This window comes from Lathamus discolor, chromosome 4 (genome assembly GCF_037157495.1).
Source record: "Lathamus discolor isolate bLatDis1 chromosome 4, bLatDis1.hap1, whole genome shotgun sequence".
Classification (NCBI taxonomy): Eukaryota; Metazoa; Chordata; class Aves; order Psittaciformes; family Psittacidae; genus Lathamus; species Lathamus discolor.
Genome location: NC_088887.1, coordinates 22,182,845 through 22,254,933, shown reverse-complemented (window position 1 = coordinate 22,254,933; position 72,089 = coordinate 22,182,845). Strand labels below are relative to the sequence as shown.

At 42.7% G+C, this 72,089-nt stretch overlaps 1 protein-coding gene and 1 long non-coding RNA gene across 2 annotated transcripts; one reads left to right on the top strand and one right to left on the bottom strand.

Annotated features, from left to right (window-relative positions):
• Positions 1–25,295: 25,295 nt before the first annotated feature.
• DPT (dermatopontin) lies at positions 25,296–52,851 on the top strand. Its single transcript, XM_065676637.1, has 4 exons — positions 25,296–25,668; positions 35,282–35,407; positions 45,655–45,762; positions 51,447–52,851. Exons 1-4 carry the CDS (start codon positions 25,370–25,372, stop codon positions 51,511–51,513), a joined length of 600 nt encoding a protein of 199 aa, XP_065532709.1. The 5' UTR covers positions 25,296–25,369; the 3' UTR covers positions 51,514–52,851.
• Positions 46,514–51,540, bottom strand: LOC136013171 (uncharacterized). The gene is made up of 3 exons (XR_010612169.1): positions 51,385–51,540; positions 50,630–50,780; positions 46,514–47,340 (listed from the first exon to the last, which is right to left on the bottom strand). It is a non-coding gene; the product is annotated as an uncharacterized LOC136013171 (long non-coding RNA).
• Positions 52,852–72,089: the final 19,238 nt, after the last annotated feature.

Sequence of the window (72,089 nt, the reverse complement as noted above, 5' to 3'; positions counted from 1 at the left end):
GAGACGAACAACCAAACTGAAGGCAGACGCTCATGTTTGTCTCACAAAGCAACTAATTGGACTTTCTGTCTACACAATGAGTTGAATTTTGCAATGCGAACCCAAGAAGTTAAAAATGAAGCTGTGACTTTACTGTTCCCCCCACTAGAGCAAGTTATCTGCAAATCACATCTGAAAAACATATTGCAAACTCCAAATGAATGAAAAGGTTTTTAAGAGTAAACAAGGAGGTTTGGCTTTTACTCCAAATTTTACTAGTTCCTCACTACACGGACACACTCCTGATTTCGGTGCTGTGAGTAAGAGGCATTATGTAACTGCAAAATGCCAGGGATGTGGGGGCAAGAATCCTGTCGGGGCTCAGGTATTAGACTGTGACTCTGAAAATACTGCTGTGATTTCCATCGCAAATTCACTGAGTCATGAAGATGTTAGGGATTATTCACACTGTGGGAGAAGCCAAAGGAACACAGATCTGAAAAGAGACCTTTCGCACCAGTCAGCTTCTGCTTAAGGGAAGCTTGGACTACTTTCTGGTCTATCAACAAATAGCCTAAATGTCCTTTCAAGTATTGCACATCACAAACAAATGGTTTTATACAAACACCCCCCTCTATGCCAGGTACCTGTGCACAAAGATTCCTTAGGTATGACCCCAAAATATTTAACCAGTTTGGTTCTCTTAGAGCATTTTATACTACACTGATGCTAAGAATTGGCAGCAGATTTATCCTTACATTAGCCAACCAGACTGGAACTTCTTGACAGCAGGCCCAGAGCTGAGGACACAGAGAGATGAGAGACGAGGACTTCCAAATGTGAGGGGATCTCCACACAGGCTTGAACAAGCAGCCCTTTGCTTTGATCTCAAAGTGATAGTAATTTTCTCTTCACAGTGACAGATTAGGGCTCAGCTGCTGCAACACTGGTTTTGGAATCATATTACTAGAAAGGTCAAAATCATTAACATGTGCTTTAGGAAGAGGGAAAATACCAGGCAAAACCTTTAAGCTTTCACTGCTGAAAGATGCCCCCTGGACTAGCAGATGCTATTATTTGCTTCATTTCATTGTAGGCAGAAGGGTGTCCTCTCACCAAGGGAGCAGAGGAGGTCATTCTGCTTGGAAGTCTTTAAAAACTGTGCGTAGCAGGAGGAGCCTCTTGTGACTTTGTAGAATTTAAAATGCACAAAACAGAGTTAGAAGAAGTGAATGAACAGATTATGACCCTCTTACCTGGCATGGCCCTAACCTGTACAGTCTCCATGAGGCCCCTTTAGCACTGTTGGGGATGGTTGCCCCAGTGTTAAAAACACACAGACTTATTCTTGCTCGTCTATCCAGCAGGAAAGACTGAATATGGAGTTGGTGCTACGCCCAAAGGACAAGACCTTAGAAGAGAATTTTGGCCATGCCTCAATTACATGGGTGGGGGCATAAGCATAATAATGATTCCACTACAGTCCTTCTTCAACAAGAAGTGTTAATGAGTAAGAGGGGAAAAAAGCAGATAAAGGCTTCCACACTGTCTGAGCTACAGCTTTGTCTTTCTTGTTTACCAGACACCTCTGTGAGGCAACCTAAAAACACCAAGTGCCTCAGCAGTGCATTAATCATCAAGGTAGCTGGCACATCAGGGCAACGTATTTCCCTTTTGAGAGCACTGAAATGAAAAGTTAAAACATCTATCAAGCAATAGTGTAGAGTTCCTACAAGGACCACTACTTTGAGTGCTTCATGAGCCATTTGCCTTTTTGACCGGAGCCTCACTAAGTAAAAACCAACCCTACAATCTCTGCCCTAAATTTTTAAAGTTTAACAAGACAAACAGGCTTCTCACCCATTGATGCATTTAACCACCTCCTTCCATGTAAGTAAGCTGCTTCTGCATTTCATAGCCGAGTGATGTTCTCGTATTTGTCATGTGTACTCCTGGCTGGATAATGGGATTCACCTTGATAAAATAGTGCCAATGTCTCTAAAGTAATCTGGCCCATGAAAAATCATCTTTCTTATCCTTGAGTATGACATGTGCACTAGCTGCAGCCTTTATGGCGCGAATCCTCTAACCTCTACAGGATTCAATTTCACACAAGCCCTAGCAAGAAAGACTATCCTAGGCTAAGAATTCATACCCACTACAGCCTGTACTCTTCAGAGAGGCAAGAAACCACTGCTTTTGCCACAGGATCCACCTTTAAACCTTTATATGAGTTTTTCTGCTCAGATTCAATCTGGGAATTTGAAGGTCAAATGCTTTGGACTTGTATCTTGTCTTGCCTTGTATCTCCCTTTTGTATCTGTACACCTTTTTGTGCAGCACTGTATGTTCACACTCAGTGTTCACCTTCACCTACAGCACTAAATTAAGCTTTTCCACAGCATTTTTTCTTATCCATTTCCCCTTGACCCACTAAAACCTATTGCCTGAGTTTAATGAGCCATTCATCTTGGCTCAGGATCAGGTTGTTAGCTGTTGTGTCCAAAACTGCTAGTGTTCCAGTGCTTTTCCATAACTTTCCTTGGGCTGCATTTTCTTGGTCAGCTACACACTCACTACTATATCAGAAATGACCCCTCACTAAGACAGCATATAGTAGGTTTACATCCACCTGCAATACAGTCTGATGGGCAGGCAACGCTTCTAGTAACCCTTTGGAGGCAACCGGACCAGCTTCCTGCTACCCGGAAGAAAATGTTTCCCCGGCATACTGCAGGGCTGAGGACCTGGGAAGTGATTGCAGCAGTTCTACAGCCTCACCTGAGTGAGCATACCTCTTCAAAAGACATGCCCCAGTACAGCTTGGCACACTTGTATTTGCTTGCATGAGCTTAATATGACCCAAGGTCATGCAACAGCAAAAACATACCGTTCAAGTGGTACACTCTTGTGAGCACTCACCTTTGCTGTATGCTTTGCACACTCCTTGCAGTTGCCACATGATTATTCTCACATTCATCATGGACTACTGTGGTATAGGCTAACTTTTTTTTGGCTTTTATTACTGCTTTGCTTTTCATCAAGTTGGCTACAATACTGTCACTGCAATCCAGTATTTTGATTCACAGCAGAACAAATGTTTGAGGGTACGAATAATTATTAACCCTGCACACAAAACTTCAAGGCTCTTGCAAGCACTCCCACTGTAGAAAAGGTATGTCAGAAACAGATCTTACTAGGGAAGATGCTGCTCTGTGCTCAGGAAAGGCAATTCAGGAAAGTTGTCTAGAGGTCACATTTGCTTTGCCTTTAATGCTTTGGAAGGGGAGAGTGGTTTAAATTTTCAGAAGTGGGGAGCTGCCTCAGGACAGTGTCTCCTTGACTCCGCACTCTGCAGTGCAGACTCCTCACTCTTGACCCGGGCAGTTGTTTGGGCCAGAGTGAAATAGCTGCAGTCATGACCTTGCTCTCACCTTTCCCCATTACCACAGATTTCTTTGACAGCTAGTACTTTTGGGGCTGTGAGGGCAATGGAAAGATTGTGTTGACCTGATGATGAGGTTAGGACTTGTCTCTGTGCAGGAATATAACTGTTGTAATGAAAACATGAGTCCTCGGCTCCTCTTTTCTCAGTGGCAACTCTGGCATCCAGCACCTCCACTCAGAATTTCCTCAAGGGATCAAAAGGGCTCAAAAATGAAAGAACTGGCTTCAGGCCAGCACTTTGCCCTTAGCTTGTTTAGGCAAACTCCTGAAATGCCCTGTATGTGAAATGAATTGCAGACCTGTGCCTCCGGGGGAATTAGAGTTAACAGCTTAATGTTCTCACAGGGAAAAAAAAAGCCATGCAGTCATTTTGAGCAGCCTTGCTGCTGGGCTGTGTATCTCCTTAATGCAGTTTCAGGAGAGATGGTTGTTAGGGAGAGGGAGTCAGATCCCATTTTGTATGCAGATTTCAGTGCTGAATTGAAGGTCTTACAGTCTCATGATGCCGGGACAACAGCAGCAGTATTCAGCCGTTCCTTTTGCAGTGATCATCAGATGACCTTGAGATTTACCCAACTGGGGAAGTACAGTTTCTATATATATCCCATTTTCCAGGATCATGTTTTCAGATATATCAGAGACAATCCTACTGAAGAAAGAATTCAGTTGAGCATACCCTCCCTTTCCTCTCTCCCTTCCTATCCCCCTGGCCCTCCCTTACTCTGGGTTGTAAAAAAAGCCTCCGAGATTTCTCTTTTAGCACTGACCTTCTGAGCTATCTCATGATGAAGATAGGAAGAGGCTGCAACCAGACAGTGAAAAAAGAAAAGCCTTTTCCTAGCAGGGAAATGTGTGAGTAATATACACACTGTTGGAGAGTGTCCAAATCACTCTAGTAACGGCTGTTAGTTCCCCTTACCAAGAAAATGATCAAATGAGAAAGAGAAGCTGCAGTCGGGTATCAGAAATGCTGAGTCGCAATGGGAGAGTGCCGCATCCGATGGAAATTTACCCAGGAGCCAGTGACTTTCACATGCTGGGGATGAGAACCAAGAGCTTGCAGGGATATCCCGCCCTCACTTACTTGCTATTGTACTACCCCCATGTCACCACACAGGCAGAGCAGACCCCAAAAAAAGGAGGCCAGAAGATAAGCTCAGGAGCAATGGAAGCTTCAAGACAGAGTGGGCTGCCAGGACAGCCTCCACGGCATGAAATGGGGTACTGCTCACATGGGGTGCAAGGACAGCTGGCTCCACAGCACTGCCTAGTCTATGGTGATTACTTGCCTCAGTTGACTACCTCTGGCTCTTCCCCTGCTGTTTTGGACACATGGTCTTGAATGAGACAGCTTGGCAGCTTGGTCCAGCTGACCCATGCCTGGGGGCTAATCCCACGTGGAGACTGCAGGTAGCAAAGGTGACTTGACAGCTCCCTGCTTTTAGGACTGATGGACTGTGCCTCATGTCAAGCTAGAGATCCCCCAGGGGCTGCTTCAGTGTGTGCCCTGGAGCCATTTTCACAATGTGTCAGGCACTTACTGTAAGCAGAGTGCAGGAATACTCTGGCTTCACCCTCCAGGGAGGGTCTAAGGCTTGGGATATCACCCAGAACATCTCCCATCCCCCTCACTCCCAAGTGCTGGAGCTGTGTTGATGGCTTTGCCTGCAAGTTTGCAGCATCTCCTTGAAAAACACTGGGAACTGGGGGAGGATGGGCAATAGTGCCAGAGGACAAAGGATACAAGGCAGTAAATAAGAGTTGTAGCTGAAAATAGAGGATAACTACTTGCATCATGCTGGAAGATGTTAAAAAAAGGAAGAGACAGCTAGTAATGCAGTGATGGGGATGCTGGCTAGATGGTGCTAGCACATACTCCTGTGCTTTTGTCGGGGACTAGTACATTATTACTACTTTTCCTTTAGGCAGAGGTTTCATTTCCGTTGCAAGGGCTAGAGAAACTACTGTCCATTGACGGTACTACTAATAGAGAACTGGTGGTACTCATTGAGCTTCTGGTCCCTTTCAAAGATGAAGGGCTTCCTTAATATGAGAAAGGTAATGCTTTCATTGCAGCGTGGGGGAATGATAAGCAGCTGTCTGTCTCAATCCAGTATTCCTGTGTTGGCTAAACATGACACAAAATACAGTATCTGCCTCACATCATCCCTGAAATCACCCCTTCTAGTGCTGTGCTGCAGGGATTCTTTCTTAATCCTTCAGACTATACTGGATTAGGCTATCCTGGTTGTTCTAATAGAGCTGGCTCCAATCACCAAGGCAACAGCAGGCTCCTCAACTCCTGAAAGGACTGTATCCACATGGTGAGGTGAAGATCGTGGCTCAAGCACACCCAGTCTCACAACCCACACGCTTTCCTTTTGTACGTTGTGCATTTAGTCTGGCTATACTCTGCATGTGGCAAGGCGTCCACACTGCCCTTCAGAAGATCCAAGTCCAGGTATAAGAGATCCTCTGCCTACTGGTGAGAAACCAGTGGCCTTCTGGGACACCTGCTGGTTGACTGGTGCTTGGCACACCAGCTCATCCAAAATCCAGGCCTGCAGAAGGGCTATTCCTAAACTTCAAAGCCCTCTAGCCCTCTCTGTGAGTATCTGTGGTGAACAATGCAGACTGAGGATAAATTAAATCTTGAAAGCAGGATCAGACCTAAAACAAACTCTCTACTTAGCTATGGCTTTCAGAGAGCCAGCCCAGCCACCACTAGAGGGAACAGAAGGCCACAATGAATGACAGAATTATAAGACTACTCTCTAAAATGAACGCAGTCAACCAGAAAATACTAGCAGACATTCTTCATTAAAACCTAAAATATATAACTGAAATATAGACATCTACTAATCTGGTAACAGGAGGAAGTGGAGACTGGAAATGGAGACTGAAAATGGAGACCAAGTAGGAATTTCTTTTCTTTGTTCATCCTCAAGCCCCATCACCAACTCTTCTTACAGGCAGAAGAATAAAAAGGGACACTTTACATCCAAGTCTCCTTGAAGCTGTTGGTAGAAGGCCAGAGTCAGTGGAGACCTAGGTCAATGAGGGCATATCAGTGTTGTGGAGGGACAAAATACCACAGTGCCAATGGGTTCCCACTACTCTCCGGGTTTCCCAGGAAATTAGGCAAAGCTAAACCCAGGATTGTGTACACTTGCAGGAGGAGAAGATACCATCTTTGTCATCTACCTCATGAAGATCCTACAAGTATCCCAAACCCTCTTCTTGAAGCAGGCATAACATGTTGTACATGTAAGCAAAATCAGCTGTGTTTGCTGCTCTGGGCTTGCTCCTGGGTGCTCTGTGGACATGTAGCTCTACTCTGGTCTGCACTGTTGAGCCAGTCTTGCCATGTGCAAGAGTGGGAAAAGAAAGTACCGATGAGACCAGCTAGAAAGTGGAAGTAAAATGTTGCCCAAGAGCTTAGAAATAACTTCAGCTCCAGCAGCTGGTTATACAGCACTGAGAGAAACAGGAACAAAAGATGAGACTAAACAGTGCAAATCCTTGTGAGTCCTTGCCCATCCTCAGCGTTACCAAGGAAAGGACTTCACCAGTCCCTGCTGCTGACTGCCCCTACAGAGCTATTCACACTGCCACAGGTACCCTTTGTCCCGTGATGGAAGAAAAAGAGGGTGCCTTATTAGATACCCTGATCCTAGGCACTTCACACCAGCCCCCCTGCTGGCTGATGGTGCAGAGCAGCCAGCAGTCAAAGCAGATATGGGGGCAGAGCAATCCTCACATAGTAATTCTCCCTAAAGGTCAAGGTTGGACGAATAGTGCTGCGGGAAGAAAATGCACTCTTACTGCCTCTAGTGCCAGTCATTTCAGTGTACCTTTGAAATCTTCAGGGCTGTTCCTTTCCTGGTGGATGGATTTATGAGTCTTCATCCTCCATTTCACAGTGTCAGGACAACTGCACTGTTTCAATAGATTCACTCCTGCTTCATACTGCTATAATCAAGAGGCAGGCCTCCATGTTGTTGTTCCCAGGAATTAATGCTGAAGATCTCTTTATCTGTGCAACAGCTACAGTGAAATCTGTAGCAGAAACTGTCCCATTACTGTCCTTTGTTGATATGACTCATCTTGATCCTGTTAAGCACTACTAATGCAGTTCCTAAGAAATAAACTTATTTGGATTTAGGCTGCCAGTTTTTGTTCCATCTCCTGTTATGCACAAATTTTCCTCTAATTCTGTTGGTGCTGCTCTGGCTGCCACAGAGTGAATCATTTCCCCTCACTCACACAAGCAAATCCTGTGCAAGCCCTGTGCAGTGGGTATTGAACTGGTCATAATGCAGTGAGAAACTCATTTGAGATGCCCCTGATGGAAAAAGAGCTATAGTACAACTCTGAATCTAGCTAATGTATGTGGTTCTTTTCTGTCCCCTCTCTGTTCCTGAAAGATGAGGAAAACCTTGTGTTAAATATGGCTGGAGTCACTGTGGCTGCATGGCACAGAAGTCAATGGAATGGCATCGTTCAATCCAGCCCAGTCCATGTGATGGCACTTTTCAGGTCTGAAGTTGCCTTTACCCTTTCCTCCCACCCTCAGGGCCACTCCACTATTCCTGTTGCCTGCCAATCACAGAAGCAGTTCTGCTTTCAGCTTCATACCCACAGATTCACTCACATGTGTACACACACAAGTGTTATTGACACTCACACTCATGGCCTGTCTTTCCTTCTCTTAATCTTCAAATATCAGTCTCATAGAGGTCAGGAGGCTGACTCACTCCAAGTTTACATGCTTTGGCCTCCCCATGACCTGCATGTCTGAGCAATCCTCCCAGACTAACTTTATCTTGGAGATTGGCTGTGGGCAGGAATCGTGTCAGGGAAGAAAGCAACTCCTTTGTCATTGACAGGGAGGTGTCTGGGTCTCTTTTGACCTAATGCTGCTGGTGGGACAGGTTGATACCACAAAACACAGTAGTTGGGACAACTCAGAGGTCAGGGAATTGCCAGCCTGCAATTTCAGCTCTTCTATGAGGAGAGAATGACCATTTTCCTCTATTTGGATCCCAGTTCAGGCTTGATACATGAACTGTGGAAAAATAGCAGGGTAGCTGAATCCAAGGTCTGAAATTGGGTTTTTCCCTGGTCTTTTTCAGGTGGATGCTTCAGGATTTTTCCATGAGACCCCACGCTGCCTGAAGAAGAGCCTTATGGCCTCATCCCATAAAGCTGTAGACTCTCTTATCAAGTGTGTGGTTTTGATCCCTGCTTGACCTAGTCACCATGGAAAGACCATTTCTAAAGGAAAATGTATTTTCTCAGCAAGCTAAGCTAAGGAAAACAGATCTTTCTGTATAGTAGCCTATTAGCAGCTTAAAAAAATCTGGCCCATCTAGACTTAGCCATTTCTAGAAGGTCAAGTTTCGTAATACTTTGGCCTTACAGATGTCACTGGGAGATTTGGTCCTGATTTCTGTGGGGCCAGGATTTATTTTAAGGCCATTTCATGTCATAAGAAACCAAAAGCACTTCATACACTGCATGCACACTCTGGCTTTACCTAACCAGTGAACTTTCATTCAGGCAAATGCTATCTCTATGGGATGACCATGGGCTGACAGAACATCCACATGCATATAAAATTACCATGTCAAGGCCCTAATTTTTTTGAATATTTTTTGCCTCCAAGAGCTATGCTCATTAACTGGTTCACCTTCCCTTCCCTCTGGTGGAAAATAGGCTGAATCAAGACAGAAATTATAAACAGGACTTGACAAAGTATGCAGTTCATCAGATCAAGTAGGGACACAGGATGGGATAGGAGCTGCGCACTTCACCACTCTCCCCGGTGTTCACATCTTGCCATCTGCTTGAGAAGTTTGCCACTGCCCCACAGACAAAAAGTGATTGAAGTATGCAAAGGCCAAGTGAAAAAATGACCTGTCTCAAGCCGTAGCTGTTATGCCAATGCTCTTTCCCTGGAACCAGTCTGATACCAAGATGGTATCCCATACCTCTAGCAGCAAGTCACACCCAAACAAAGAAGAGGAGAAGTGAAGAAGTGAAGTCACACATTACCCTAGCATAACCACACTTTTGCAGGTAAAGTCGTAGGGTTGTCAGGAGCCCATGCCTTGTAGTATGGAGTGAAACTTGCCATATGCCCAAGGGCCTCACGTTAAAATGGTCCACTTTAGTATCTGCACTACAGATAATCACTGACAGTGCCTAATTTTGAAGGGATACATATATATATATATATATATATATAGGGAGGTGGATATATAAATAGGGAGGGTTATGTAAATATATATGGTATTTTACTAAATAACTAACTTTCTGCACACCTATTACCTCATGAGCATATCTTTACCTAGAATGGGATACGAGTTGTGGCTGGCTCTTCAAAAGCTCCAGTAAGAAGTGCTTCCATTAGACAGCTTTCTTCTCACTCTGATGGTACAAAAACAAAGCTGCAGTGGGTTGCATGGTGACAGTCAGTGGACCTCAACAAGCCATGAGATAGCTCAAGCATTGCTGACTGGTGATCAAGCATTAACAGACATCAGTCAAAAGTACAGAAAAAGAGGACATCTGAAAGCAGAGAAACAAGATCCTGCTGCAAAGCCCCAGAAACGTACATGTACATGTCAAGTCTCTCTCCCTTTCTACTCTAAGCAAATCCTGCCACCTCTGCAAGAGTCCTCTTCACAAACAAACAGGGGTGAAGTTTAGACAAGGGGAAAACAAATGAAATACAGAATGCAAAAGACAGCATCAGCCTGAGGAGTACAGCAATTAACATAAGCTTACATGAGCCACATTTTCCATGTTTCTAAAACACAGACAAAGTACCTAACATCTCTTATGTGACAGGATCCAGAGAAAGAAGAAAGCCAAAGCAAGACTGGGCAGTCCTTCAGAAGAGTGGTTTCAAAAGCTGAAGTGTACTTAAAACTTTTAGGGGGAGCAAGAGGCCAGCTTTGGATGCTGTCCCACCAATCACACATGGATTTCCAACCTGATGAGAAGTTCCTCTCTCCAGATTAATACTCCACCATTAGACTATAGTTTAATACATATGAATGATGACATTTAAGCAACTGGGGCAAACTTCACCATTCCATCAATTAGTATAGCTGACACTGGCCATTTCCAGCATAATCTCTGCTCTGCATACAGGACAAATTTTCCACCAACACAATAACAATAACAACAACATCTACTTATTTATCAGCAGTGCAGGACAGAAAGTAGGGAGGATTTCTTTTGCAAATGAAGAACGTTTGAGAAATTCTGAGTAAGAGAGAATGCAATTAGCATCTAAGAAGAAGTAACACAGGCATTGTATGGATGAGTAACCACATGTTTAGAATAAGGCTGCAACAGCCTCTACTCTTACGGAAAACAGCATAGCAGGGAGCTCATTTTTTGTCCCGCCTGAAAACTACCATTGCCACCACTACCAGAGCATCTAACATTCAAACAAAAGACATGGTTCCAGAGATCTTTTAGGAAAGAGAAGAGGGTTGAAGGCATTTTTTGAAAGATATGTACAGCCAAGTAATGTCCACCCTAGTAATCTGCAGCGTGCACGGTGCATTAAGCAGGCTGAAGGGGAAAAGGGGCTATAAGCCTGCTAATGTCAATCTACCTCATAGAGAAGAGTGACCCACAACACAAAGCCACTGTCATGACACAACTCTGCTCTGCTGACAGCACTAAGGCTGACTGCCTTAGTAAAGAAACCAAGAACTGATTCAGTTTGGAGTCTGAACTCCTACCTCTACCCAGGGGTGAATGTGAAGCAGTAGAAGCACTGGAAAAGAGTAGAGGAGTGGAAAAGGAAAAAAATGTTCTTCTCTTACTGCAATTGGCAGACAGCTTTCCTGGTGTCCTTACATTGGCAAAGAGCCTCCCCTCCTCCTTAGCAGCTGCCCCTCATTTCAGTGTATTAAAAACAAGATAACAAATCTATCCAGAAAAGGCATTTACACAGCGCCTAAAATACAAAGAGTACTCACGTCAATTGGAATCAGAATTTTGAATTGGCTATTCTTACTTTACAGACTACATTGCCCAGAGCTTTTTGAAATAACCACTTGCAGAAGTTATGTTATTGTTTTGGGAAGGGTGAAAAAACCCAAAAACCCCAGCACCAAAGAACCAACCCCAAAAACCCACTCAAACCTGAAACAGTTCCCTTTATCCACCTGCATCATTGTCTTTTTGAGGGTGCACTGCTGGGCAAACACTGAAGATTTCATCCAGGAACTTTGACCATTGTGGGGGTTTGGGTTTGGGGTATTTTTCAGTCTGGGAATAACAGAAATAAAATTTGTATTAGGAATCTCTGTTGAAATTACTGACTGGAAAATGATGGCCCTCATCCCCACATACTACTGCAGAGGGTTGTACAACAGATACCAAGTCCAGAAGGGCCCAGGGGACACTGTTCTCCAAGTCTACACACACTGCAGGCTCCAAAATATTCCAGAATTATCTATGTATAAAGCAAAATAGTAATGGCCTTTAACCCAAAGTTAAATGCCAGCACTATAATGGGCCACAGGAAAAAAAGCAGGAGAGATGAGAATTACTGCCAGTGTCCAAGATCCCTGCCGCAGCTGGAAGTTTGTTACAGGATATAAGGAGGAAATTCTTTCCTGTTAGGGTGGTGAGACACTGGAATCGGTTGCCCAGGGAGGTTGTGAGTGCTCCATCCCTGGCGGTGTTCAAGGCCAGGTTGGATGAAGCCTTGTGTGGGATGGTTTAATGTGAGGTGCCCCTGCCCATGGCAGGGGGGTTGGAACTAGATGATCTTGAGGTCCTTTCCAGCCCTAACTATTCTATTATTCTATGTAAAAGAGAAGCAGGGCTGGCAGTGTGTGAGTACTGTATGGCATGAGCTTACCTGAAAGGAGCAGCTGGGGATCAGATCCAGATTTACAAACCTGGAAAACAAACCCCACTTTTAGAGATAAGACCTGCTGAAAGAGAGGATGAGACAGTGGGAAAATGGTAGAAGGGAAAGACGGGAGGGAGATTAGGCACAAAGTAAGCAAATGGCTAAAAACAGAGGAAGAAATGGTGGTGACCTGTTTTTTTTAATTGCCAGTTTTGCTATAAACTCAGTGCATGACCCTGATGACAAGTAAACCTTATCATGCTTTTCCTCAGTTTCCCACATCTGTAAAATGGATATCGCATTTCTGTACCTCATAGCTATAAAAGCCTCAAGATCCTTAAATGGAAAGTGCTAGAAAGCTAGAATATATTACAGTGTAAAAAAGCAACATATAGGCACGAAAGAGAAAGGCCAACTCAGAAAATAATCACTGGTATCTGTGGAAAAATGTCATTTTGGGTACTATAAAGAGCTAAGCCATTTATATTCTTAAAAGGAGGCACGGCTGAAAAAGCAGTGCTTTATCCTTGTTGCCACTATGGTTCCCAGTAGAGCTTCCTACAGAACAGTCAGTGTAAACAAATAAATGCTGATGTGACGGTGATGGTGATAGTGATTGATGAAGGAAGATGAGGATCCCATTGTGTTCAGCACTGTGAACACCTAATGATCCTTACTCAAATGTCTCATATTTAGACTGTAAGGAAGAGACAACAATGCATAGAGTAAGCTGGTAAGAGATGTGCATACTGCAGTGAAATTGCTTTTTCTAACCGGGTTTCATCTTGGTGAAATGATAAGCAATCCCATCATCCCAGCCTCATGTTTATGGGAATGTGTATCTGTCCACTGTGTATGAAGGCAGTCAGCAATTCTCTGCTGTGGAGGGCAGAGACTGCATCAGGCAATTCATAGAGCAGTGACAATACGCAAATTAATTTGTCTGCAGCAAAGAAGGAATTTTTGGCAACACCCTCTCCAAGTTTTTCACTGTTACCCAGGGAATCTCTGCCTAAGTGAAGGGTGCTTACGAGATTCATTCTTTCCTTATTCTTATAGCTTGGGCATTATTTTGCCTGCAGCACTGCAGGGATCTATCTGAGCATACAGCTTTGGACTTTGCCAGTCAGCTCACTGGAGTAATGAAGCAAAGCAATGAAGCCAATGTAGCAAAAATGCTGATTGTACTACAGCCCAGGAGAAGTGCTATTCATATTCAGCTCACTGCAAAGCCTGTTACAACATCACAAGTCCTCTGTAGCAGCAAGAGGAGAACAAGGGAGAGCAGCCTGCTGTCCCTGCTTTTCTTACACAGCCTCTTTTTGGTCCTGTGCATCATGCCCTCCTTCATCGCCCTCCATCTCTTCTACACAGTTCAGTAAGACTCTGAGATCCAGGTTTGATGGGTTGTGAGTTAGAAAAGGCTTTTTCTACCATGACCTAAAGGCCACAATAGCCAGGGAGTTTCTTGCTGTCAATCCACATTCGTGCTCTGAATAAATTTGACATAAGAAATATGCAGCCGCCATGGTGCCAATATTAATAACAATTTTCAGAGTAGAACATCATTTTAAGTGGGAAAAAAGAAACCAGGCTCTTGGAACAAAGAAAAGCAGCTGTAAATGTCAAATTTATTTAGTGTCAGGAAATCATGTATCTAGAAAGACAAGCTCATAGTAGTTATTGTAACTGCTAGATAAGAAACATTTTTTGGTTTTGACTGAATAGTTGGGAACCTTTTTCCCCATCTCCTTCCACAACAGAACAAGACAAAGATTTTTGTGAGTTTTCCTGTGAAAGGACAGAGAGCAAGAAGCAAGAAACAAATAGTTGATGGCTGGGGAATATGGGCATTTGCTTGGGGCTGCAAGACATCAATTGTCAAATCCATAGTAAGAGACAGTAATTTAACAACTGAGCTTATAATATCAGGCCAAAAAGACAAAACTAAGCAGAAGGCCAAACATGAACAGGAAGAGGCAAAGTAATTTGCAGAAGGATACGGAGCAGTCTAGTGGCAAGGCCAGCTTAAGCTGTGGCTAAACCAAGTGTGTCAGGATTTATTAACCCAGGACTCCAGGATTTACTAAACCAGCACCTCCCACTGAACTGATGATATTCTGAAGCTTAGGTTCAAATACACAAAAATACTGTTGGAAGGAAGATATAAAAAGGGTTTCAAGCAATTAGCACAGTTCTTTTATTGGGTACAAGGTTGCCAGGGCATCTGAGAATTGCAGCACCGCTGGGCTAGGTAGGGACAGTGATAATTCCCCAGGCAATTGGTCTAACCTACTGCTGACATAAAAGAACACTGATGCACTGTTTTTAGCTGCTGGTTTTTGCATCCTTCATAAAAATAGTCGGGTTATAGCTGGCAAATGAGCTTAATATAGGCTGAGAAACAGTCTTTGACTTTCACTACATGTGTGGCATGCTCCTGCATCTATCTGCTAAATATTCTAAGGTCACAAAGGCAGGACATGCCTCCTAAAGTGAAAATTATACCATTTCCAATATAACACTTTGAAGGGGATAGTGGCAGAGCCAGATATGGAGCAGAAGAGTGCACACGTGCAGAATAACAAGTATAAAAGCAGCTTTGATTCTGTTAACAAGTTCCTCTGGTCACAAAGATATTATATTGCATGCACTGTAACTTATACTTTCTGTTTGTGGGTGGAAAAATGAGAGGCTGTGCCTTCTTCATCCTTTGACTTTTTCAAGACTGGATAAAGCTGTGAGCAAGCTGAACTTCAGCCATCACTGATGTGAACAAGAGGTTGACACAGAAACCTCCAGAGATGCCTTCCAACCTGAGTTATACTATGCCACTTGCAGCATGAGGAAGGTGAGGTGTTTCTGCCCATGGTTAGTAGGACAACTTTGCAACGTGGTCTAGTGAGGCATCTCTGCCCATGCCAGAGGAGTTGGAACTAGATGATCTTATGATCCTTTCCAACCCAAACCATTCAGTGATTCTATGATTCTGGTCCTTATTTCTTCCAGCTGGTGACAAGTATTTGATGGCTACTGAAGACAAACCCTTCCGTTTTCCATGCTTCACCAGAAAGCATCACTGGGTATGACCACAGAGACAGCTTAACCTAATAGTGCAAGACTTATTCACGCACATTTCTAGTTAGCTTAAATCATGAGCTTGAGAAACAATGGGTGTTGACACTTTGCATTGCACTGCATGGACATAAAATTTAGCCAGGCATTTAAGTAATGAGCAGAAATTTCTCTTAATCATGTCATATTCCCTTGAAGGCAGCCACAAAATACAAGCACAAACTATTCTACCAGTGCCTGTCATGTCTCCTTTTCTAATGACTCACCTTATGATAACCCAAGCACATAACTTTGTTTCCAGAGATTTTTCAGAGTTCTGATGGTTTTTTCTTCATTCTTTCCATGTCTACGCTTAATGGCAACTATTTACTCTTAATTTCATAGAATCATAGAATAGTTAGGGTTGGAAAGGACCTCAAGATCATCTAGTTCCAACCCCCTTGCCATGGGCAGGGACACCTCACACTAAACCATCCCACACAAGGCTTCATCCAACCTGGCCTTGAACACTGCCAGGGATGGAGCACTCACAACCCCCCTGGGCAACCCATTCCAGTGCCTCACCACCCTAACAGGAAAGAATTTCCTCCTTATATCCAATCTAAACTTCCCCTGTTTAAGTTTTAACCCGTTACCCCTTGTCCTCTCACTACAGTCCCTAAAGCAAAAAATAGCACCAAGGTTATGCACTCTCAAGGCTACACTTCCAGAGAACCACAGTGTTCTCTGATGATAAGCAGTGGATGTAAATATGGTAAAAGTGAGAAAAGAAACATGGGAGTCTGCTGCCCTAATAAAGGTGTTGGAGCTCTCTATGAAATAAAATAACCTAGAACATACCACAAAGAAAAGGAAAGGATGCATTATGCTGTGGATGTAGTAGACAAGTCATCAGAATTTGATGTGGTTAGAAAAGCTAAACACAGTAACAGCTCTGTAGGCATTTTCCAGCTTCTTGGTGAACTCAGTTACTGCTAGGATCTAGCACAGTGTCAGGCACAAAACATTGCCCTTACAAAAATGGTCTGCCATGCAGACAGGCATAAAGTACGATAAGCTGTTTGGTGCAAAGTCAAATCTGCGTGTTTGAAAGATGACAGCAGGTCCAGGACCTTAACAGCTCAAGCATGTAAAGACCAGACACCGACATCATGGTTCAGGAACTCTCACACTTCTTGCGGTGATGAGGAAAAGCTGGTCTGCCCCAGCCCCATAGAGAAGCTATGCTAAGAAATGGGTAATTTGAAGCAATAGTGATCATTGTAACAGGAAGCACATCATGGATCAGAACTAATTATGGCAGTGTGCAACTAAAAAAGAGTATAGCCTTATCTTAGAGGACTAGGGGTACCAGCATTTATGAATTTGGGAGTAAAAAACCCTGTACCTATACAGGAGTGTGCAGAATAGGTAAGGAAATATAATTTCAGTTTTATGCCTGTCACACATACTGAAATAGATCATCGCCCAGTTGAACTGCAGGACTCTCAGGATCTCCGACTGCATTCGATTTGTCTGAACAGATACAACGGCTATAGAGACTGGGTCTCAGATATTGTTGCTTTCTCCATATTCCAAGTTTTTTTTTTTTTTTTTGAAACAACATATTTCCCAGGGGAAGGGAACCTTCCTTTGAGTTGTCACTGTGCTGTCACCTCTGCACAGCAGGTGAGCAGGAGCTGCTCCTAACAAGCTACACAGAGTAGCAACAAGGATGACCTCCAGCCTACTCCCGCTCACAAGATGATGAAGCAAGATTTGTAAATGCTATGTAACGAGGGCCTTGACAACACCAGATGCCAGTCATACTTGGAGAATGTCCTTTTACAAAGGTAGGGAACTCGCAGCAGGAGGAGGCAGATGTGATCTAGCTTTCATCCACCTGGCTGAGGTATCCACAGCAGCAAAGATGGTGAGTCTTAGCCAGCAGCATGAACCAACAGCCACATGAATGGGCAGGGACACAAGTGGTTTTGCACTAATGTGGTGCTCACACAGTGGGAGGAGAAGTCCCAGGCAGAGGGAAAGGAGAAGAGAGACATGCACAGAGCAGCAGGGGCTTTTATGAGGGTGGGCAGACTTCATTTGGCATAGCCATGGAATGCCACACTTAATCATCCACACACATGGTCCCTGGGACTGTCAGCTTGAGCGCCCTCATTAGTAGCCTCACTTCTCAAAGCCAGCAAAAAGTGGTGGCATGTTGGGAGGAAGGAGGGTGAAGCAGCCCTGGGAGGGCACAAGGAGGACAAAGCAGGGTGAGACAAGGGAGCTGCATTACAACAGCAGGAGCATGGGATTGTCCCATTGCAAATGCCAAGGAGCTACTTCTGGAGCAGGTCAATCTGGCCTCCAGTGACAGGGTTAATTTGTTAATTTTAAATTGGCAAAGAGCTTCTCAGATTTTTCACTTCCCCTGTCAGATCTCTGGGGGCAGCACTTGCTAATTACAATAATGTGAGGTGACAGTCACATGAGGAGTGGTGGATGGGTGAAGGGGGCTGAAAATCCAGGGGGTCAGATCATAATGAATTACAGCAACAGGACACAAAAGCTCCTGCCTCAAATTTTTCACTTCCCCTCCTCCCTCCTTCCTTCCCCCTCGCCACTGTGCGCAGCACCAGAAAAGCAAAAAAGCAAAGAAAAGATAAATCATTCTCATGACTAGAATGCAAAAGGATGGAGGGCACCAGGAGCTGGGCTGGAAGCTGGGTTTCAATGGCTACATTGTCACCCAGCTATCCAAATTCACAAACCATATGGCCAAAAGGGAGCAATTAAGCATCTCTTTTCATTTCCCACATAACACGGGCTGCCAGATAGCACCCAACTTTAGTGACTGTTAATGTAAGAACTGTTAAAGCTGAACTCTTAAGATTTTATTTAGACATGAAGCCTGCAGAAAGCAAGTACAAAGCCTATATAAACCATTACCAAGTTCCTACTAGGCATTTGCTTTGTACTGGCCTGAATGATCACACAGAGATGGAGTTCTTTGCACAGAAAACTGAGACACTCCCAAGTCACATTCTCATCCCTTCTCCCACTTACATAGTTCACTGAAAACTGGTTTTGGCTCAGTCCCATTCCCATGACCAGCAAGAGAATTACAGCTACTGCCATTCTCACATCAAAGATCAATTCAGCCCTGACCTCAGACTTACCCTGTGGGTCTGTCCAGAGTTATTATGAGTGATTAGTTCAGATTTCCCCTCCAGCATTTCAGTGACGTTACGATCTGTAGGTCATGGTCTAAGCTACAGAAACCCATGTGAGAACTTTCTAATGATACCGAAATTCTCTGAAGGAGAAACCTGCTCACCAGCCACAATGTCTGGTTTCCATGACAAGCTGACTGACCTCTTAAGGCTGTTCAGTCGATGGCTACATTCACCCCCTGGAAAAGGGTGGCTCGTATTAAGCCCCAGGATCACAGAGTTCGAAAGTGCTACAGCTAGCTGCTGTGGCCTTTACTAAAAGTTTTCCTATGGATTAATGGAAAGAAAAGGTAACTGAGCCAGATACAGAAACAAGCTTTGTGTGCGACTTTCAAAATAAACAAAATAGGACTTGCACCTCTTTCATATCTCTTCTCAGATTATGAAGAAAATACTCAAAAATACTTTGATTGGGGGTTTTTCCTACTTCCTTCTGCATTAGAATTTAACGTTTTTCCTACCCATTTTATCACAACAGACTTCCTCAATGTTTCAAGAATCAGCTCAAGTTACACATTTTGAGGCCAAATTTCAAATAAGTTGAGAGAGGGAGAAGGTAATTTTTCATAGATATATTCAAAACTCCTTATATATTAGGTTTAGAATCAATTTCACTCAAACGTCCAACAAGCCCACTGGAGAAGAAATCTCTTTCCGAAGGGGTCATATAAAGTCTTAGAACATTTCTGCCTCTGCTGATAACTGCTCTTCCAAGAAAGCTCTCCAACTATATGAACTAGGAGCCACCAACTTCTACATGGCACAGAGACAGCCAAGCTTGAATTTAGCCCGAAGGCTAAATACAAAGCTATCACATTAAACCAGATTAGGATATCTTTGATGAGTAGGGATATACAGTTATTCAGCTCATGCATGAAAAGGTCCCGGTAAAATGCTGCCTGCTGAATCTGTGAGGGGGTTCAGCACTGACTCAGCCTGAAGCATCTGGCTCTCTCCTGAATCAATGCCACCTGAATTTCCTGTAGTTTCAAGGCTTATTTCTTTTCTTTTGGCAGCTTCACCTTCAAACACTGCACCCTGCCTGTCTGGGCTTAATACAGAACTGTATCTGTGTCATGGATTTTAAGCATACATGCTGAAAGAAATAGAGGTAACAACAATAACAGCCATGGCAATAAAAAAAGACCTTTTTAGCAAAGAGTACTAGAAATAAACACCTAGCTTTCAACAGACACATGTAATTGGAAAAATATCATGCCTTGCCTCAACATTTGAAACTATAATGGCAAACACTCGTCAAATTGGCTTTTCCTTATCATAATGATCCTGAAAGAGTCACTGTAATTGCAACAGCTCTGTAATTGGCAACTTTAGGGAATGACTTTATTAGCACAAATGGGAAGAGTTACTAGTACAGGGAAACTTTTATTAGTAGGAATTCTCAAACTTATTCATTACTAGTGGACCTGAACAAAAAATGCATTCTTTTCTGTTCATAAGCTGTGCATGACTTCTTACAACATGTACGTAATGGTCTATTTACAAAGTTCCTCATGCCCAGATTTGAGGAATGGCTGTAGCAGAACTGGTTATTTGAAATTATTTCTTGGGAGAGATCTGTGGAAGTCAGTAATAATGACAACAGGCTCCTGGATTGTTTAATGGCAGAATCTTCTCTACACATTCTAGGATGCCTGCACAAAAGCAGCAATCAATAGCACGTCTCTCCTTTTGCACAATTTAACTCTTGTCCACTCTCAAACTTTTCCCTACCCAAGAAAGGTTTGTCACAAAGGTTTGTGGCAGTCACAACCCAGTCTTTGGGGTAATCTAGGAATGGTGATCAATCTATGAAACAGTTGCTCACCGATTACTTGAAAACTACATTTTCAAAGTAATTGATGATGGCACCTAGCCCATTTCCCACACCTGGAATACTTGTTTCAGTTCTTTCTTTACTAATGCTTCAGTGCAGCTTCTTTACCCTTTCCTCAGAGATTTTATGAGTTAAGTTTTGCATTTCCTGCTTGTTTCTATTACTTAACCCATGATTTAATACTACACGTGCCGCCAGGAATCAATTATAGAAGTAATCCAAAGGCTTATGATAACCTTGGAAAAATTGCACTGTGGCTCATGACTTTTTTTCCACAGCATATTCCAGGTGGTATCCTATTAGAATTTTCTATAGCTGCTTCCAAAGAAAAAACAGCTGTGCAGTATCCTCTAGTATCACAGGTTCTTAACTAGTGGCTTCTCTTTTTCAAAAAGAGCTACACAAGGTAGAAGCCGAACCAGTGCCTCTGTAGGGAAGCAGCAGGAAGAAGGGGTTGTGAAAAGGTATCTATCCCAGGGCTGGCATCTGATGCTGACAGTCTGCTGTAGTTTAAAATTCGCTCCTAGATCTGAGGTACTGGTGGACATTAGGCAGATCACTGGACCTACCATGTAAATAAGGAGGTTTTTAACCTTTCCTACTTTTCAATAAGGAGACTGAAATTAATCAAAGTACATCAAGTGAAAGGTGCTAGGAAAAGTATCATTAACAGTAGAAAGCCCTGACAAAAGAACTCCAGCCTTCATCATATACATTACTCTGCAAGAAGGTAATAGCTTTGAGCTAAAAAGTTGAAAAAGGTATATCTTTGTCACTTGTGGAGCACAGCTTTCTAGCAGCTTCATCCTTCACATTACCAAGGCTTCTGTAGCCTCATTTCAAAAACACACTGAAGGTACCCCAAGTCGTCACACTTTTGAAAAACCTGACAATGCAGGAAGCTTATTAAAATTAAAAAAAAAAAAAAAACAAAAACAAACAAACAAAAAAAAACCCAAAACCCAAAAAACAAAACCAACCAAAAAGTCACGCTGCAAAGATGGCACAGAAAAGTAATCAGTGATGGAATTCAATTTACACTCAGATCATGCAGCCCTCCTGACTCATCCAAGCCACCCTGCTTCACTCTGAGACAGTGTGCAATGAAATAAGGAAAATGCATTCAAAATGTGCAACTTCAGTGATGCAGTCAGCTGACATGAAAAACACTTTCTTCTCACTGTGAAATGCCACAATATGGTTGATTTAGCTTGGAAGCAGATGTATATTGCTGATGCTACTCTCACTGCTTCTGTACACTTGTTTAGTGTGGGACTTCAGGGCTCAGGAGATTCACCAGCACAAAATGCAAAGCTTCATATCCAGCTATAGGCCTGAGTAATACGGGATGGAATCACTCTTGTGCATCTAAAGGATGCAGTACTGTGAGATAACACCCTTGTATGCCCCTTGTGTCCTCACAGTGGGGTAATAAACTGGTCACCCATGAATCAGGCCTTGGCAGATGCAGGAACGTCAGCTACTCAAATAAAACAAGATGACACTACTTTCATGCAACCCAGTTCTGTAGATACAGGTCTAGTTGTACCTGTCACTTGACCAAGTCTGAACCCTTGCTATTCTCATTGCAGCTTTTGTGTCTCTGTGTTTGTCAAATAACAAATACAGCTTTTCTGTTCTTTCTTCTATTTCAGTATAGAGCTTGGGTGTTAACATAAAGCTCATTAAGCTGGTGACTGCTATTTATTTGAATGGTACTACTGCATCTGTGGTTCTAGTTAAAAGCACTGCAATCTCCTGGTTGTAACATGGCATAATAAGAGAATATAGCATTTCTCCTAACGGCTCCAAAGCATTAGCAACACCTGCAGCTGTAAGTAATGCTGCATCTCGTATCAGCAGCAGAAGAGAAACAGAATGATTCAGGTTGGAAAGGACAACCTTCTTAAAGGCTCCAGTCCAAAAAAACAGAGCTAACTTTGAAATTAGGCCAGGGAGCGGGCATATCAAGAATAACCACCTTCATCTACCATCACTGGGCAAGACAGAAATAAATATTTGTTTGTGTGGATTAAATGTAGTATTTCTAAGAACTAACAGTGACAAAAATTACCAGCCAATATAGATTCCACAGCAAGGAACTGATAACAAAAGGTTTGTCTTAGCCCGCGTATTTACTACTTGATTGAGACTTCCTGATTTTCCAGATTGGATGTGTAAGGAATGCAATGGATGTTTTTTAAGTCAAATTAAAGGGTAAGTAATTTCAGAAAGGGACTGATTTTTAAATATTGTTGAGTTTTCTCCTGGTGACTAAAGTTAAACAAAGTCACCAAGCTGTAGATTAGTTTGCAGCTCTTCTAGCCAGTGGCTTTTGAACTGCTATGTTTGATTCATTGGCCAGAACAGATAAGGCACAGCAGTTAACATGCCAGTGAGTCAATGGAAACACAGCTAAAATTGCAACTCTCAGCACTGCCAACATCAGTGGAACTATCTGGGCAGGAGTATATAGTGTGAAATGTTAGAGAAACAAGTTGCACATAGCCTCAGCTTTGCTCCGTGAACCAAGCAGCTGTGGGCTGCAGAGCTGAATGAGCATTACTCGGAAGCAAAATTCATGTATACACACTATTCTTTTTTTTAACCCCTACAGGAATTTTCAAATCACAGTCCCTCCCACTCACAAATACTACCCTTCTCCAAAGTGACTAAAAACCATCATGTCCCTCCTGTAAGAAACTCTGCTCTCTTCTGGTTTTATTCAGTATAAGAATGATGCATGAAATTTAATATTAAAAGTTCCCAGAAAGCACTGGATCTTGAAACACAGAACTGTAGATTTTCAGGCAGTCCCTGGTCAGAACATGTCAACATTGCCACAGCTGCTACAGGGAGTTGTAGTTCCATATCTCTAATGTTCAGTGTCTCCCCTACACAGTATTTCTGCCCAGCCAAGCAACTTTGTGATCACAGTGCATCATGGAAGTGTCAGCCTATCCACTAACTGGGATCAGGCAGGGTAGACTGTATGTAGGAAATTATAATAGACATCTTGAAACTCCACACACGTCAAAGGTAGGCAAAAGAAGACTATGCCCTAGTCTCCATAGAGCACTTACCCCTCTTCTCATCCCCATCTTTACCACTGGGCTATGTAAGGACTTCCTTTCAAGGAATGGTGCTTATAAAGTGCTATGTGAAATGAGGTTCATATATACATGATAACGTGTTCCTGCTAAACACCTTCCATAATGCCTCTCAGGCATACAGAGCAGTGTGCAGTACTCCCAGATGTGACTATGTGTCTAAGTAAGAGGGGAAAAAATGTATGTTATTTAGCTTAAAAACTCATGTGAGATTGTGCAGTTCAATTCTGCAGGCTGTTGCCCACCAAATAACTATGGGATTTTTAATCTTAAATTTCTTCTCTCTTTAGACTTGGCTACCTGTGTTACCTAAGATCTAGAGGATGGCAGCTCAATAGCCCTGTCTCAATAGCCCTTTTCCCCAGGCATTTGGGGCTGCAGCATCTGCAAGTGAGGTTAATGAGGCTGAAGGCAGCTTTTGTGATCTGGCGCTGGTTCATAAAGGTACCCACCTCCTGGGATGCTTATGCTCCTGCAAAGCAATGACCTGGCATGATGGGTTTGGAGTTCCCTAGAGAAAAGTGAGTCCACTGTTACCCATCATAGATCTTCTTTCTGATAGTACCAGCAGTGGAGTAAAAGCTTATACACATTTTTTTCAGTGCATGGCCCAAATAAGGAAGAAAAGTAGTGAAAAGAGTGGAGGAGAAACTTGCAGCAAGAAACATCCCTTGGATCCTTTGTGGTAATTTCACTGGAAGAGAAGATCTGAATCTGGAGCTGTTCCCAGAGTCACACATTTCACTAGTAACACAGCACAGGCAACATATGCATATGTTAGATTTATGTTAGATTGACTTTGGACTTTCTTACTTATTAAAACATGCTCAAGTCCCACAGTTTTCTATGGGTCAAGTACACAGTTAAGTAAAGCACACCATTCCACAATCTCCTGAGCAGGGTGGGCTCCTGATAAAGAAATTATGTAGGATGTGACATATAAACACATTTCCAAGTGGCAAGTCAGTTTTTGAATTTGCAGCACAGCAGTTCCTCAACCCCATATTTCTAGCCCACGATAAATGCAAGGTAGTTTTAAGCTCACAGATTCTAGTATGCTGTGGTGACACATGAAGTTTATCTCATCCTAACTTGCTTATGTGCCTTATCCTCGCATTAAAACATCTGCCAAGTCCACAGTTTTATGGTGCCCATACACAGTTGTAGCAAAATCAATTCTGCATGGAATAAGCTGATGCCCCACTTCTCAGGGTGAGCTGTTTCCATGCTGAACTAGACTTGCAGTCATTCAGGCTCCACCCAGCCTCCAACCAAACCAAGGCAAAATGTCTAAAGGATTTTTTACAACGGGAGCAATGAATCCTACATCTTACCCAACTCCCTTCTTTCTAGGAACTGTCAGAATCATGTCACCATATTTAGGGAAAAGAGGGTGGGGACACACACATTTTGTTGCACGTTACTAATGATGGAAAATGGCAAATTCAGACAGAGCTTTAATTTTAAATAAAGTTGTTTTGAAACTTAACTGCTCTTCTGAGGTTCAAAGTGGGATGTCTGTGATAGTTGTACTACAATGTGTATCTTGGTCTACACAGTAGCTCTGCAGGGATTACAGATGGTTTGGGATAGGGGGAAGAGTGCAGGCCTGCCGCCTGCAGACTTACTGCATTTGCAAAAATTCCACCTTAAGAAGTAATTGGATGTGTCTGTAATTCAGAGAAGGTTTGCTAAGCAATGACACATTGCACTTGGATCTGGAAACATAACATCTGGAAGCCAAATGTTAGAGGGAATATAAAAGGGCCAGCCCAACAAACCAGCAGGGCATTTCTAAGCCAGGAACATCCTCAGGATGGACCTCGTCCTTCTCTGTGTGTTCCTGCCTCTGGTGACTGTGGCATGGGGCCAGTATGGTGACTATTACTATGGCCCCTATAACTATGGAGATAATGATGAATGGGTCAATGTGTACCGGCAGGGTTTCAATTTCCAGTGCCCACATGGGCAGGTGATCGTGGCCATCAGGAGTGTTTTCAACAAGAAGGAAGGCTCCGACAGACTGTGGAACTACGCCTGCATGCCAGCAGCCCAGAGCCTCGGTGAGCCGACAGAGTGCTGGTGGGAAGAGATCAACAGGGCGGGAACTGAATGGTAGGATACCCCCAACCACCCTGGAGGGCACAGCCCTGATACCCCCTGTGGAATGTGGGTGCTAATACTGCAGTCAGAGCAATGCAAATCCATAGAAATGCCATCATATCCAGAGGTTTCACTGCCCTGAACAACTGCCTGAGATTCATTAATCACGATGCCTGTGTATGAGATGATCAGCATCACATCTGCCTTCTCTTTAGCAATTTCTTGCTTGAGGTTCTCACTGTGCTTTAGAAATGCTGCATTGCTTGGTCACTCACAACCTCAGCTGCAAAATGGTTTGGTCTTGTTATTGTCAGTTCACAGATGAGGAAAATAAGGCATGAAACTTCAGTGAGGAAAGGATAAAGTCCCCCTTGAAAGACCACTCATTGACCAGTGACTAAACTGGGTAACAAATTTCAAAACTCCTCACTCCTGCTCTTATCACTAGGGACAAAAAAAATACATATATATTGCACTGGCGTTTCTCCTTGTGTTTTTGTTGCTAAGCTTTTTGGCTTAGACACCGTCAAAGGCTGTTTTCTAGTCATGCTGGTATTACAAGAGCCAAAAATCCACACTAATGAGCAATGACGGTGGCATATATATGCATAATAATGATAAAAGAAGAACATGTTAATTTCCTAATACAGTCAGTTGTGGTTAACCAAACATTATATGTTCCACCAACCTTGGAGGCAAAGGTGATCACATTTTATGGCCACAGTAATTTCAGGAATATGTAGAGCTTTTCATGTTTAGGCAGTACATAGCCAGCATTTAATTATCTTCTGATTTTTTCACGAAATATCAAACACAGTTTTGAAAAACTCCAGGTTTGAAATATTCTTTGAACAGAATGAAATGAATGCAAGAATATTCTCAAATACTTGAAATCTGTTTTTTTGTGTTGTTTTGGTTTATTTTTTCCCCAGAAATTGCAATGTGATTTTTGTAGATTTCATGTTATATGGGAACAGGTTAGCAATGAAATGTAAAGCTTCTGCTTTTTAAATGATTCAAAATTCTGTTCTGAATTATTCATAGTCTTTCATTACCATGTGATACATTCCTATGGCTGATGCAATTGCTAAGGAAAAAAAGATTGACCCGACACTTAATTTTGGAATAGGAACTGAAAAGAAAGGGGAAAGGCTACAAAACAGGCAGAAACAAGACACTAATAATCCTAGATGACTTCTTCAGTTTTCCTACATTGATGCAATTTCTACCTACTGCACAGCAATTTTAAATTAGACCTTTCTATTGTTCAAAATAAAATCATTATTCTCCTTCTAAAAATCACTGACAGCAATGCTCAAGATCACCTCTTACAAGGAGGACACTGTTAAGCCTATACAGAACATTTTCTTCTGCTGTCTAACCATGGGGCCATATTCATCACCATCCTCCATATGCTTAGCATGACTACATCTGGTGTATTATCTAAATCTCACTCCCTTCACCTCTTAAAAAACTTTTCCACTTTGTCCTCTTTCTTGCCTACATTTTTTCCTATTGCCAACCATATCTTTTTTCAAACTATTTCAACCCCTCTTTAATGTATTTAACCCCATTTCACTCTATTTCCTAGCTTTTAGAGTTATTTTAGTTATTTCTCCTCTAGCTCACCTTTTCAGTCCAACATCCTTATATTTACCTGTCTTCTCTGCAAAGATATCCTTCTTCCATTCTTCTGTCTACTGGGAGAGGGAAGAATACACCAAAGTGACTACGGAACACATATTCCTTTGCAAAGGGCGAACTTGTGCTCATAATGACATAGACTGTCTCCATCTATCTTAGCTAGCTGTGCCTTCTTGTGTCCTGCAGTTTTCTGCATCCAGGGCTGAGCTAGTTGCACCTATAGTGTTTCATGGAGAGCTGCTTCCTGTAAGTCAGTACATCCCTCACTGTTCCCAGACACTGCTGCCCAAGAACCCAGCAGGCTTATCCCAGACTGGAGTGAAAGACTGGGCCAGCAGGCAGCCAGCCTGGATCGTCTTGAGTGCAGACTCAAACCTCAAATTAAAGTGATGGCATGGATGCAGCCTGTGGGGCCTTTGACAATCTCAAACCTTCTCTCTTGGCAGTCTTACTCCTCACAGCTGTCTCTCTTTTCTCTCTTCCATGCCCAGCTCAGTGCTATTTGGAACCATCCCCAGCTCTAAAGGGATTCACTCTGTAATCAAGTGGGACCACAAAGATGAGTCACAATCTGTACCCTTAGTTCCTGTTTGGCTTCCTCTGTTTCCCTGCTGATCTCCTGACAAACCAGTCTCTCGGTGAGCAATACATCATCCTCATGTCAGCTAACACAGCACTCTGTAGGACTTGCTAGTCCATTCCCCATCTGTGTACATTCCCCATCTGTGTAGGATGGACTGTAATATTCTTTCTTCAGCTCTGCCACATAGGGCATTGTGTCTCACCTTGCACATCACATCCAGGAAGATTCAATTGCTTGTACTACCAACAACTGCAAAGCTGCCAAGCTTTTCCTAAAGTTTAAGCTACGCTTCCTCTGCTGTAATTGAGGTTTTCTATTCCTTGCCCTGCCTTCACTGAGTAATGTGAACTAGCACACTGCATTCCTTGTAAAATATTTTTAACTTATTAATAGGTAGCAGCTATGCCTTCCCCTCACCTACACACCTTCACCCATGTTTTTGCTTTCAGGCTGAACACATCTCTGTTCTTCTAGCTCTCCTTTGGAAGCTTTGTACTCCAACACTCCTAAGCAAGTGCTGATCTTTCATACAGCTCTCCTGTGAATTCCCTCCAGTTTTCTCAGCCCAGAAACTCTAGTCTGGCAGAAACGTCAAAAAACTACCACTGTCAAACTATGTTTATGGCATTTCACAAATCACTATTCTGGACCATTGTGCAGCTGCACAACAGAGACAAACCCAAGAGACATTTCTTTAAAAAAGACAACAAACCAAAAAAAGCTTTAGAGAGAAATGAAGTGGAAATATAAAGCAGAGAAGAAAGAGTTTTCAACTCATTATTTTCTTTGGCCATTAGCACTGGAGGAGAAATGGTAGAAATTATGGGGGGAGCATAGGGACAGGAGGGTTATGGAGCTGCAGGGCAGGAGGGAACCACAGGTAGAGCTTGTTTAGTTTGCTTGCTACACTAAGTATCATACAGACTTCTAGGATTAAACACATAAGACTTTGGATTTTATAGATATGAACAAAAATATTCAAGAGAAAGAGGGCAATGACACAGATCCCCATTAGGCATCTAATTAAGATGCCTAGGTTATGACCTCTGCTCCCTTCCAGGGTCAATGGACAGAAACAGGTACTCTAAAAACTGCTCCCTGGGGAACTCTGTCTCTCTCAGGAAGCAGACTCTTGAAAACCAACCACTTCTGACAATTGCCTAGAATTACTTACTGGCATTTCAAAATACATCTAACTATGGGTGCTTTGCTGATAAATACACCCCTGAAGTTAAGCATTTATGTACATACACTTTTGAAGAGAGCATGTTCTTTTGTGTTTTGCTGAATGGACATGAAAAACCTGTGAACATGTTACAAGACTCACAGGGAAAATTTAGGCAATATGTCTGATCAGATGACCACGGCTGCCTTCTCAGCTTCATTAATCTGTGAATACATTTGTTGTTAAGTACATATACAAAGGTTTTGTTGAATCTGTCCTAACACCTGCAGAGGCTATCTGCTAACCAAGATGCTATTCTTGGTTAAGCTTATGTTCTTAGTTCCATTTGTACTGGAGCAAGTTTGACCTTTGGCAAATATCTCATGACCTAGGAAAAGGTAAGGTTGGAGTGATCGCAGGTGAGACTGTTCTTTACTATTTCTCTAATACTACGGAGTTGTCTCCACAGACAAGCCTTTGAATAAGGTACTTCAGAAAAAACTATTTTTCTTGCCTGAAAGTGATCATACCAAAGGATAGGGATCACATGAACAAGTGAACAGAAGCTTGCAAGTGAAAGAAAATGAACTCTTCCTCCCAGGAGAAAATGTTTGGTTTATACCACATAATACAGATGGAACCATGCTATATCTCCAATACACTCCCAGTTACCCATAAGGCACAAAGCAGAAACATTTCCAGCCAAGCAGTATTTAATGCATGTTTATTGCCTCTTTTCCTTGTTTGGACTGCTGAGAAAATATTTGGATGGGACTTGGAAAAAAACAGGTATTTAGAATTTCCCTTCCCACTCCCATTCTCACTCTCCTTTGCTTTCTCTTTCAGTGCACAGACATACACACAGATCCTTCTAGTAGCACATAACCCCATTGCTCACAAACTAGGTGCAAAGACAGAGTCATGAGCAAAGGAAGTGGCTGCAGGAGCCTCCTGTTCAGGCCCTGGCAGCGCACCCTGGCAAGCCAGCAAGGAACTGCTTTTGGTCCCGATCCCTGAGCAATACAAGTCTCAAAATTGAGGCTGCATTACCTAAACCCGATATTCAAGGTACCGTTTCAAACTGTTCCCATTTGAGCTATCTATGCAAACAAATTAATTTTCTTCAAAGCCCTAGGTTTCTGTTAAAGGGATAGTGCTACAAGCTTTTAGCACAGCTGCAACGGACGGAGTCCAATGGGAGCATCCGAGGAGGAGTGTTTTGATAGATAGGGAGGCCTCATCAGCCCCTTGGACATAGAGAAGAAAGTAAGTCATCACTGACCCCTAAATGAAAGAAAAAGATAGCTGAAGATGATAGTGAAGTTGCCTTTGGCATGTGTAAGTCATGACAACATGTCTCACCACCCTACAACAGATAGTGAAGACTCCTCATAGAAGTGGCCATCAGAGACTGGCATGGCCTAATCAACCACGGAAAAATCATTCCCTTTGTCTGAGTGCCAGCATTTCAAGTGTCCTGAGCCTGCCCTCAGCCATTTATGTCTCCCCAGTCATCTGCAGCTCCCCATTAAATTAGCTTTCATCATATGACTAACCAAATTACACAGAGGGAGGACACTCCGCAAAAATAACTCAGGACAGGGCATCCCCTCCATGCTGTACCAAAAGGAAATTAAGTTTTGGATATTGAAATTAAGAGATTTTTGTGGAAAAACACTCCAGGAAAACAGTCTACCATTAAAAATGCCTCCCACTCTTCTAACTGTGGCCTTACTAGCTGCGTGAGATTAGGCCACCTCTCCCTTCATGCCCCTCAGGGAGGGCTGCAGGTGAAAGCACACAGCATTATTTCTAGTGGGTCAGTTTGCCTTGTCTGATGCATCTCCCTAATATAGGTTAATTTTTCTGTGACAGGCTCTAAAGAGATAGATAGCTTTAAAGTAATTAATGGTGCAAGTTTTACAGGAGCCATCTGTTCTACAGCAAAACAGTGGCATCTTTTTCAAGTACATAGAATGACTCTCAGGTCACCCTGTTATAAGGAACAAATCACCATTAATGCAGCATGACCCAGTAACTACTGACTGCTCTGTGTGTCAGACCCTGCATGATTCCAGGGAGCCTCCGGGAGTGCTACCCAATGGGTGCAGCAAGGATGCAATGCAGGCTCTAACAGCAACAATTCCTGCATCTTGACTTGAGTTCTCTGAGTGGATTTGTAGTGAACAGGCTTCCCCTTTGGGTTGTCATCCTCAGGACAGCATGCTGCTCAAGGCTAATTCCTGACATATCTGAAGGACAGGGGCCTGAGAGAGAGGTTTATTTACAACACAGCACCAACATCAGATAGCACTCAACACTCTGGGGCTTTGTCTAGCACAGAGCAAAAATTAGATGTAGGCATAATTATGAAATTTCACCACAATAGGTGCCATTGCTTAAAACAACTATACTGTTGCAAGCAGTATTTGTCTTCAGTCTGGCAGGCAAACATTGAGTCAATGAGGTACACAGTGGCTGAGACTAGATCAACACGTGCAAATAATGTGGCACAATTTAAGTGCATCTGTGAAGCAGACTGAAATACAAGCCGTGCATGGACCTAAAATCCACATGTACATTTTCAGTGGGTTTATTTCAAAGCAGCTCTAGTTTGGTCTCTCTGATAAAAGCTCACTGGTTAGCAAGGAAAGCAATCCTGATCTGAGCTAAACTGATAACATGGATGCACACCTTGGTTGCTTGCCATGACAGAACTCAGCTGTACAACGCTCATTAATGAGTTCAGAAGAAGATTTGAAAAGGAGAGGCTTTTCACAGCAACTGCAGCAGGCCAGGAAACTCTCAGCTGCCATATCCCTGTTACTACACAGAACTCCTCCCAAAATAAGGCTGTATAGTTTTACTTACTTTCTATGAAACACTGCAGTCATGTTACTGATGTAAACAAGGGAAGGGCAACTTCCCATTCAGCAGCACCTGACCCTCACCTCCATCCACCTGCCCACTTTCCCAGCCAGCTCACCTCCTCTCCTCCCAGTGCCAAATCTTAAGAGGCAACTCTTCATGCATCACAACTTGAGCCAATTAGGGAAAGAAAATTACCTATCCATTGCTAAGTTTAATCTCACACAGTCCCAGATGGTTTCTCATTCTCTTCTGCATTCACCTTCTAAGAGGTATCTTCCTCTCTTCTTAGCCATGTCAGGATTTCAAGAGTGAGGAGAACACAGTGACATTAACTCCGAATACTGAATTCTCCCCTACAAACAAAGTGTTACAGCGTGGGTCTAGTAGAAAAGACATTTTTCTTACTTGGCTATAAATCAAAGGTCCTGAATCACTAGCTTTTATTCACCATGCTGGTTTGTAGGATTTGCTGTGACAGCAGTAGTGAATTTAACAGAGAAGGAAGAAATCCTCACATATTGTTGTTTTCCAACTAGTGCATAGAGCATCTGTCTGAAAAGGTGTGTGAGGAGAGTTGTTTGTAGCCCTTGAAGAATTACTTTCTGCTTGTACGAAAGAGGCTGATTGGGAAAAGGAAAGAGAAGGAAAAATGGTATACGAGCTAACAAATGAGCACTCAAATTTCTGACAGCCTCTCTTCATTTTTGGAGGAACACCTGGATTTGACTTGAAAATTAGAAACATGCAGGGAAAAAAATTGTATATTATCCCACACCTAAAGAAAACTACTTCGGTGTCACTATTGTTTTTCTTTCACTGAACCTAGTATCAAGCTTGAATAACAGATTGCAGGACTTGGTGTGTATTAGACAAAAACAGCGAGGGAGAACTGAGCATAAGCTTAAAAGTATATTTCAAATTTTACTTTTAATATTTTTAAAATAAAATGGCAATTTAATGATAAGACATGATGTATGTCCAGCTATCCTCTCCATTCAAGAAACTAATTTTTATAGAAACTATAAATGCTGATTTTTTTTAAATCAAACTTTTCACGAGAAGACAGAATCAGGATGCAAAATAACTAAACCTTTCTAAAGTTTACTGCCCAAAAATATACACATGTAGACATAGGACAGTTATATTAGCTATATCTTTTTCAATCCACTAGAAAAAGAGGGGTCCATCAGTGACATCTCTCTCAAAAGAAATCTTCCCATCAAAATTGGACTGTATTAGTAGAGGTGTCAAGAAAATAAAAGCTGTCAAGAAAAAAGGGCAAAATTGGGCAGGACTTCTCAGACTTAATGTGAGCAGGTGGGGAGAAAAGGATAAGGAAGAACCTCCTACAAAGACAAGAAATTTCAGACACTAATAGATGGGGGTGGGACATTGCAAGGTAACGGTGAGCCTCAGAGAGGAAGTGCAAAAGAAAAGGGGGAATGAAATGCTCCTGTATTGCACCTAGGCAAAAGACCTAGAAAATCTCCCAGGGGCACAAGGACTGGAGCAGTGGAAATGCATGTAACTGGGGGAGAGGCAGAAGAAGATGAAGAGATACAGGTTTGGTTCTGCTTTACACAGATTAATGCTCATCTTGCAACAGGTACAACCATTCCCTGTATTTCTGTGAATCAGCCTTTCTTCCATCAGGATAACACCCATCATCTGCAGCTATCCAATATGTTTACACAGAATCTTAGCCATATGTTCCCATGGCCTATGTGCCAAAACCCAGAGCAGCTTCCTATCAAAGTCCTGCTGAAATCCAATGAGTGACAGCCAAACTCCCTTACTTGGTGTGATACCATAGCAACTCAGAGTCCCCATAATTGCTTAACTCTGAAGGTCTTTGAAAGAGTCTCACAAAGCACAGCAAGTATGTGTGGCCTCAGCTATGTGGGAGATGAAGGGATACAAACAAATGTAAATACTCCTATCTGAAAAACAGAACACAGTGGAAGAAGGGACATACAGAGGAGACCCCTTGTTCAAAGGTAGAAGCTGAAAGTTAAGCAGTGGAATTAATCCCTGCACTTGTCAAAATTGATCAGTTTTTCAGCTTTTGCATATAGAGTCTTGAGCCTCATGCTTTTCAAGAACACCTGCATGCACAAGTGAATGACTTTCCAAACACCAAACTGCTCCATGAGGTGTTTTCCCTTCTGGAAACTCCAGGGTCATTAAAATAAACTATGAGGTCATTGAATGAAACCAGGAGACATTTGTCACATTTGTTAATCATAAAGTTACTTCTGAAAGTGTCTTTTGAATATATCGATGTATTTGATATTATGGTATTGTAAGAAAGGTTTGCTACAGCTCAAGGCTGCCAGTTTTCCTTGATGAAGTAAAAAGAAAGAAAATGAAAGAAAATGGAAGAAACTGAATTCCTGTATTTTTTTTCCTTTTTTTCCAATAGGGAAACAATAAGGCTAGGAGGGTGCTTGAAAGAATGAGCACTCAATAGCTGACTCAATGAGCTGCCTGTTTTCACACTCTCCTTGTCTTTAGTCTCCAAGTGGCAAGCTATTCAAACTGATTATCACTTGAATTACTTTGGGTATCAAGGTCCAGATGCTAGGAGGGTGTGCAGAAAGAGAAGCATGTATCTGCATGCTTGGAGACCATGTCTTTCTACTTGAAGGCAGTGATTTATGTGTGTGACAGAATTGCTGTGTACAGAGAAAGCATGAAACAGCAGATTTTTCTTTTGAAAATCCAACCATAAAATTAATGTGAGCCTTATAATTTCATAATACCTCATAACGTTTTCCTCACGTGATTGTTATCAAATCATGATCTCATCACAAGCCTGTAATGTTTTGATTTAAGAGTGTCTTCTCCTGGAGACAGGTAATTGGGAAAGAAATACAATAAATAGCTGAACTTCTTGCATAAAAGAGTTTGTAAGGCTTCTTTCTGGGAGAGAAGCAACTGAAAAAACTTAACTCCAGTGAACCCCAAATGCTCAAATAGCAAGACAAAGATAAAAATGTTAATGGACTATTCTGAAGTCAGTAAACAGTTGAGAATGCCAACACCAGAATGATCTTCTTGCCTGATTAGCATGCTGAAATTATTAAATACTTTCATAGGATCATAGAATCATAGAACAGTTTTAAAAGTTTTAAATGCAACATTAATGCTAAGACATTATTACTTAAATACTGCTGCTTTCTTTTACAAAGTGGCTACTCAATACACAGCAAGAGCATACAGTGCTTCCCAATACAAAGCCAGACCCTTAACTTTCACCCTGAATCAAAATCTTTAATGATGTTTTCAGAACTGCTTGGAACTAGCACAGAATCTAATACCCTGTTTTTCTTACGTGTTCTTCCCTTTCTCTTGTTTATTAGGTATCAAACCTGCTCAAACAATGGGCTCGTGGCTGGTTTCCAGAGTCAGTATTTTCCATCTGTGCTTGACCGTGAATGGCAATTTTACTGCTGCCGCTATAGCCGGAGATGCCCATATTCATGCTGGTGAGTTAAAGCAGAAACCAAACCTGTTAGCCTCTTTTCCCCAGCAGTCTCTATAAATGTCTTTTTTTGGCCACTTGGCCCATCAAAAACTTTGTCTTAAGAAAATTTTAACTGTGTTTTATGGGGCTAAGCAAGTTATTTCCAGTCTGGTAACAGGATTCTGGAGGATCCATGGCTAAGGGAAGAGAACAAGGGCAGAGTTACACTGAACAGCGCAAGGCAGTAACTAGCCCTAGATGAACACATCTAGGTACCAGCAGCAGTTCTCTCTCTCAAGGCTGTTTGAAGACCAAATTGAAAATGAGCTATTGAACATAGTCCAAACCTTAAAAAAAAAAAAAAAGGTGGCCTCACCTCAACACAGTATCACAATTGCTGGTGGCAACCTCACAGAGGCTATGGAAAAATGAGCTACACATCCTGAGCTTCCCTGTGTCCCCAGGTGTGGCTTTTGCAGACTGAGCCAGAATCACAGTAGCAGATTGTAGAGAAAGCTGATATTGCTCCTGTCTGTTCTTTGTAACAGAACTCATGATTTTACTCTCCAGGGCTGTTAATCCAGCTATTCTCACTAATACAAAGAATAACCCATCTGCACTTAAAAAAAAAAAGAGAAAGGGAGAAAATGGGGGTGGTGGGTGTGAATCTGTGCTTGAATCTTTGCTTCAGAACTCAGCTTTGAAGTAGACTTCCCATTGAGGTGCATACAAACTGTTTACATGCCTGTTGGTCTTACTTGTCTGGCTGGCTACTGGCCAAACACAACAGCAGTGTCTTGCTTTCCATCCTTCAGTCTCCTGGCAGTCAGGAGGAAAAGAAATATTCTTTCATTATTACAGTTAAAGATTTTAAATTACAGGAACTCTGTAACAGAGTCTTTGAACATTCTCCTGCCCCCTTTCCAGCCTACACTACCTGCAGAGATTTTCTACCCTGTAGGTTTATTTACCTACCTGCCCAGGCTCTTCCTTTTGAGGGAAACACACCCTAACTTTTAAGCAGTTCTTCCAATCTCTTACTCCTCTAATATTGCATGTATTTTCAGAGAGACAATAGAAATCTCCTCTGACTTCTTCTGTTGTTGACAATTCTGCTTTCCTCAGGCGTCCTCCTGACAACTAGGAACAACTAGGACAACTTGTCTTGCCTTGCAAATTGGCATTCAGAGTAATGCATATCCCAACGTAAATGTTTCGGGTTACTCATGCTGCATTTCCATCCCAGCTGCATACGGACTCTTATACTGTCCTTCTATTTCCAACAATGACAACACTCCATTTTTGTGCTTAAAAGAATGCCTCATACAGGTCAGCTGCTACTGTCTTGCCATGCAGAAAAGGCAGGTGAAGAGTTTCTCTCTTTAAGCAGGGTAAAAATCCCATCTTCTCATATTCTTCTGGGAGGTGAGAGCTGTAAAACCTCTGGGAAGACCTGTCGCTTGGCTTGTGAAAAGCTTCTGGTGCATAGTTTGCAATTATGGGTTCATTATAAAACCATTTTGTACCCTGTATTACCAGCCTCAGTCACTCAATCTGGAGCCCAGTTTGTTCCATTCAAGCTGCTGGCCTATCTTGATGCTTCCATATGCACTCTCAGCCTGGACAGTCTCTCTCATACAGTTTTCTTCTACCTGAGAGCCTTGTTTGACCTTACTCTCTTGAAGTGCCTCCTTACAATATATTTCTTCCGATTTCTTTCAAGCTCTCATTCTGCCTTTTGAGTTAGCAAAGCAGATACAAGCTCCTTCTGCATACAGTTATCCAAATTAGGATGCTATGGTCTGGATGGACAGACAAAAAGATGGGCAAAAGTGCAGTGACAGGCTGAAAGGGTAGCGGTTAAGGGGTGATACCCTGTCTGGGTGCCCATTACAAGCAGAGCAGTGTGACTAATGGTCTACTCTGGGACCTTTCCTACTTAACACGTTTATCAGTGACCTTGAGGAGGCAACAGAGCACACTCTCACCAAGATCGCATATGACACCAAACTGGGACAAACAGCTGTTCAGGCAGATATAAAGAAAACCTTTTGCTCTACGAGGAGAGGGAGACAGTAGAGCAGGGTGCCCAGTGAGGCTGTGCAAGCATCATCCTAGGGGCTGAATAAAGATCTGTTGAGGTCCCTTTCCACTACAGTTATCTTGTGATGCCAAAGAGGATTCTACACCATGCAGTGAAAATCCCTTCTCCAAAAGAGCGGTCTCCTGCCTATTGTCTGCTGGGAATGGTTTCTTTTCTGTTTTATTCCCTTTACCCTGTCTAAATAGCATCTGGGTGAATGCTAGTTGTTATGCTAATGTATAAGCAACACAAACTGCCATATTGTAGCTCAACCCCCCCTGCTTTTCACCCACTTTTGCTGCTACAGATGTGACTTGTCTGAATTGTTCAACTTCAGTGTGCAGCAACTAAACTTCCCATACCCTAAGCCCAGCAGATCTCACTCACAACTTTGCTTCCACTGGTATTTCCAAATTCAGAAAACCTTGTTCACACATCACACTTCTGGTCTGTATCTTGCACTCTGTTTAAGATGCACTTGACAGAGAGAACCCATTTTCCAAATAATCTGCAAAGCAGTTCTGGGCTAGCATGGGTAGGACCTCAAAATGCATATGCATATAATGCACAACAAAAATGTGTGTGTGTATACAGTATCATTATTTATTACAGTTTCTGCCCCAACCTATAATGGTATTTACCATGTTCCAGAAACTAGTTGTCAAGAAACTATCTGTGGAGAAATGGGTATTAACATGCTGCTGACTTCTGTTTCTTGATTGAAGCAGCCTGATTTCCTGCAAAGGCATACTAGTATATGATTATATATAAAAGTAAAAAGTGGAAAAGTAATACAGGAAAATATGCAATGACATGTGGTGCCTCATGGATCATGTGTGACATATACAAAAATCCATATTCAAAGACAAGCCACGGTGGAGAATTTCTCAGCAGCCTTGAATCTTAATGTGCAATGAATCCTTTATTAAGAAACCAAATATGGACAGAAAGGCATTTTTAAGAAAACTGACAATACTGAGGTGTGACAAACCTCTTTGTTTTAAATTAGCTCTCACCTTGGGTATTTGATTCCTTCTGCTTCTAGCTGTCACTGTACAGGGGTCTCTGGCAAATACAAAAGCAGGTATTCTGCATGGTTTCTCTTGGCTTTTCCTCTTCAAGACTACATTTCTCATGAGGTGGTCTTCCTCATTCCTGGTTAGAATTTGACCTGGTTTTACAGCTGGAAGACTCCTGTGGTTTTTGAGTCCTGGTAATACTTGTTGGAATGCTAATTTATGACACCATCACACTGACTGAAACACACAAGTAAACACTTTGCTTAACGTAACAACACTGTTAAAGCCAAATACATGCTTATGAACTTTGCTTGGTAGCATCTATATCCTTACTCTTCGAGCCCAGCAGTTCTCTTTTTAGTTCATCTTCTAACCATTAATTCCCAGTTTACCTGCACAGTAATCCCATATTTAAAATAAATATACTAATCTTTTCCAGCCTCACAGTTTTACACTTGGTATTTAGTTACGGGTTTTTTACAAGTACTTTGTTTCCTTCCTCAGCATGTCAAGTTTTGTCATGGATTCTGTACATTTTTACCATACTTAAAATAATTAACATTCCTCACAGGAGGCAGAAAAGCTCCTATTATTTTATCTGGCTAAGGAATACCTCCACAGTAAAATAAACCATGTGCTGATTCAAACCATAAAGGAAGCAAATCCATTGCAGAGACAAAGTTATTAAGTGGACCCATCAGAGTTCAGATTTTTCTCTTTGTCAGGAAATTGAAAGCTTGATCCATACTCTCAAAAGCAAACACATGTCAGAGAACAGCCCCAAGTCTGCACAGACTGTTTATGACTGCTTCCCCTCTCCAAATAACCAGCAGTTCAAGTGCCAGAAGGTCTGTTTGAAGCTGTGGCTGCTCTCTGTCACAGTAACATTGTCCAGGAAACAATTACATTATCCAAGAGTTATGGGGCTTAAAGAATTTATTTGTTTTCTTGACTCAACCTGCCAGTTTCATATTGAAACTGATGAGATCCTATGCAGGTTTCTCAGAGATTACCAACAGCATACAGATCCAGGAATAGATGTGGTAGAAACACGCACTTCTGCACAACACAATTCCCCTCCCCGCTTTTCCTTTTCTTCTTTAAAAAAATAAAATAAATAAAATAAAGGTATTTAACGGAGGTTTATTTTGTATCCCAGCAAATACAACCTTACAGCTCAATCTCGAGGACCATCTTCCAGAGCCATCCTAGGAGAAACTCACTTAACATTGGAAAGCTGGTTAATGTTATTTCAGACATGTCTTTCCTGAGGAACAGGCATAAGATGCCCTGAGCTCTCTGCTGCTGCTTTTATCTTTACTGCACTAGCTCATGTATGCCTCCAAGAACTGTGGTCCCACTGTGTTGGCCTTGTGGCTCCTCTGCCCTGTGAATGGAAACAGAAGGCCAGTGATGTTTCTAGGAGAATCTGAGATATCAGATCCTGGAGCCTGAACTCAATCCCAAAGTACACATGATACGGCCACATGAAAAAATTGCTTATCTCTAGAGTAGCTCCATGTCACCTCTAGTTCCCTGGCACTCCAGCAATCTGGGATCTACCTATACTGGGAGCACTAGCAGGAATTTCTGCAGACAGTTGTTTACTAAGACAATCTTTGGCTTTTCAGCACAGTGTGCTTTTTAAAAGGGGATGACCACTGTTTTCCAGCTGGAGGAAGTATTGAAATTGATTGAAGAGGCATATAATTCCCATGTTCCCTGAATGTAACATGCAGGTTCTTGGCTCTTGAAAAAAAAAAATTCTCATTTAGGAGAGTCATACATTTGAAGCATTTGTAAATAATGTCTGAAACAGCAAGGCCTTTCAGGGGACAATCCTCTTCCTCAAAGGTCAGAAAGTTAATGTCAAAGATTATGTTCTCCCTTAGAAATTAAACAGCTTCTTCTATTCATCTTGTTAGCACTGTAGTTGCACAAGAAATGAAAAATGTAAGAGCACTCTGAAACAACATACTTGCTAGCAGGGAATAAGTATTTTCAACAGTTGGAGCAAGAAACCATGAGCTCTACCACTGACTGTCTTTGATATTTCAAAAGACTCATTTCTTTCATCTGCTTGATATCTGAAAGCAAGGCATACCCACAGTTCCCATTTACTTCTCCAAGGGACAGGCTGTACAGTATTAATAAGGCCATTGGTGGGACTCGATCTTCTGATCAGTAAACCATAGACTGGTGATAACTGTTTCTGAAGTCAGTCATTACAAAGAGTGCTAGGGATCATTGTGGGTTAGTAGTAAACACTCTTCCCAGGGCTAAATGAGTAACAGTGTTTTCTGTTAATCTCTAACAGTAATTATTCACCATGGAAAAAAAACAACATTACTAGTTTCAGACTACAACAATAACAACAGTAACCATGTTAAATATTTTTGCGCCTTTTCCCAATGTTTCCTACCCTGAGCAAGATTTCTAGGGTTATAGTAAAGTACATTAGAAAAACATGGGGATGGGTGTGGTGATGCAAACCAGTCAGAAGTTAAACTATTCCACATCTACTTTGTCCCAGCTAAAAACCCCATTATGAAAATGCCTTTTTCTGTCATGTTTTCCCACTCTCCCACACACATGCCAAACCACTTATATCCCCTCTCACAAACCTTTCTTTCCAGGTTTTTAATGTAGAATTACCTGCTTTCTCCTCTCTAGACACCTATGTGCATATCTGGGTTTAGTAAACAATCCCCATAAATGCACCCTGCTAGCCTCCACGCAGATCCTCTGCCTCCTTGGAGTTCATTTGATACCCAACTACTCAGCGCTTAGGTCCCACAATCAGTATAACACAGGTCTTCTCACAGCAGATTTACAAGCTTCTCTCCTAGGGCCTTCCCTCATGTATCCTCCTCAGGCACCACAAGCACCATGGCTTGGCTATAGAGGCCTTAGGGTTTGGGTTATATGCCCCAAAACAGCAGCAGGGACTTTGTCTCAGCGCTTGCTATTCCCAAACTTCTCACTACTCCCCTAGCTCAGTTTCCTTTGTTAAGAGGTCAGTGCTAGAAGTGCTTACAGGGCCCTTGTGCAGGTTATTGTGGATGGTTCTTCCCAAATGGGTCTTGCCTTTGTGCTTGGAATCCATGTGAGTCCAGACTCCTGTGGGCAGGCAAACTCTCACCAACTAGTGCAAAAATTCTCTCACTTGTTTCGTAACTCCTCTCAGGTACAAAGCATATTCTGCCACACGTGGCTTATAAATATTACCAAGTTTGTAAATAAATTACTTGTCTGTAAGGTGGTTCACAGTTGATATGAAACACTTGATAACAAGGTTACAGACCAAACTACAACAAATCCTGAGGGAACTGCTGTCCTGTGCTGGGCAGACCACTCTGAGAAAACCCTTAATGGCTGAATTAAGAGACCAGAATTTCCCCCTTCCATGATGAGAAAACCACCTACTGAATATCCCTACACATTAAACACCAGAGTATCCCTCAGTGCAGATCTTTTGTGTGACTAAGCCCGGATTCCAAAAATGGGGATGATAGAGAAGAGCTGGGTCACACCACCCAGCCCTGCTATATGACAACCAATGGCATTTCCTCACAGATGATACAGCACAATCCTGGTGACCTTGAGATGCATGGACTTAAGGGAACAGTTTCATAAATGAGTACAGCAAACATCAAAGAGAACTGAATTAGACAGACAGACCACATAGACCCAGGTGAACTTGAACATTGCTGTCATAACACTGTTTATAACTTTTCTCTCCAGAACAAAAGGAGTCAGTAGGCATCTGCCTATGTAACAAGACAAACTGCAGAGGAGCTCAAGTCCCCAGATCACTTACTTTCAGTAATTGCATACATTTGATTTTTGAATATGCTTGGTGGAGGAGCCTTAGGAGGCTGAATGATAATTTGGAGAAGTTAATAGGGAGGGGAAGATGACAGCAGGCAGAAGAAGAGGGAAGCTAAATGAAGGCTCACTACTGCATCCATTCACTTCAAAATAACACCACCTGCTTCTGTGAAAGGTCTGCGAGACCCTACACAGCAATTCAGGAGCTTGTCATCAGATTTTCTTTTCAACTGAAAGACTCATGAAACAAGTTCAAAGAACTAACTCTCAGTTCTGTCTCTCAGTAGAACTGCAAGCTGCTTTTTAACCCTGTGCTTTGCACAGTCTTGTCTGCCCAGTACATAGCGCTGGTCAAGATCACAGAACATTTTCCCTGCTGGATGCCAAACAGATGTTACAAAACACATTTGGTGGAACATATATATAAACACGTCTTGGCGTTTTCTCATAATAACTCTAAAAAGACCAAAACTGTGGAGCCGATGGGGAAATGCAGAACTAAATTCTGGTCCATAGCTGGTTTTCATGCCACATTTAAAAACCTACTACACCCCAGGAATCTTCGAAGACACACTATCAGACACTCAGGTTCCAAATTAGTAAACTAAATATGGGGACTCTCCTCTGGCAGAGGAAGTAGCCACACCATTAACCTTTCTTACCCTCCAAAACAGGGTGTCCACATTCTGCCTGCTGTGTCTTTGAGGTATTGGCTGAGACTCGGCTAGTCGGTCTGGGCTAAAACTGCCACAGGGGTTGCTCTAATAAATTACATGTATAGGCAATTGAGTTACAGTGCCCAGAAACATTCTCTGGTGCTGTTTAACTGACTAGCATAGATGTAACCCTTATTTCTCTTGGGCTCTGGCTCTGGATCCAGAAATAGGTTCAAGTTCCCAGATTCAGACCCACAGCTTCACTAAAGGAAGACTCATGCATGCAAAAAAGTCCTCCTCAAGGGCTTGATTTCTCTGTGAAGAAAATGGATAAAATGCAGACCATGTAGCAGAGGTCAGGCTTTGTGCAGTATACTTCAGCTCTCACTACAGCTCTGGGCATGGAGTGCAGGGCCCTGAAAGCAGCTCTTTGCAAACTGAAGGGCTTTCAGCAAGTTGGCTATACCAAGGGACCAGCTAAAGGTTCTCCTATGAGGCCATAAAACTGTATTATAGATTCAAGCCATAATCTGTCTAAGTAAAGAGGTATTCAAGTCAGAGTTTTAAACTGCCTGACACTGACAAATAAATACATATTTGGGAGTACAAGGGGAGATGTCCTGAAAGCAAAAATGGTAACATCAGCCTTCAATCAAAATAGCAAATAAATCAGGTTTGCCATCGTTTGATAGAAACACATTCAAGTGATGATCTTTAGTCTAAGAAAAATCACCAGCTAACCAATGAGAAGCCATGGGAAACAGCCTTTTATAATATTTATATTGATTTTCTTTGCCTGGGTCAGAGCCAGTTCCCTTAAATTCCATAGTGGCTTCATTTTTGACTTTTCATGGGAGCTGGGCTGAAAACTGTGGCTCTAATTTTCCACTTGCAGAGAATACTGGCAACTCTATTTATCCATCCCAACAATTGCTCATGTACATGGTTTCTTCTGTTTCTCCTAGTCCACAGCAGCTGTCTGCATGACCTGTGAAATACTGCTGTAGTTCTTACCAACAGCACAGCACTGCAAGGCCTCCACAAATCCAGGGGCCCTTGGTCAGAGCTCTGACAACAGACACTGTGACCAGGCCTGACCTTCTGCTTCCCAAACACACTGAGGACAGGTGTTCTTGTACTACAACTGGTAATCTGTTTGATTGCCATGGCCAAAGGACTTGAGAACGAGATCTTCAAAGAAAGAAGCTGACTGCTGACACTTAGGGATCTTATAAAGGCCATGCTTGAGCTTCACACTCAATCCCATTTTTCAGTTGTCAAGGAATAATGATTTGTTACAAGGAATGATGTTAGAACTGAATGATGTGACTTAAGTCCAGGTGAGCTTCAGCTTTTGAAAATTAAAGAAAAACATCTGCTTTGCAAAGAAGACGTAAAAAGCATAAAAATAGGGCAGACGAGGTGATCAAAAATACATTTAAAACCCACAGAGAATGATGGCAATTTCAGAGGAGTTTTTTTTGTTGTAGCAAGTGGCTCCAGGAGAAAACAGAGCAATGTTCCAGAGTCCCTCAGTTTTCAGGTAAACTTTCCATTTCTGAGTATTCCAAGTTACTGGTTTGGGCTCCAAACACACCCAAAGCATCTAATTTTAAAGACTTAAAACTATCCCAATAATTATATTCCTAAATATAGGCTTGTGCCCAGACCCCACTGGTTTAACGAAATCTAAACATGTACATGAGTGCTTGTCTGGCAAGTGCAAAGATCACCTTCAGGCATCATTCAAGCACTGCTGCTGGGCTGAATGAAGTCAGAAAAATGGTTGTCAGGATTTCTGTAGAAGCATCTTAACCCTGTTAGTCTCTAGAGGAGATGAACCATTCATTTCCACAGGGACAGCATCTCCCTTGCAAGGAACCTAATTCTTCCCTGTGCCATTTCAAAGTGATGCTGACACAATGCCACTAGCAACTCCCATGTAAAATGGAGTAATACAAGAAAACACTAGTGCCAGGTTTCCATTCCTGACCTCTAACATAATGTTGACATAAAGTACTGGTCAAGATCCCAGCTCCTTCCTGCATCTGTTCATTATCTCTAAAACCAAGTAATGTATTGCCTATTTCCCAGGGAAACAGTAACCGTAATTTGATTAATAAGTGCAAAATCACTTTGAGCTTCTTAGATAAAATACATGGAACAAATATTGTCCAGGCCCGTATTTTTACATTATAAACTAGGCAGAAAGTGGGAACAACAAAGAGGAATGGATTAATTGCTACATTCATTTAATATAATCCATAAATGGATAAATGCTTGCAGTTATTTGACTTGGCAATATTTGCAGCATTCCACAGCAGCAAACCAAACAGAGTCAAAAAGAGGATGGAGCAAATCCCTGCAATAAAGACATAAGTGGCAGACAAGCTCTTGTTCATGCTGCTTCTGTGCCAGAGCTGCAGATGTATATACATAAAATACTCCAACTTGCTCTTAACAGTTCTAAACTTACTGAAATGTATTCAAATAACTACATGAATTAGTTGTGTAGAAGAGAAAGGCAGTCTCACAGGTAACACTGCATCTTGTGGTGCTGATAAGAAACAAGAACTTTCAAAGCAGCAGGAAAAATTCACTATTTGAGTTGCATTCTGTGAAGTGCTTTTTTTTTATAAGATGCTAAATTGTATTATCTTCTTTTTCCTTAATGGAAAAGGTTAACGACAGAATATCCAGGACACTATGGAGAAGATATGGACATGATGATGTACACTTATGACTACTACATCCGTGGGGCAACCACAACTTTCTCTGCTGTAGACAGGTTTGCTTTTCACCTGTTTCATTAGAACTTTATTAATTTATTTTAAAAAAGGTCTTCCTTTCCTGTTTCCCCCAATCAGTGCACAGCTACACATCATCTGCTGTGGTATTCAACAGCAGGTGACTACTTCTGAGGACCATAGTGGATATGGCTAATTGTCCCGGGTGGTGTATCAGGCATAGGGCACCTTCATGTACAAGTGGATCATTTGTCCATCAGAGCAGTGAAAAATGCAGTAATAGGAGGCTTGGCTAAATCTGAGCTATTCAAAGTGTAAACCAGATGTTCAGTTTAGTTTCTCACCTACGTCTAGTTGGAGTATCTTTCATCTAACTTAGTAAAAACTCAGCCTGAACACCCTGTCCTTTCAGGGAATGAGGCACTTACTATTTCTTTGCAGAGAAGCAGGGAGTCTGCCAATATGCGAAGATCAGACCCTACGAACTGCAATGTGAATGCTGTAAACTGCCCAAACCATTGCAACACATTTCTAACAGATTTGAGGCCACAGCAGGAATTAAGGCAATGCAGTGCACATTGATCCCTTTCCAGAAAATGACTTAACTATTTTTAATTTGGACTTAACATAAACACCACAGTGCTGTTTTCCCAGGACTACAGAGATCCTTACAGAGCAAGTTTAAGGAGAGTGTGAACAGTCACTGAAACCTGACTGTGGGAGAGGGATTTTGATTCTTTACTCTCAAGCTGACCTCTAATATATCGAGTGTGAGCTATTTCTTTGCTGATGTTTTTTATTAGACACCTCAGTCCAGCATATTAAAACATTTGTTATCAAACACAGCACAGACAGCAAGGCAAGGTGCACTGTGATGGCTTATCACTGCCAAAACTGGCTACAAGAGAAGGGGGGAGAGAAAAGGGAAGTGGGAGTTTAAACACACCAGCAGTTCAAGATTCCTCTAGTAACAGTCAAAGGAGCCGAGGTGCTGCTTTGCACTGTGATGATCTCAATTTGGTGGAGTTCACTAGGAGTCCCTCAGACAAAAGCTTACTTAAAATAAGGAGGCTTTTCCAGAAATGATAACACATTAGCTGCAGGTCCATAACTGTAATTTTCTGGCAAAAATTCATTAGCCTGTTTATTGCCAAATGGAAGCCATGTCTACAAATTGTTCCTACGAGTCCAAGAGTAACTTTCACAGTTAACTGAATCAGTATGTGTTTATCCCTTTAGATAAAAAAATTACAGGGTTGCAAGCGACATCCCTTGTCTGGGGTTTTTCTCTTAAATATTTCCCCGTGCTGTTATCCTTGTTTCTCATAAATGTGGCAGAAAGTAGGGGAGATAAAGCAGACAATGCTCCCCCTTGCAGCTGGATTCCAGCCTCCATCAGATACAGACCAGGGAAAAGTCAGAAATCACAAGGACAAGCCTCGAAAACAGAGCAGTTGAGGTAATGGATGCCTCTGAGCAGATTTCTGCCTCTGACTGCTGAAGGCTTAACACAGCGCTCAGAATGGGGTAGCAGTGGGGGACTAGGCAGGAGCAGAGGCAGCATCACAGAGATGTACATCAGGAGTAAAAGGTCCTCACAGGTTATGGGACCACAGCACCTGGAAAGGGAAGAAACTATCAACACCTTTGTCCTACCACTGCTGTGACAACAGAGGTTAACCTGCAAAACAGTAGCAGGTGAAAACTGTAGAGAAAACATATTATGAATTGCAATTCAGGAGACTTTTCTGTGCTAATGAACTTTCTGGCTCCCAACTTCCAGAATGACTAAAACCAACTTGTGTTGTCTAGTGTATGAAGTGAAAAATATTCCTGCTATACCAGTTCATAATTCAGACTCATGCCAGACTACCCTGAGTGGTATACTCACAAAAGTCAGCAGAGTTTGTCAGCTTAAATGGTTCTTTGCATCTGGTTGAGGCAGAATAGGAGAAAAAAAAAAAAATCTATTCCAAGTTTCAGCCTTCCAGGAGAACACATATGCAGCTTGTCTGTGTAAAGATGCTGTAGATTTTGAGACCGCTTTTCATTTTTAAGCACATTAAAATTGTCTCCATACTATTTAGCCCATGACAGGCAATGCTCTTGAGCTAACAAAAGGCACAAAAAAAGCCTCTGAAGGTATTTTAGTTTAAGCTTTCCTAATTACTCCAAACAGCTCAGTATTTTTAGACTTTTCGAATAAACTTGCAGAAATCGTATCTTCCTTTCTTACTCCCTAAGACATTGCATCACTGAGGTCACTGCTGATACACAGATATTTGAAAGAGCAGGTGATGCCTCTGGCAAAAGCTGTAGAAAGTTTAGAAAGGTGGTATCCCCACGTCCTCTTCCATAATACCTCTCTGTACATTTCCATGCCTGGGTATCAGGAATGAATGTAGGAGCTGCTGTGCATCATCAAACATTTTAAGTGCTCATGTGTGGACAACAGACTTCAGAAGTGGTTACATTTGTCAGTTCCATGTTAAATGGGTCAAAGGAGAAAACAATTGTCTATAAAGCAAAACAAAAGCAGCTGGAAAGAATTAGCAGAGGCCTAAAGTACCCCTGGGAGCACATTCGGGACTGATAGTAACACTGTTGCAGACAGGCTGACCTATGGACATACATAAGTTAACACCTACAGGGAAAGGCAGTATTTTTTGTTAAACAGAGTGACACAGGCAAGTTTCAGAGGGGGTGTGTGAAGCTGGCTGCAAACAACTGAAGATACCCACATAGACATGTACACTGTAAAATAGCTTCCAAAATTATAAATAATCATAGTTTCATAGAATGCTTTGGGTTGGAAGGGACCTTAAAGACCATCTAGTTCCACCTGCCCTGGAAGGGAGACACCTTCCACTAGACCAGCCTGAGCTCTGAAACATGCTGAGTGAGGAAGGCATGGGTCCCTCATGGAACCTTGTTCAGGGACTGTGGTCTGTCTGGATCTGTCTTTTAAGACCAGAGAGCACCACTGGAGCATTCCCCACCCAACCTGCAGCAAGTAGCTTGGACAGGAGGTAGGGATTACCAGACATGCTCAGGAGGTACCACAGCTTGGTATTCACGCTATAATGTAAAAATAGCATGTGAAGACTGTCAAAATCTCATTTCTTTTACAAAACTGTTCTCTGCTCTTATTTGGGTGATCTGAAGAGCCATTAGTTTCTTAACTGCTCAGACATCACCACTGAAAGATAGATCAACACCCAAATACCCCGACAGTAAGTACATCTGAAATGCCTGGACAAGCTGGGTATCTACCAAGCTCAGCTGAGCTAAATTATAGGGTATTTTAGGTCCCTAATAAGTTTCATATGATCAAAGAAAGAGGATTTTGTCAAACTTAATAGGAAAAGGAATTCATAGATATTTTTTTAACTGAATTGGGAACAGATTGTTTGGCAATATTTGGATATAAAAGATATTTTCCCTGTAGCATCAAAAATTCAAATCTGACAGCACATGACAGCTGGGGAATAAAGGTGACAATTCAATATTGACTCCCCAAGCCAAGGAAAATGCAGGAGGTCAGTAATTTGGAGGGGACCTACAAACTGGTGTTAAGGATTTGCAGAGGCAAGTTCATATATATTCTAGAGTGTGCCACACTGGACAATTCCAGATGGGATCTGCACCCCCATTGAAAAATGTGACTGGTATCTACAAATTGAAACAGGCTGATTACTATTGAATTAAAAACACAGTAACAATGGTACAGAGCAATTGCCTGCATCCTGAAAAGTTGGACATATGCGTAACTTCAAACATAAGTAATGCAAAAAAAAAAAATGTATTAAGACATTAAATGCATAAACCTATTGTCCATCAACCACGTGGATATATGCCAGAGTGTCTGCAAGTTCAAGCTTAAATTACAACTTCAGTAGTAATTCCGTTCTGATACTTTAAAGCATGTTATTAATTCAGGTAACTAAAATACATTTATTTTAAAGAACTCGACTTTTAACTTTATGATACCCTGGTTTAGAAAATAATTTTACTTCAGCTTTTGAGCTAAAAGTCTCTCTGACAAAAGGCACTAGTTTAGCAGATCTTAATTTTGACTCACATAATCCTGTTATTCCACATATGTGTCACCTTTTGGGGTGGTTTGTTTTTTTTTTTTGGTCTGTCTAGGTAGCTTGGTGACCGAAAGAGTAATAACTGTCTTTGAAGAGCATGCATATAATCCAAATGAGGACTTCCTAAAATAAACCTAAAAATGAATCTTGCATTTCATTAACCTTTGGTTTTATGAGGAAATTACAATTAAAACCCATCTAGGAAAAGCCTAAAGAAAACCAAAATTACACACTATATAACTAAACACAAACTTGCTAGTGAGTGTGAGACAGACCCATTCCAAACAACAGTCAGCATAAACTGGTAAAGTGGCATAGTAAATTTCCAATTAAAAACCTCAGCTAATGAAAGCTGAAATGAGACACTTTATACCTACACAGAGCTTAAGAGTCAAATTACTCTTATTTCAGGATAAAGTCACCCAGCCAATGAAAACACGTAAGGGTCACTCATACCAAAACCTGAGCTCAGGTGTCTCAGTACATCCCTGAGAGACAGCAGGTTCTGCACCAGTTTCCCCACTGTTTACAGCCAGTCACCAGAAAATCAGGATAGTGCAGGAGTCTTGAAAAGCAAGCTCCTATTGAATCACTCCAGCAGCATTACCTGTCGCATGCCTCAGGTTTAAGAGATCACCATTAGCAGAACCAAAACCTTCAGAAAACTCCCTGAGTATTACCCACTACCAATTTAAATGATGGCTGCCATCTGCAAGGACTGTACTTTAAATGTGAACTCCTGTTAGCCAGTATCAAGCAGCCTAAATTGAGCATTTGCTCCACAGCAGGATAATATTTGATCCTTTGAACTTACACCTTTTTGTCAAAGGGAAATTTAACACACAATAAAATCAGGTGGAAATTTGCAGCCTACTGGACAGTAGACTACTGGCTTCCACTGCTGAATCCTGCTGCTCCAGTCATGCTTCCAGCTAGCAGTTGTTAGCAGGCATTGTATCACCCTCCTGAAAGAGAACACGTACATTCAATTACTCACAGACTAGCAAGAGCATAAACTCTCCTTACATTCATATACATTACTCTGCCTCACATGTGACTTGTGCAGATCAAGGATGACAAGTGAATTTAATTTCTCTCACTATTGATTCCTTCATATCTTTAATAAAAGATTGAAGCTAGATGACCTGGGGGAAAAAAAGGGGGGGGGGGGGGAAGAAGAAAAAAAAAAAAAAGAAGTGAATTTTGCTGTGTGAATAACTCCCCACTTAGAAATTACTTGAAAATCACACACAATTTTACTTTGTACACATTCCTGAGCAATATATCACACGTCGATGACTTTTGACAGAAACATCCTTTTCCTCTTGGTCACTGATTTAAAGTCGATTTAGGACTGATCACCACCAAGAGTCATTGTTTTCTGAAGGATATTCAGAGACCTGATTATTCAAAGAGCTGATTTTCTCACCTTGTAAGGAAGTGTGAAGGCATTATATCAGACATATTTAATCTTCTATCCCATAAAACCACAAAGCACCCAGAGGAAAGTTAGCTAATGGCAGGCAGATGTGTTTGTTGCCCCAATACCTGGGGTAAAGTAATTCTTACTTGTGTAGTCTTATCGTCTGCCACTCCAGATCACTAATATCTCTCTCTTGCCTCTCATGCAGGGATCGTCAGTGGAAATTCATTGTCTGCAGGATGACAGAGTATGACTGCCCATTTCAAAATGTTTAAAAGATTGAGTGTACCTCACTTGGAAAGCTTGGGGACAGACAAGGTGGGATGAGGTTCAGTGATTACAGAACAGCAATTAGGCTCACAAAAAAATACCAAGACTCATCAGCTGTCTGCTGAAGATACAATTCTTTCCCTCTGGAGCTAATGAATTAATTACCAGCCCACACACTTGCAACAGCAACTTTGGAGGATTCCTTCAAGCTGCACTGGTAGTTGTATACCCCAGTTAAAACTGCTTATGGCGTACAGGTTTATGATACTTAAGTCAATGGCATATGCACTATTACCTTTTTTATATAAACGTATAGCCATTCTGAACACATGTAACTTTCTTTCACATAGCACCTTTGTATAAATTGCCTCCTAGCACAATCACTCCAAATGTGGTGGAAACACACTATAAGCTTTCCAACATGAACTATACTTTCCTGCCTTCTACTTTGTACTTGGAACCAATGCAGTGATCCCTACCAGCTTCTCAGCACCAGTAGCTGAGAGTGTGCTGAAACCAGCATCAGGAGGTCTCTGATGCATCTGGCATTACATTTCCTTTCATGTAATTCCACTGCAACAAAGGTCTGCCTGCACAGGGGAACTCCAAGTATTCATGACACTAGAAGCATCACTACCTGATTAAATGACCATAGATCCATCAATAAAAACAGAAGCCTAACCATCCAGCTTTACTGACAGTCTCTTTTATATTGTCTTAAAGGTCTCTCATGCCATAACTAGCCAGCAGCTCTACTCTAGGCAAACCCTGGAGTAGGTCAGGCCACTTGCTCTCTCAGTAAATACAAATACTGCACTTGTCAGGAGTCTACTTTTTAGGTGGATTGTGTTTCCACCATGGATGCCTAAACAAATTTCATCTGCCCTTGTTAATATGCTTTTGGCTTAGAACAGACAAATAAAGCTAATGACTTAGGTGACCTCAGTTCCTCCAACTTGCAGACCTCATTCCCTGTAAAGGATAACCTGGCCATGCTTCAAGACTGCACAGCACTTGTGCAGATGTAATCCAATAAGAAAGAATATTGATTTCTTCCAGGAAGATCAGAGGCAGGAGTTTTGCTCTTGAACAAACCAGAATTTAGTGCTCAGTTTCTCAGCTGATGAAGTCAATGACAAATTTAGCAGTGGCTTCCATGGTGCTGGCTCAAGGGCCATGATGACCCTGTGTATCAATTTAGTTGTAAAGCTTCATAGGAAACAAGAGGTGTCAGGCAGTCAGTTTCCATGTTCCAAGCATTTTTAACATATTTGCTAGCATACCCTCAAGTATGAGCATTAAAACCACACTTGTCCAATAAAAGAAAAATGGGTTTTGCATTACTGTAGCCTTGTTCTTTCTTGATTTTACTTACACCAGCTTATTAATTTGCACACAAAGAAACCCTCTGTCATTCCCAGAGACCATGGTGGTGATTGGAGAGTTTCCGTGAGAGCCAGTTCCTGTGACATGTACATAACAGTGGGAAAGAGAAATCAAGAGCCCCAGGGAAGTTGGAGAAGCTTGTTAGCTGACACAAGTGGACAGGCAAAAGAAGCCAGTGGAGCTCCAAACAGTAGAACACCATACGAAAAGGCACTCGTGGCAGGGAGTTGATGGAAAAGGCCAGGCACTATAATCAGGCATAGAAGGATCACCTCTAGGAAGACCTGCTCTAAATGGATACCATCTCCTGCACGATTTTATCTTGACTGCTGTGGCTGCTCTCAATTCTGTATGCGCGCCATGGTCTTATGGAGGCCTCTGTGGGGGACACTGCAAGGTCAGCTGAAGCTCACTTAGACCCACAGCACCATGGAAAGGAACAGTTCTACTCTGCCGTCCACTGGTGCGGCAGTGTGACATTGTCCCATATACCACCTTTCTCCTTCATCCCTGTCCCAGTCACTTCCTTCCACCCATGCTGTATTCCCAGCTCCACCCCAGCAGTGCATCTGTGTAGGATATATTTCACAGGACTCCTCTTCAGGAACTTAAGTAATTCTCAGATGAGGAAAGGCGTGGGTGGGAAACAGAATGTATCTTGGGAGAAGGCAGAAATGGGATTTGGACCAAAAAAAGCCAAAAAAGCAGAACTGAGGCAGAGAAAAAGTGGTTCCTAAGAACTACTAGGACAGCCAGTCAGCAAAGCCAGGAACTGAACTTACATTTTATCATCTAAGTTTTTATCTAAGTTGCAGCATCCATTTCTAATGTTAGGTAATCTTTCCATGTTGGCAGACATTTCTCCTAAGCTGATAAGGTTCCAGCCCAAATTCCTCAGCACAGAGCAGAGTGACAATCAGCCTTCCTTGCAAAAGTTCACTGGCTTCAAAACCTGATCAAGACCGCTTTGACTTTCCTAAAGCCATTCCAGAAAAGAGAGCCTTTTGACCTGCTTAGGACACCTCACCAAATCTGAACCACCTTTCACTCGTGCTAACACAAACCAGACACCACTGCAGAGAAACAGCATTGTGCCTATTCAGGCCCAGTGCAACTGAGCACAGATGCCTGGTACAGGGAGCCCACAGAACTTGCTCATTCTCGTGTTTGCCGTGGCACACAAGCACCCCACCTACACATGTAATATACAGAGTGAAAGTCGCCCCTGATCTAAGAGCCAACACAAAGCCAATGTATCACTGAAGTCCCTTCTCTGCCTAACATTTTAAATAAACCCTTGTCTTTTAATAAATAAAACATCAGGAAATAAAGTCTTCTTTATTTAATAAGTAACATCAGTATGGATAGAATTCAAACCTCTGAGAGAACAGCACTCTTTTGTAAATGTTGAGTGCTGCCCCAGTCACGCTCCAAGGGCTGCAGATGGCACACTGTCAGTGTCGTCAGGGATTTTTTTAGACAAACTAGGGCAGGGGAATCTTTGCATTCACAAGGGGAAATGCAGCAAATTTCAAAAAATAAGGAGAACCTTTTGAATTTCTCTAACTCTAAATGAAAAAAAATGAAGACTAAAAAGTGGGGTGGGCTGGCTGGGGAAAAGAAATACCAACACTGACTCCCTTTGTGGGTCTCCTTTAACCTGAAAATGGGTGAAGGCTGGTGCTAAGCCAAACCTACATCCTCCATCCACTTTGACCCACTTCTGAAAAGAGGTCTGAGTAAGAGAATGGCATAAGTAATTGGGGGAAACACAGACAATGCTATCAACCACAAAGAGTCAAGGAAGAGGACTTGACTGAAGATTAACTGAAGTTAATCTCTCTCCCAAAACTTAACTTAAAAATCATGGGACTTCCATAGGGAAAAAAAAAAAAAAAAAAAGAGCGAACTTTATTTTTTACATATATTCTGATTTCTCACTTTGCAGAGTATGTAAGCACTTCTAACATTTTTCCACATTCTTCACTTCCACTATTTTTCAGGGGCTTCAAACAGTATTTTTCAATTACTTCTCAACAACACTGAACCTGTAAATGTGTTTTTTAAGTGAAGGCTGAGATTCTTGTTTAATCACTTGACAGTGAGAGCTGGAATTAGTTTTACAGGACATCAAATACTAAAAGACTAATAATAAACAAAATTAGCAATGCAGCACTGATGTAAAAAATAAATAGCAAGCCCATAGCCATGTTGAAATAAGGCGCATTTCCTCTAAAATCAAGAGGGACCTTTCAACCTTTTCCAGTCAGTGTTCAGGATTTTGTAATGTGAAATAAACCTGGCAGAGAGTCATGGCATCACCTAAGCAGAGAGATGCCAACACAGCTAAAGGGAAACCAGTTTGTGGATAAAACAGAAGACCTGGCAGAAGACCAGTTGGCTCTTAGGAAAACTTACTTAGACTTGGCCCTTGACTCACAGCCATTTAATCCTTTTCTGGTTTTAAACATTATTTCAAACCCATGCTTACCACACCAGCAAGATATTACTGTACTGGCCTGTGTCTTTAAGGCTACAGTACCGTTTGCAAACAGAGAGTATGAACATCACTGGTAGTGGTACTTTGTGCCAGAGTTGTTGGCATGAACATTTGTTGGCAGGAGGAGTTCTGCTAATGACACTTTATCAAACATAAAACATTGCTTGTGCCTACATTTACTTTTGAAGACACAGTGGTTACACAAGAGACTGCTACCTTATTCCTCACTGTTTCAGGGTACTTGTATGCATGTAGCTTATGCTGTCTGTAGTAATCTGGACCTATGCATTGAGAAGGCAGGGCTGCCCACATGCTGAAAATGAAAGACATGGACAAGTGCCTGTGGGTCAGAGCCAAAAGGCTTGGCTCTGTCTTTCAGCATACCTGAACAGCATTGACTTCAGCCATATTCAGCTTGGGAACTTTGGCCAAAATTTCTGTAGTCCAGTCTTAAGCAAAACTCAGGCAACTAAATACTTTTCAAGATCTTAGCTTAGCTGGTGCATCTCTACCACGAAGACTGGAAAAACTGGATCTCAAGTCAGAGGGAAATAAGTTGAAGACTGTGCCAAGATACATAGAGACCGACAAGGCATTGCATATTCTCTTCAGACTTTCTCAGACATAAAAGCTGTGAAGTGGTCTGGCAGTTGAACCAGATAATCCTTATAGGTCCCTTCCAACTGAAATAGTCTAGTCCTGGAAAATCTAACCAATTTAACATCATGAAGACAATGAGGTTAAGTCCTAAGACTCTGCTATATTTTTTCAGGATGTGAGCTTCAGTTTACGTGCAGGACGAAATTTTCCAGGCCTTGCCTGAGCAAGACGAGTCGCCACACTGCAGAACCTGGTTCTAAAAAGATCAGCCCAAATTGGGGAGAACACAGAAGACGACACAGGTGCACAAGAGATAGTTCTGAGAGAAAACTCAGAAGAATGCCAAAAACTGAAGTGAACAGTGAGACAGATAAAGCCACCTAAAGAATATGTCATTATGTAATTTCTTAAAATAAAATGCATGCTCCTCTATGTTAGGAGATGAGATGACTGGGATAATTTAATACCAGCAAAATTTCAGGAATTTGGAGAAAGCTCCCCAAATAACTTTGCAAGGAAAAAAGCTAGCACAGTATATCAAATATGATCCCTGAAAAGCAGAGGATTTGCCAAGTGAAGCAGAACCAACTGATAGTGTTGATATAATTCTTTTAATCTGTGTGGGGAACTCTTCACCCTTGACCAAAGAAAACAGAGATGAGAACAGAAGGAATAAGTTAACAATGAAGTGTGAGTAGAAGGAGGAGGTGTGATCACAGTCGAAAAAAGAGGCAAGAAAAAAAAACAAACACAAAAGTAAATGAAATCTCAACAAACTAAAGAAAATGGACCTTGGGCACAATATGAACTGAACTTCTCTGAGTTCCATGGTTGTGTGAGGCTGCAGAGGAGGTTTTGCTTCGGCTAACATAAACACATTGCTCAAGCTACTTCAAAGTCTGAAGTTACTTAAGACTCTGGCTTGGGTTCAGACCCATGTTTAAGTGAACAAGCTTTGACTTGGAAATTGATATATTTAAGCAAAAACACAGCCATAATTACAAGCCATCCAAAATTCAGTGCTTTTGTCTTTCACTGAAATGTAGCAGATCCCACAGCTGCGTCCAGGGCTGAACATGACTCCCATCCATTGGTTTTCATCCAGGCAAGTTCATAGAGATTTTTAACTCCTCAGCCCTTACTTCTATTTTCATCTGGGAGGCAGGAAACATGGCTTTTACAAAGCATCTAAGATGGCCTTTTGTAGGTCTCACCTTGGGTTATAGTAGCCCAAACAAGGATACTATAACCTGAGAGGGAGGCAACTAGCTTCTCCTCATTTATTTTCCTGGTCAAGCTTCTCTTCCTCTAAATTTCACGTGATTTTGCACTGAAGCTGTTCCTGTGCTTTCACCATCTCTCCTGTGTTCATGTAAGAATACTTACAGCTACTGAAAGGTTTTGGGGCAGCAATCTGCCTGCCTGGCCTGTCATGTCACATACAAACTAATTGCATGCAGCACCATAAAAATGATAAAAGACAGCAGCTTAAAACAGCTTATCATAGTGCAATTTCAGATACATCTCCCCACTGATCAAAGTCCTGGTCCACAGCCCACTTATAATAGTAGAAGCCTCACTATCAATTTTTATAAGGTTTGCACTATTCCTTGTTGTGAGGTATAGAGCCATCTCACATGGAGAAAACTGATGTATCTTTCTCAGTCCTAAACTAGCAGCAGGCAGGGGATGGTGTTCTAGCAATAAACAATCTCTGATCATGATCTTACACAGAAAGATCCCCTTTCTTCCTTTATTTATCTTCATTTGACTTAGTCATTGAGTTTGACACTGGGTGAAAATTTGAGGTAGCCTTGGAGAAATTCTTACCCACATAACAGAGAGAGCACCTTCCTGTCACATATTTCTGACCTCCCCTGGACAGACCTCTTCGAGGGCTAGGAGAATAGCTGAGTGTCTGTGGTTTACCAACAGCTGAACTGCTGAGGCCAGCAACAAAAGGAATAAGTAACACCATTTGCTGTTGCTTCTCTGCCAGAAACTGACTTGTGATCATGGACTTCATTCAAGATCAGCAATCAAATAGTTATTAAATTGTAACAGGCCTGCACTTGTTGCGGCTCACAGGCTGATTTTACCAAGGAATTTATTTGCTGAATCTGCTGCACTGGGTTGGAAAAAGTCACCTACTGCAATTTCGGTGGAGTTCAGGAAGAGAACTACATAAGACAAGACTGATGCAAATACCACTTAGAATGAAATCTGAAACTTTTTAGCAGCACAACCTGCAGTTTGCTCTTTATCTGGTTCAATATTACCTGCTTGCCAGATACCTCTGTCTGACAATTGCCTTCGCTGTCACAGACTCCGCACTTAACATTGCAGCACAGCAAGCATTGAATTCACAGGCCAGTAATCAGAGCTATCAATTGCAGTTACTCTGCATTATCTAACGAAGCAGAGAAGAGAAAAAAGGCCTTGAGTGACAAAATGCCATTCAGCAGATACAGTAAATACATAGGTCACCGTGGCATTAACCTGAAACGGTGACTGAGAGAGCATCGGTGCCTTGCACCCACTTCAAAACAGACACAACACATTCACAGGATTACTAGCAAGAAAAGTATGTCATGACTGCAGGTCATCACTTTCCTCTCTTAAACTGAATTTGTCTCCTGGTACACTGGCTAGTACAAATGGTCTGGATTCCTCAGCAAGAGTGGAACTTGTGGCCACAATGCTCACTCAGGGCTAAGGAATCTCACTGCCAATGTCTCCACCATCCAGGCCTGTGCTCTGCTCAGACAGCACTGCGTGCCACAAGCCTCTCTGTGCTGAAACTATGCTCTCCAGCCTCTCATGGCTGAAACCACTGGGTTTGAGCTGCCCACTGTCAAACCTTCTGAGATGACCATTTTACCCTCCTTCCCCTCACACCAGAGTAACAACAAAAATTATTAACATTAGCAGTGAAATAGTTGCTGAGGTGAGTAGCTCGAGAGAGGACGCCTGCAACACCGGAGCGGAGAGGGGAGAGATCAGCGTGCAGGAGCCTCACCTCAGAGCGACAAGAGCCACTGAGGAGGGAGCCTCAAGTCCTCAACAGGACTTGCCCAGGACTCGGAAGCTCAGCTCCCGCGAGGGGCTGACTCACAGGGGGCGGAGCCAGGAGGAGTGGCACCAGCTGGGAGTGGCTAAAAAACCTTCCCAGGGAGCGCGGCGACCAGGGCCGGCAAACAGAGAGCGTCGAGGCAGAGGGTCGAGGCAGTTTGCGCGGGCAGGGGAGCGGGCAGGGAAGCGGGCAGGGAAGCGGGCAGGGAAGCGTTCCAACCGCCTCACCGAGAGGACTCGCCTGGAGTACAGGAGGGGGAAGGGGTGCTGAGAGACGTAGACGGATTGATTGACCAGATAGATCATGGTTACAACACGATCGAAAGCTGTAGTGAGTACTAATGTGGGTATCCAGGCTGAGCCTTCCTGCAGACATGCAGCTGTGCAGGTCTCTGGCTGCAGTGAATGTCTGAGCCTGGCACTTGTATTGGAGGGAGCCAGTGACACTGCTTGTGTTCGCTGTGGGCAAATAAATGATCTGCTCAGGCAGGTGGCTGAACTGAGGGAGGATGTTGAAAGGTTGAGAGCCATTAGAGAGTGTGAAAGTGAAATAGATTGGTGGAACCACACCCTAAGGCGAGGGCAGAGGGAAGTGGTTCAACAAGTTATGGATCCCCTTCCCTCCTACCATCAGACAGAAGGAGAGAGCTTAATGGACAAGGATGGATGGAGGGAGGTTCCTCCTCAGAGAGGTAAGCGAAAACCCTCACAATCCCTTCCTCCCTCCCAATTGCCCTTGAATAACAGGTACGAGGTCTTGGAAATTCAGGGCCAGGTGAATGGAGATGGTGAGGCAAATCTATCTAGTGAGTCACCCAGGGCTAGTCACTCACCCACATGCCTCAGAACTTCCCCAACCAAGAAGAAAAGAAGAGTAACTGTGGTGGGTGACTCCCTTCTGAGGGGAACAGAAGGGCCCATTTGTTGACCGGATCCACCCCACAGGGAGGTCTGCTGCCTGCCTGGGGCTCGGATTAGAGATGTTAAAAAGAAACTCTCTGAACTGGTGCAGCCGTCTGACTACTATCCGCTGCTGGTTTTTCAGGTTGGCAGTGACGAAATTATTACGAGGAACGTAAGGGCACTGAAGAGAGACTTCAGGGCCCTGGGACGGCTGGTTAAAGGGTCTGGAGCGCAAGTGGTGTTTGCCTCCATACCTGTTGCAAGCGAGGGTGAAGGGATATATAAGAAGACTCTGCAGGTTAATGTATGGCTACGTGACTGGTGCCAAAGGCAGGGGTTTGGGTTTTTCAGTCACGGGCTGCTGTATGGGACACCTGGTTTGCTGGTGACAGGCGGGATACACCAGTCCCAGAGAAGAAAAAGGGTTTTGGGGCAGGAGTTAGCAGGGCTTATTGACAGGGCTTTAAACTAGTTATGAAGGGGGGAGGGGATTTAACTGGGCCTGTTGGGGACAAGCCCAAGAGGAACATGCTAGGGATTGAAGGATGGCGGGCTAAGGAGGACTATCAATCTCTTGTTTCACTTGTGGGAAAGGATAGCTTTTTAGACCCTGTCCCGCAGGGGGAAAAGGGTACTAGGACTGGCTCCCTGAAATGCCTGTACGCCAATGCACGCAGCATGGGGAATAAACAGGAGGAGTTAGAAGTCTGTGTGCAGGCTAAAGGTTATGATCTAGTGGCAATTACAGAGACATGGTGGGACAGTTCACATGACTGGAATGTGGTCATGGATGGCTATGTCCTTTTTAGGAAAGATAGGTCAGCGAAGCGAGGTGGTGGAGTTGCTCTTTACGTGAGAGAGCAACTAGAATGTATTGAGCTCTGTCCGGGGTCGGATGAGGAGCAAGTGGAATGTCTGTGGGTACGAATCAAGGGACAGACTGGCACGGGTGATACAGTTGTGGGGGTCTATTACAGACCTCCTGATCAGGACGAAGGAGTTGATGAGGCTTTCTACAGGCAACTGGAAGTAGCCTCGCGACTACATGCCTTAGTCGTCGTGGGGGACTTTAACTACCCCGATATTTGCTGGAAGACTCACACAGCCAGTCATTCACAGTCTAGGAGGTTCCTCGAGTGCATTGATGATAATTTCTTAATGCAAATGGTGGACGTACCAACTAGGGGAGCAGCGCTGCTAGATTTAGTACTCGCCAACAAGGAGGGTTTGGTCGAAGCGGTGACGGTCAATGGCAGCCTTGGCTGCAGTGACCATGAGATGGTGGAGTTTAGGATCCTGTGTGGGAGGAATAGAATACCTAGCAAAGCCACAGTTCTGGATTTCCGAAGGGCCAACTTTGGCCTCTTCAGTCAACTGCTAAGGGAAGTCTCATGGGAAAGTGTACTAGGCGGTAAAGGGGCTCAAGATAGTTGGTTAGCATTCAAGGACGGCTTCTTCCAAGCTCAGGATCGGAGCGTCCCAATGAGTAGGAAATCAAGTAAGGGATCTAGGAGACCGGCGTGGTTAAACAAGGAGCTGCTGGGCAAACTCAAGTGGAAAAGGAGAATCTATGGATTATGTAAGGAGGGGCTGGCCGCTTGGGAGGAATATAGGACAGTTGTTAGAGGATGTAGGGAGGCAATTAGGACAGCTAAGGCCTCCTTGGAACTCAATCTTGCTAGTCGGGTTAAAGACAATAGAAAGGGCTTCTTCAAATACATAGCAAATAAAACTAACACAAGAGGCAATATAGGCCCACTGCTGAACGAAGTGGGTGCCCTGGAGACAGAGGATATAAAGAAGGCAGAGGTGCTGAATGCCTTCTTTGCCTCTGTCTTTACTCCTGCAGACTCTCCCCGAGAGCCCCGGATTTCTATAGCCCCAGAAGGAGTCAGGACAAAGGAGGAGTTTGCTTTGGTAGATGAGGATTGGGTTAGGGATCAGCTATGCAATCTGGACATCTGTAAATCGATGGGTCCGGATGGAATGCACCCACGGGTGCTGAGGGAGCTGGCGGAGGTCATTGCTAGGCCACTCTCCATCATCTTTGGTAAGTCGTGGGAAACGGGCGAGGTGCCTGAGGATTGGCGGATGGCAAAGGTCACACCAATCTATAAGAAGGGCAAGAAGGAGGACCCGAGTAATTATAGACCGGTCAGCCTTACCTCCATCCCTGGAAAGGTGATGGAACAACTTATTCTTGACTCCATCACTAGGCATATCAAGGACGAGGGGGTCATTAAGAACAGCCAACATGGTTTTATGAGGGGGAAGTCATGTATGACCAACCTTATAGCCTTCTATGAGGAAGTGACTAGGTGGAGGGATGATGGTAGAGCGGTAGATGTAGTTTTTCTTGATTTCAGTAAGGCATTTGATACTGTCTCCCACAGCATCCTCATAGATAAGCTAAGGAAGTGTGGGCTTGACGATCAAGTAGTGAGGTGGATCGAGAACTGGTTGAAAGGAAGAAGGCAGAGAGTTGTGGTCAATGGCGCAGAATCTAGCTGGAGGTCTGTGACTAGTGAAGTTCCTCAGGGGTCGGTGCTGGGACCGGTGCTGTTTAATATTTTCATCAATGACCTGGATGAGGGAACTGAGTGCACCCTCAGCAAGTTTGCTGATGACACAAAACTGGGAGGAGTGGCTGACACACCAGAAGGCTGTGCTGCCATTCAGCGAGACCTGGACAGGCTGGAGAGTTGGGCGGGGAGAAACTTGATGAAATTTAACAAGGGCAAGTGTAGAGTCTTGCATCTGGGGAAGAACAACCCCATGTACCAGTACAGGTTGGGGGTTGACCTGCTGGAAAGTAGCGAAGGGGAAAGGGACCTGGGGGTCCTGGTGGATAGGAGGATGACCATGAGCCAGCAATGTGCTCTTGCGGCCAAGAAGGCAAATGGCATCTTAGGGTGCATTAGAAAGGGTGTGGTTAGTAGGTCAAGAGAGGTTCTCCTCCCCCTCTACTCAGCCTTGGTGAGGCCGCATCTGGAATATTGCGTCGAGTTCTGGGCCCCTCTGTTCAAGAAGGACAGGGAATTGCTTGAAGGAGTCCAGCGCAGAGCCACAAAGATGATTAAGGGAGTGGAACATCTCCCTTATGAGGAGAGGCTGAGGGAGCTGGGTCTCTTTAGCTTGGAGAAGAGGAGACTGAGGGGTGACCTCATCAATGTTTACAAATATGTAAAGGGTAGGTGTCAGGATGATGGAGCTAGGCTTTTTTCAGTGATATCCAGTGATAGGACAAGGGGCAATGGGTGTAAACTGGAGCATAGGAAGTTCCACGTTAACATCAGGAAGAACTTCTTTACTGTAAGAGTGACAGAGCACTGGAACAGGTTGCCCAGGGGGGTTGTGGAGTCTCCTACACTGGAGATATTCAAGGCCCGCCTGGACAAGTTCCTGTGTGATGTGCTGTAGGTTACCCTGCTCTTGCGGGGGGGTTGGACTAGATGATCTTTTGAGGTCCCTTCCAACCCTTGGGATTCTGGGATTCTGTGATTCTGTGGTTCTGTAATTGATACCACATGTTAGACTTAAACTACTCTGGTTCTGCAGTCAGATACATTCACTTGTATCACAACACTGAAATTATCTACATGTATTCAATAACGCTAATAGCATATTTCCATAATGTGCTGTACAAATACTGCAAAGATATGAGCTATTGTTACATCTTTGTGAACTGGAAGTTTACAGCTGCAATGAATTAACTCTTCTGATCAAGCAAAAAGAAAGAAAGAGCAAATGACTAAAATATTCTCTGTGCCTGCTCTGTTAAACAATTGACTCAGCCTTCAGTCGGTTGCTTGGAGGACCATGCCAAATAAGTAAAGAGGGTAATGCTGTAGTTTGGGATTAGCAGAACTAAAGAAAATCAATATGTAAGTGCTTTCAGAGCCAAACACTCCAAATGAAAAGGATAGGCCATGGAAAACATGCCTCAATTCCCATGCTGGGACTGAATTTTCCTTTGTCACCAAGGGTCTTAGCCGTAACAGAAGAAAGACAACAGTGTGGTGCTGAAACAATGGAGCATCTTGAAATGAACTTGCAAGAGCAGTCTAATTCCAGCTGCCCAGAGCTTGGCATTAAGAATTTTGTCATGCTTCTCTTCCTGAGTTAATTAAAAACTATTAAAAATGGCTAGTGCTTCAGGGATAGTTGTCACCAGAAAACAGACTAGTTTCTGCTGTCAGGCCTTCCTTTCTGCTGAGACCTGGATCTTTCCGATACAAAGCCTAAAGCTGTTTGACATTCTTCTAGAGGAGGAAAGTGAATTAGATCACTGTGGCCCACTGTGTTATGATCAGATATATTATTGTATCCCAGATAGTTTTCTTAGCACTTGCTTGGGTGTTGCTAGTGTACAACACAGACAAATCCCCAGTGTTCTTCCCTCCTCACCTGTTCTGAGATACTGGGCTTCCTGATTCCTGCATGGACAATTAGTTAGAAACTGATTGACAGGGGGTGGGAAAGGATGAGAAGGTGACATCTGCCTCATTATAAGCATCAACTTGGTACAATGGACATGGTCTCCCATATCCCATGCTCAGCTCAGCCACATATTTGAATACCAGAGCCAGGCATTTGCCTCAAAAAGCATAAGCTCTGGCAGGGAGATAGACAAAGGAAATTTTATACTCTAAAACCATACCCTGAAAGTAGGAAGAGAGCTAATGTTTCTTTAAATGTTACACTGATAAAGTTTGAAAACTATAATTAAAAACAAATTAAAAAGGAATATTTATCATGAGGCATTGCTAATAAAGCAATTGTCTGAAATCTTAAAACCTGAGGAATGCTTGTGTGGGCACAGGATAATAAACCCGAAGATAATTCCAACAAAAATAATTCCAACTGTCTGTTTCTTATGGGGCTTTCCAGTTGACAGTGCAGTTCAGAAAAACCTGTGTCATCTTCCAGGCTTCACCTGGGCAAAGGCCTTTAAATGATTCCTGCTAAGTCCTTTGACTGAGGGAACAAATCCTGTATTCTGTTTAGAGGACTGTGTTCCAACGGACTGTGTTCCAACAAGATGTTCAAGCTGCCATTTGCATCTTGAATGCTGTGCAAGACAAAAAGATGTCTGAGTCATGCCAGAGACTGTTTCACAGAGAAAAGAAAGAGGGGAAGGAATGGATGTAAGAAAGAAACGTCCACAAAATAAGGGAGTCCTGTGGAATAAGCATCCACAGCAGGACTGAGATGTAATTAGTCCCATGAAAACCCCTCTTAAAAGTCTCTGTGAACACTCCACTGTGAATAGTCTCTATGGAAAGAGTGCCCAGTGTTAAGGTGCTCACCAGGGACTTGAGAGGCTCCTTTTGGCCACCATGTGAGTGGAGTAGGTCACTGGGGTTATGCTCCCATGCCACACTGCAGAATAAGGCTAAAGATCACTCTGTAAGCTTTGAGTGGGATGATACTCCTAAAAGCCACACACACAGATGCCAGCACACATTTTTAAAGCAATACTTTCATTGTGTCCAGGCTGCTAATTAACCCAAGCACATGCTTCAGCTAACACAGCTTGCCTGATTCCAGGACAGCTTGGTTAACACTAAGACTGTGCTTTCTTTCATGTGTAACTTAGACATACGAAACATTCCCCGTGTCTCCCTGCATCTCATCTCTCTTTCTGCAAATCAAAGATAGAAATCATCACTGGCATTGTGCACAAATAAGTGCAATGACAACAGTGAGGCTTTAAGACACTATGATGAGGAGAAGACAGGGAAATACTTTTAAATACAACAGATCAAATGAATCACAGTGTTATAGTGCTGGCTCCATACTCTGGCATTTTGTGCTTGCCTAGAGTACCAATGCCAAGAGCATTGTGCCCGGTTCCTCAGGGCTCTGCTGCCTCGCAGGCTCCTCCAGAGCTAACACAGCAGCATGTCAGTTTCCCAGTCAGCACAATGCACCAAATAGCACTAAGTTCCCCATTCAGGTGACCATTTCTAACCCATCAAATATGGCTGCTTCTTTTGGGAGTGGCAATGTGCAACAATTCACATGGCCAGCAACCAGTGCCCTACCTGCTTTACCTTTTGCTGCTACAACAGCTACCTACATGCAGTGTCAATAAGCCAGTCATGAATTGGACTTGGCTGTCTCCACCCTTCAGGAATCTCTTGCTGAAGAAATCAGGTGCATCACTGGTCTAGGCAAGCACCATTTTTTTCAGACATGCCAGTTACCCACTTTCCGTGCTGGGTGTTTCAGGACAGAGCTGTGGAGCTAGTCTGCCGGCCCCAAGTTGTTCAGGTTGTTATCCATGGAAGACCAAAAGTTAAAAGTGCTGCAGGCAACACACATGGTACAAAGGACACCTTCCCCAGCGATCGCCTCACACTGCAGGAGGGAAAAGGTTCAGAAAGGATCAAAGTGACACTTGGATTAAAATGCTTAAATGCTTTACAGACACTGAGCTAAGGAGCTGCCAGGCATATCACTCCTGACCACATCCACCAGTTCTGTATTTGAATATAAGACATATACTTTATATTGAGGAAGAGTGCAAGTTGTGATCCACATAGATTGCTGTATTATTACTAACCCAAGTAATTTTCTGTGCTTCATTTTACACTCTTCACGGGGTGTAAGAACAGATTTGTCTAACTCAAACCCACCATAATAAATCATTGTTATTTTCCTTTATTCTTCTACTCTGTCTTACCTCACACCTCGCATTCCAGGGAGTAAGAGTGGCCAAAGCTGGCATATGCATGCTTTAAACAGTCAACAACATCCTGTTTTCACTCAGAAGAGGAAAATCAAGTCATAGAATCATAGAATCACAGAGCAGTTTGGGTTGGAAGGGACCTCCAAAGGTCATCTAGTCCAACCCCCCTGCAATAAGCAGTGACATCTTCAACTAGATCAGGTTGCCCAGAACCACATCCAGCCTGGCCTTGGGTGTCTCCAGGGATGGGGCATCTACCACCTCTCTGGGCAGCCTATGCCAGTATTTCATGACCCTCACTGTAAAGAATTTCTTCCTCACATTCAACCTGAGTTTCCCCTCTTTTAGTTTAAAACCACGACCTGTTGTCCTTGTGTGATACACAACAGGCCCTGCTAAAAAGTTTCTCCCCATCATGCTGTCTTGTACATAAGCCTAAACCAAACTGCTAGCCCTGGAATGCCTACAGAATTGGGTCCTGCAGGTGAAAGACACCTGAGAATCCAGGTGGGATTTAAGGTTGGAGCCAACAGAAACTGAGCAGCTGAGTTTGTGCCCAAGCAGCATAAATCAGTCAGGATTTTCCTGGACGATTCATGCACATAAAGAAATGGGGTATGTCTGACTTAAACAGCTGCTGGGTGGGGTTTGAAAGAAGTGCCAAGTCACCTACTGGGCACTTAGGCTTGAACTGGCTCTTTCACATAGGGTAATCGTACATGCATCTCCTGTGGTAACACATACAAAAGAGACCAGACTCTGGGCTCCAAGCTGTTGGTACTGTTCATTTAAAGAATCTCACTCTGGAAAGTCCCAGACCAGACACTGAAGGTCAAGGCTAGATGTAACTTGAAGATGTTGACATAAAGCTGCTGGATACAGTAGCCAAGAAAATGTGAACCCTTTTTAGCTCTGTGTTCTAGAAACTTGCCTCCATAGATAGCTAGTGACATATGGGCATAGTCACTGTTCTAGCTAGCACAGCTTTTCACAGAGCTTAAAGAAACCTTGACCGCAGAGTAGTGTGAACTAAGACTCACCTGCTGGTATTGGCATTGCCTAATGGATTAGGGTAAATGCTCACAAACCAAGTCAAAATGCTCCACAGTTAATGACTTGACATTAAATCATATTCTTCTGTGGAAGAGGTTGCTATGTTTTTGTAATGGAAGAGTTTTCCACTTTAAAATCAGAGTGGTTAAACGGGGTAACTCTATAATGATAATAGTAAAGGCATGATACACGGTGAAGAGGTTCTGCATTTTTATAAGGCCAAACTATAAAGATATTCATAAGTCAGTAACCTTAAACTTCCAAAGCATAACTACAAACAACCATGAAATGAATATGCTTAGGCGACTGCTGGGCTTAATCCAGTGCAATTTGAAATCAATGGAGGGACGTCAGGGACACTGGATTATCTCCAGAGGTGAGCAAATGAGAAACACAGCATAGAATGGTGATCCAGGCACCCTTCATACAGCAGGCTAAATGCATCAGGCACTGGCAGACCTCGCACAGGAATTCTCAACAGAAAATCCTCAGCAAGACAGAAATGGCCTCATTTTTGAGCTATTACAGGCATATTTTTCAATACCGAAGCTGAAGTCCCAAAGCCATAACTAAGGCTCTCCACGGGGCTTAGTGGGTTTACAGTGAGTCAGGTTTAGTATAGCATCATTCTCAATCTGCAAATCCTGGTAAATTGTTTCCACTCTCTCAGCACTGTGTTTCCAGTAAAGATGGGTTAGGACAGACTAAAGGAAGCAAAAAAGAAAATCTTAGTTGCTTAGCAGTAAAATACATGGTCAGTTTCTGCAAACAGCTTGGATATTTTGAGTGCTTGAGTGCTGAAGGCCTGTACTTGGGGTGTTTCCAACAGGACTGGACAGGAAAAAAAAAAATCACTATTCTCTGTCACTGATTCTCAGTGGAGTATCTCTCCTTCTGAGATTTCTACTTCCATAGACATTTTCAATAAGCGTTACATAAAGAAGATCCACCTCTGGATCTCCTAAAGTCCAAGATTTCTGTCTCTCTCCCCGTCTTGGTCCTGCATGGCCTCCAGTACTGCCTGACTGTTACGAGCTGCGAGAAACTCCTCCTACACATCTACTTGACTTTGATACTTTCTTGACTCCCTCCCTAGATAATAAGGACTATCTCAGCTTACAAACCAAATCCCCAGGAATTCAGCAGGTGTCCACATGGGGACCAAACATGAACCTGTGTTAAAGTAAGAGAGTTGCTATGATCCTGATGTGTACATATACAGAGTGTAAAATGAGTTTTTGCTTGACTTAGGGAGGCACTGTGAGGACATACTCACAAACACACACACAGAACAAGACCTCCTGCTCACTGTGACTCAGCATCAGAGCACTGCTGCTGCTTTTGTTCTTTATGTTCCCCTCATATAAAAATAACATCCAGATAGACAAGACATGAGATACTCATTGCACAGGGAAAATCCAAGCAACATGGAGATCCATTAAAGTATGCTGAATAATGGACACATTAATGATATGCACTACATGCACAGAGGGAAACAGCCCAGCAGCATGGTGAAGTGCTGTGCAGATACAAGACAATTTGGTCACCAACTAGGAAACATGGCAAATGTATTAGCTGCAAGAGTTATGTGCCTTCTGACATCAGCTTAACCTAAGCAATTAATTCTCTATTCTTTCCCTTTAACCTGACTAATAATGACAATAAGATATTTACTATGTACCATAAAATATGTACAAAGCTGCCTTTACCTGTGTGCTTGGCAGAGAAAAATCAAACAACTTATGAAACTTGGCTAAAAAATACTCAGCTGGCATCAAGCAATGCCTCCCCATACACATACATATTTCTCTCAAGAAAGTGCAATTAGTTGTTAGATATTCTGATTGATGATAACTACAGTACAGCCCTGGTAAACCTGAAGAAAGATATTTCTTTCTTAAAGATCAGGTTGATTTTTCTGGGTATCACAGTATGCTGCACTGCAATGGAGAGGAAGCTGCAAAAGACATAAAACACAGGCCAGAATCCATGGTGTGTACCAGCTGAGTAAACTGATGGTCTTCAATAAGCAAAAAGTGCCCATTATAAATGTTCTTTTTTGATGATGGGGAAGTAGGTGAAGAGCTCCTCTTTTGCACACATTCTTTGGAGGAGAAAAGCGGTTGATTGTCAGCTGCTGTACACTCTCTTCAGGAATTAAATGCACCTTTCTCCTGTCTGCAGCCAGTGCTTAACTTGCCCCCAGGTCAGAAGTGGAAACAATGAAGACACCCAGCTCCTCCTTCTAGAAGCCCCAAAGCAACACAGCCTTTTTCTATAATGCATTGTTCACAGATAGGAAACCAAGACACCGTAACTTGATAAGGGATCAAATAACGATCTGGATGCAGAACTCAGCTCCTGGCACCAAGCCACATGCTGTGGAGTCAATCACACTCTCTTCTCTCCTCTTAGCACGAGTATCTCTGGCACACACCCAAGGTGGTGGAGAAGAGACCTGACAAATGAGACGGAGGAGGCAGGGGAAATATTTTAGTCTTCACCTCAAACATGCCGGAAAGTACCCTCACTGAAGCACTTCCTCTCGAAGCTCTGAGCAGGCTCCAAGCCTTGGATTCCCTGGCTTCAGCTTTGCATGTTTCCTGCATCAGAATTAGACTGACAATGCAGCAGAAAATGTCAAATCTATTTGTTTACACTGTACCCGGGCTTCCTGCTCACCTGTTACACAATTAGGTGGTTACATAAATGGCGCAAGATGTCACATTCCTCACTTGCACACTGACCCTTGAAATAATCCAGGTAATGTGACTCTTGAGTAGCTGGAGGGTTTATTTGTGAGGGGGTTTGCTGAGTGGGGCTGCAGCATAGTGTTATGTCCATTTTTATGGGTGTATTAATCAGTGGATCATCATTTGCAGACAGAGAAATTCAGTGTTGACGCAGAGAGCTTCCATGATCTGTTCCAAAACTGGCTGCACATCAGTGGGATCTCAATAATGCTTCCTTCACCTTCCCTCTTCCGAGCACCAGTACAAAGGGCAACTAAGTTCACCAGCTTGCTTCCTTGTTTGAAAGTAGATGATGGCCTTGCTGAAGTTTTTCTCTCCCACCCTTCCCTCCACACTGATTATTTGATCCAGAGCCCACAGAAATTTGTGAACTCTTGACACAGGCTTCAAAGGGCTCTATAATCACCCTTTCTTCATCTCTGCCCTTCAGACAGGGCCAGCATTTTGTGCAGCACATTGTATTCAATAAATCTGATGCCATTAACCTACAGATCTCAAAGCATTTCCCAGTCATTAGCAGCTCATAGTAACAAAAGCAAATATTATTCAATGGCTGATTCTATGGATCCTGAAAACCAGTCTTTGACAGGAAAGGATTTATCCAGGATCATACTGAGGTAGTGGTATGACTGCAACAGGAATCCTGCCCTCTCAACCCTAAAGCATGTTTCCTCTATTTGCATACTAGATTTATTTTGGAAAGACTGTGAAGGCAACATGCAGTGAGGAACCTTCCCTTTTCCATGGCATATTCCTGAGGGTGCTTCTCACACGTTGCCTTCTAAGACACTATCAGAGCATGTTCTCCAATTTTCAGGAAGAGCAAAGCATGGGGGCAAGGCTGATTGTAAGGCCAACATCCAATCCACAGATCCTGCAGGAGGCACTTGTCTCCTGGCTATAGGTCTTTCAAGCACAATTGTCTATTAATTCACACACAAAAAGGAGATGAATAGCAGTAGCTATGAACAGTGTATAGAGCTACACTGGTGGCAGAACTCACCCAATTTGGTTTTGGCCACCAAAAAAAGAAAGTTTTTTCTCCACCTATATACCTCCTCCTCTCCTTTATTGCAATTTTTAACAAACATCAAGAAATTACAACAAATGTAGTCGAAAATGAAAGCTAATGTCACCCATTAAGACTGCTTATTGGGATAAAAATAACCCTGATTTCCCAAATCAATTATACAGCTATGGCCTGCAATCCCTATTTATTCCCTGTCCCTACTAAAGGTGAGTTTATACAAAAAGAAATCTCATTACTCATGAATTTGCACTGTGCTCCAGTTTCTTCTGAGATACTGGATTTAACTGATCTAGTACAGTATTTTGCAGAAAAGGAGAGGCAAAAAAGGAAGGGCTGGTATTGGGCTGTCTGGAGGGAATCTCTTAGAGAGGCTGTGTGACTTGATATCTTGCAGCTGTTTCTCTTGCACTTTCGAAGACAAATGATACATCAGTCAAACTGCTGCTAACTCTATTCCAGTTTACAGGAAGTCTGGGATTTAGGGAAAGGCAGCACACAGATGATCTGAAAGCTGGCTACAACTCCTGAATTTAAATTTAAGTTACAAGCCTATCTAGCACCCAAGGCAAAGCTCTGGGAAAGAACAGCTC

What these genes read in the sequence shown, in the direction of transcription:
- DPT (XM_065676637.1), top strand. Translation starts at nt 25,370, where the DNA reads ATGGACCTCGTCCTTCTCTGTGTGTTCCTGCCTCTGGTGACTGTGGCA. An exon ending in AACAGGGCGGGAACTGAATG is followed by an intron (nt 25,669 to 35,281) that starts GTAGGATACCCC and finishes CTTGTTTATTAG; the next exon opens with GTATCAAACCTGCTCAAACA. An exon ending in AGATGCCCATATTCATGCTG is followed by an intron (nt 35,408 to 45,654) that starts GTGAGTTAAAGC and finishes TTAATGGAAAAG; the next exon opens with GTTAACGACAGAATATCCAG.